General features: G+C 36.8%; 1 protein-coding gene across 2 annotated transcripts; it reads right to left on the bottom strand.

The window, feature by feature from the left end:
* Positions 1–41,746: 41,746 nt before the first annotated feature.
* PLRG1 (pleiotropic regulator 1) lies at positions 41,747–57,159 on the bottom strand. Of its 2 annotated transcripts, none has more exons than XM_061191587.1 (15): positions 57,052–57,159; positions 55,555–55,661; positions 54,385–54,527; positions 53,634–53,687; positions 52,675–52,768; positions 52,380–52,461; positions 50,906–51,007; positions 50,069–50,161; positions 47,830–47,979; positions 47,638–47,739; positions 47,038–47,140; positions 46,215–46,323; positions 45,063–45,202; positions 44,391–44,584; positions 41,747–43,813 (listed from the first exon to the last, which is right to left on the bottom strand). In XM_061191587.1, exons 1-15 carry the CDS (start codon positions 57,058–57,060, stop codon positions 43,754–43,756), a joined length of 1,542 nt encoding a protein of 513 aa, XP_061047570.1. In that variant the 5' UTR covers positions 57,061–57,159; the 3' UTR covers positions 41,747–43,753. The 2 variants fall into 2 exon arrangements, with proteins under 2 accessions (XP_061047570.1, XP_061047571.1); XM_061191588.1 differs by lacking the exon at positions 57,052–57,159 and adding an exon at positions 55,192–55,263 and having other exon boundaries at positions 55,555–55,641.
* Between the last annotated feature and the right edge of the window lie 3,556 nt (positions 57,160–60,715).

Below are 60,715 nucleotides of genomic sequence, written 5' to 3'. Positions count from 1 at the left end.
TATATGACAAACCCACAGCCAACATCGTCCTCAATGGTGAAAAACTGAAACCATTTCCACTAAGATCAGGAACAAGACAAGGTTGCCCACTCTCACCACTATTATTCAACATAGTTTTGGAAGTTTTAGCCACAGCAATCAGAGAAGAAAAAGAAATAAAAGGAATCCAAATCGGAAAAGAAGAAGTAAAGCTGTCACTGTTTGCACATGACATGATACTATACATAGAGAATCCTAAAGATGCTACCAGAAAACTACTTGGGGCCAGTTCTTTTTGCTTTCAAAGTGTTGATTTCTAATAGCTCTGCCCCTTAATACATTCTAGATGAAGCCTTACTTGGCTGTGGTAGGTGATTGTCTTATACTTGCTAGCACATACCAAGTCATTTATGACTCTCCACATTTATGGCTATCCTGACAGTTCATGATTTCACCCCTAATATGTAGAAGAGTCTGCCTTCATAATTAGAGAACACAATTGGGAGATGTAAGTGCTGGTGATTGACAGGCTAACTCTCTGGTGGCCCCATGTGCATCTTCTCATGAAAAGAATTCAAAACCCGTAGTTAACCAAATTTAAAAGAGCGACAGTTGACAAACTTCAAGAGTTGTATCCACAAATGAAAAGAATCTAATAAATTGTGTTTCTGATTACATACATACAATCATAAGTGACACTAGTGTCAACGCAAATATCTTCAGGAACCAGCAAATAATATCAATGTGTGAACCAGTCAAGTATAAGATAGTAGGGAGTAAGTGAAGCTAGTAATGTGTGCCCCTCTTAGTAATATAGATATCTTTAGCAGTATAGCTGCCTCGGGCAGGCACAGATATGCAAGTCAAATGTGGCCTCTAGACCATTATCGTTATTGTATTGGGAAAACTTACATTTCTCTTGTGTGTCTTTTTTACTACTCACACAGAACACTTCACTTCTGATTACCAAACGTGGGGATTTCCCCCACCATCAAGCAATTCTCTGTGACACCAGCTAGGTGTCCTAGAATTTAACTCAATTCTGACACACTCTACCTGGAGAGAGTGCCAGACCCCACCAGTCAAGGACTCAGTCCCACAAGGCTGCCCCCACCCCACTTCAAACACTGATCACAAGGCCAAGTTGTCACCTGTGCTTCAAATACTGATCAGAGGTTCCCAGGATCCCCTCCTTGGGTTCAATTTATTTGCTAGAGTGGCTCACAGAACTTAGGAAAACTGTGACTTATGTTTATCAGTTGATTAAAGGATATGATAAAGGATACAGATGAACTGCCAGGTGAAGACGTCTGGGAGGGTCCCAAAAGCAGGAGCTTCTGTCTCTATGGATTTGGGTTGCATCACCCTCCTGGTGTGTGGATCTGCTCATTCACCTGGAAGCTCTCAGAAGCCCATCCTTTGAAATTTTTATGGAAGCTTTATCACATAGGCAAAAATGGATCATTAACTGCATTTCCAGTCCCTCTCCCCTCCCTGGAGAAGTTGGGGGTGGGGATGGGGTTGAAAGTTCCAAGCATTTAATCACGGCTTGGTCTATCTGTGACAAGCCGCCATCCAGGAGCCCACCCAGAGTCACCGCATTAGAGCAAAAGACGCTCCTAGTGCTCTCATCACTTAGGAATTTACAAGGATTTTAGGAGCTCTGTGCCAGGGACTGGCGGCAGAGACCCAAATGCATATTTGCTGTTATCTCACATTAATAGTTTCATTTTTAGACTACCTTCATTGGTTTTTCTCGTATTAGGGTAATGTAACTCAGAAAATCAATTGAGTAGCCTTTCCTTTTTGAGTGCTCTAACACAGTTTTATATTGGGAGTTATCTTTTCTTTCAAAGTATGAAAGAATACATAGTTAACACCACATGGAGAAAGTGCTTTAATAATTCTTTTCGTTCTCCCATAGTTTGGGAGACGTTCAGGACACCCAGCAGGGAAGAAGCATGTGGAGGTTCTGAACAAGGCCGCCAGACTCAGATCATAGGGGTTCACACCCTTTCTCCTCTAGTTCCAGGCTGGACAATTCCAGTCACATTTCCCAGGCTCCCTGAGACTCAGCGTCTTCATCGGTAACGTGGGATGGGAACAGTGTCTACTTCACGGAATAGACCCAAGGATTACAGGAGACAGGGAAAGAAAGGTCTTAGAACAGGGCCTGGCAAATATCAAAAGCTTAACACATGATAGTTATCATGATCGTCATCATCATAGCATCTTATTTGGCCTGGGAACTGATGTTTTCATTCTGTGATTCCTCATGGCTTCTAGTTGAGTTACCCCTGGGCTCTCCACCCAATGAATCAATGGCATTCATTGTTTCCAGGAGGACATTGGGTAAGACCTAGAACAAGACCTCAATTAAAGTGCTAAATTAATTTTCGTAAATCTATAACAGAAATAGCAAACGAGGAAGCAAGGCATTCACTTGCAGGAGTCTGGCTTTGTTAAGAGAGACGAGGATTTGTGTTTCCAAAGGCCCAGAGAGTGGAGCACTTGGGCATCAAGTCCATACTGTAAATCACACCAAGAGGAAGAGCACAAAACGATGTACTCAGTCTCCCTCCACACCGGGAAGAGACGGCAACCCTTGCTGGATGGGAGGGCCAGGAATGGAGAAGATGAGAGAGAGCAAAGGCAGGTAGACACCAAGAAAATGGCCTCTCCAGGGCCCCCTCCCTGAACCCGCACCTTGTCATCATCATCTTAACCCCAGAAAGAGGCAGTGCTGAAACCCCGCATGTGTGTAGGGATCCACAAGCACAGGGGCGGGCCCCGATCTCCTATCTGGAGCTCCAGGAGAAGACAGCCTCCCAGGGGACCATGTGACAACCTGAGCCACAGGAGAGACAAGCAGCTGCATCCCAGAGTTCCAGCTCAGGAGAGAGGTGTGTGTGTGAAGGGGGAGGGCCCAGAAAAATTCATTTAATTCCTGGCCCGACTGTATTTCAAACCAGAAGTGACTGAGTTTTGTTGAGGTGACAAAACTCAACAAAATGGTTTTGAGTTTTTCCTACTACAAGGAAGGTTTTTTCCTACTACCAGGCAGAAATAGGGGCTTGAGGACGACACCAACTTGCATGAAAATAAAGTGGCCAAACTCAGTCTGTGACTGTTTATGATTCTTCTCCTTTATTGCTATTTATTCACTGATTTCTCAGAAGGTGGTTTTTTCTCCTTCCCTTTACTCTGCTCTGGATGGTTGGCTGCCAGCTCCAGTTACTAAGGAAACAGCAACACCAACTTAACAACGGTTTAGTCTCTCAATGGGGTCTATGCATCTAGTTTTTCTCTGCCCTGGTCTCTTCTCCACACTTTGCAGCCATGTGGAAGGAGGAGTGTTTTAAACCTCCACTACTGCTATGGATCAATTCTTGCTTGGATTCTAACCTAAAATTGATTCTCTGTGGCCAGAAACAGGGTGCTGACCACCTGCCGAGTGTGTCAGTAAACACCGTCCCCTGGCATCACTGTTCAATCACGTCCTGTCCAACGTCTTATGGGAACAGAAGCTCACAGAGCCCTTCCATTTGGCCATTTCCTAACAACCCACACTTTAATTTATATAGGCTAGATCAAGGTGTCAGAGATTTCTTGCTCTGGCTTCTTCTACTTCACCTCTCAAGCTGACATCTACTTTTTCAGATTAAAAGACTTCTGGAGATGTATATGTGCATGAAAAGAATATTTTTTGAAGAAAGAATTTTCAGTTGTATGGAAAAGGAAATATCAGCCTAGAATTGCTTTATGGTGGCATAGGATATATTTTTATAAATGTGGGCTTACCCTATGAAAGCTGTGGAATTAAGATCAAAAACGTCAGCGTGAGAAGTTTTTTTGACTAGTGACACATGGGTTTGGCCAAGTTATCCATTTCAGCAGGGGCAGAAGCCCCTCCATCCAAAATGGACAGTGTTGTCCAGAAGGAGAGTGTCCATTGTGGACGGAGGTCCAGCAGAGACATGGGGGAGTGGAGGTCCAGTTGGGGCATTTGTGCTGGTGGTGCCTGGGCCAGATGTTTCACTGACTAGTCCTGCCATCCCGTGCCCTGGAGTGTCCGTGCAGACGCATTCGAGCACAGGATCACTGCTCTTCCTCTCTGCTTCCTCTTCTCTTCCAAGGCAGTAAGCTGTTTCACTGGATGGGACACTGAGACAACAGATTATGGCAGTGCACAAGGAGGAAAGAGAAAAGGAGATGAGGAAATCCAGGAGAATCTCAACCTGTCTTGAAATCTTTGTTCAACCCAAGCATGAATGCCAGCATTACCTTCTGTGCCAGCCAAACACGGAGATCCAAAAATAAGAACCAAAATAATCAGGCGCTCAGGCTATCCTGTATTGAGTTATCTTGAGGGAGAATTTTGTTGCTTGTGACCTGCTGTTCCTACTGCTGCTGTGAACCTTTAGATTTAAATCTGTAGGAAACATCAATTGCTTGATTGCAAAAAGATACTTGTCCTCTCACGTTCTTCCCCTCTGTAACCCTGAGTCACATTCATAACATAACTAACTAGTTATTAAAATGATTATTCCAGGGGCTTCCCTGGTGGCGCAGTGGTTGAGAATCTGCCTGCCAATGCAGGGGACACGGGTTCGAGCCCTGGTCTGGGAAGATCCCACATGCCACGGAGCAACTAGGCCCGTGAGCCACAACTACTGAGCCTGCGCGTCGGGAGCCTGTGCTCTGCAACAAGAGAGGCCGCGATAGTGAGAGGCCCGCGCACCTCGATGAAGAGTGGCCCCTGCTTGCCACAACTAGAGAAAGCCCTCGCACAGAAACGAAGACCCAACACAGCCAAAAATAAATAAATAAATAAATTAATTAATTAATTAAAAAAATAAAAAGCTTCTTTCCTTCTGCCCCCCCCCCCAAAAAGATTCTTCTAATTGGAGAGGACTACAGGAGAAATAAGTATCTAATGTAGAAATACGGTGAGAAAAATTTCAAGACGGAGGTAGAACTCAGGGAGATAGTATTGAAGCTCTTCATCCAGCCAAGCCTTCCTGACTGAAGTTTCTCCATCCGAATCCCTCTGCAGAGCAGCGGGGGAGGGGTGGGGGGTGCAGCACTCAACTCTGCGGTAATGGAAATCTTCCAAGTCTGAGCTGTCCAATATGGTAGCCATTACTTCATGAGACTGTTGAGCACTTGAAATGTGACTTGTGTGAATGAGGAACTGTCTTTTAGTTTTGTTTTATTTAAGTTAATTAAAACTTAAAATTAAATAGCCATATGAGTCTAGTGATTATGAACTGCGTTGCCCCAGAGGATTTCCAGACCTTGGTTATAAAAATGCTGCTCCTTTAGAAAGGACAAAGTTTCAAGGGGGTGAGAAAGAAAGGGGCCCCCACACCAAGCATAGGCATAAGGTAGGCCACTGCATTTGACCTTGGTGGTGACCCTGTTTGGAGCCTCTGAGGATTCCAGAAGCTGACACTGAGAGGATGGAAATGGGCTAAGATACCCTTTATGATTCTCTTCTAGGCTCATGAGAATTCTACTCCATTCATTGTGTGTAATTGTAATTTCTCCCTTCCTCCAGACATTTTTCTCATTTGGAGAAATGTTGGTTGCTAGGAGACTGAATTGCCTTTTCAAGTAGAGTATTTTAGAGAGGAAAAATTCACATGATTTTCCTCTTTAGTAAAATGAAGATTTGTAAAATGTTTGAATGCGTAGTGAAAAAGTCAAGCTTTTACATTTCTTTGTGTATTTGTTTTAGCAATCATAGAAACTTTCATTTACTTTTCTCACTGCTTCACACTGCAAGAAAGAAAACAAAAACTGACTGCTTTTTCTGTAGAATTTATTAAGAAAGAGTAACATTCCCAGGCCTCCTCCCAAGGATGGTGAAGTGATATCCATCTTGCTCACCTCACAAGGGAGCTGCGAGTGAGAATCAAAAATAATAACATTTATAATGGAAATGGAAACTGAAAAGCACCGTCCATCAAAAATATATTAGTATTGCACTCAAGGGCTCATAGTTTTATCCAACTACTTCTTCTTACCATGATTTTCATAAATTTATAAAATCAATCCATCTGAACACATCATTTAATAAACAAAGAAAATGCAACTTTGAGGAATGAATAGGTTCTTCGAGGCTTCTAACTTCCAGACAAAGATTTCACTGTTCCACAGCGATTTCTTGGGGGGTGTGAACAAAACTCTTAAATGTTTGGGTTGACTTTTGTAATCACTATCAATAACATTTGAATCCTGAAAACAGAGTTGTGTGAATGTAGTAAGATTTCCTATATAACTCACCTAATTCAATGTCTGACATATAATAGGTGTTCCATTAAAAAATAGCTTCTAACTAATAATAGTGACGATGATAATAACTCAGCTAGTAAAGATCTTTTCTTTCAAATTGCTTGGCTCTTGCTTTAAAAATCCAGTTGCAGTATTTTTTTTTCACTAACAGAATTCTCTGAGTATTGTTCGAAGAAATTTGACAATGTTAATTGATAGTCAGAATCTGTGGAGTTTCCTTGCCTTTTTGTGTATCTAAGCAGCAGGAGAATTCCCCAAACAGGGAATAGGAACATTTATTTTACAAAGAAAGATTTTATAATGTAAAAATTATGTAGTTGAAAGAGCTATTTGACAGTTCTATTGGATGCCGTATTTTTCCAGCTTAACTATGGCTTTTGAGGAGCCCAAATTCCTTAGAAAGTGTCAACGCTGGTGAGCACCCTGGAGGGACTCTTCTTTGAAGGAATTAGTAAAAACAAGCACTTTGACACAGTCACACTGCTAAAGGTGACACTAGCTTAATGACAGCATCCCACAAACACAAGGAACCACTTGCGTGATTCCCCAAGGTCTCTGGACCTACCCTGAGGTTCTCAACATGGCTGTGCCTTAGAACTGCCCAGAGCTTTTATAAACACCCAGGCCTCTCCCCTGGCCAATCGGTACTGTCTCTGGGAGTTGAGGCAGGTCCAGGCAGCTTTAAAGCTCCCAGGGTGAATCTAATGTGCCTTCAGACCCATGCTAAGAACAGGGGTCTGAAGGCACTCCGATTTCAGGTTTCTCTGACTTAAAACAAGCACATCCAGACCCACAGCACCACTCTGGCCGCAGCTTAAAGAGCTCTGAGATCAGAAGTCCTCTGCACCGTCTAATGAGAGATTGCTACCATGAGATGCACACAGAATCTCCACCTGCCCCCATCTTCCTCCTCTTGTAACTGAGCAGGACCCTGTAAGGCCTTGCCAGAATAGACCCCCTACACATGTCCTCCGCCTGCCTTTTTTCTGTAGAAAAACTTTCGCCAAAGAATAAATTTAATCAGAGAAGTGAGAAAATGCAGAAAGAAAGGAAAACAGTCAAGCAAGACAAAATAATACTTTAGCCATTAAACAAAAACAAGGACCTTTAGTTCTTCCTCAAGGGCTATAGATAATATTCTGAGCCATGTCCTTTGAGCTATTTTGCAGATACTGAAACCCCCACCAGGTGGAAGAAGTTAACTGTATGTTGCCCACAAGCACGCAGACCCCAGACTACCAGAAGGTTGATAATGCTGACCCCCCATTACCTCACCACCAACCAATCAGAAGACTGTCCATGAGCTGGTCACACCCTGCTCCTTGAGCACTATATGACTCCTCACTACCCCCTCCAGGGCAGAACACGCAGTCTTGAGGGCATTAGCCCACTGTGGCCCCCTTTGCCTGCCAAAGCACTGGAAGCTATTCTTTTCTACTTCATCCAAAACTCTGTCTCCGAGTTTCTATGTGGCACCTGTGAAAAGAGGCCAAATTTTGCAATGCTCTCTCCCTCTCTCCCTCTCTTTCTCTCTGCCCACCTCTCCACACTTGCTCTTGATCTTTCTTCTATCTCTTACTCACGTCTCTCCCCCTTAACCCTCTCAGTTCTGCCCTGAGAAATCTTCCCCCCCAATATTCTCTTTGATCTTCCTTCTTTCTCTTCCTTTTCCCACTTTCTGTCAATCTATCTCAGGAATCTTTCTTTTCTTCCATTTCTACATATTAGTTCCATTTGTGGCCAATCTAAAAGCTTGTGGGGGAAAAGGCATTGGTCCAGACTTATATAGAAACACTGAAAAGAAATGGGTTCAAAAGGAATCAATGCCACCAACTTTTAAAACCCTTGAAAGTAGCCACAAGTCCCATTTGGAATCTCTTCATCCTCTAATTAGACTTGCTTTTCCTTAAGCACCAGCATTCCAAACAACACACTGATTTGTTTTTAACATAGCTTTAAGCTCTTCTCTTTTAATTAAGGGCATTGGAACACTACTCTGCTATTTTTTTCATTGCTTTCATGTTCAATTCTCCAGTTCAGTAGCTGGATGCCTGCAATCCCTGTGGTAGTAAAGAAGTGGGAGATGGAGAAATTTAAGATATGAAGGAAAAACTGGTTTGAGGTCATCAAGACTGAGAGCTAAAGCCATTAGTCATAACTATTAGTGTCCATTTGACATCCCTTGCCCTCTGGAATCTTTTGAGGATCTCCCACCTAGGCCATTTTAGGGAGATGTTCATAAATTTATTTCACTTTATTAGAAGTAAAATGCATGCTAAAAGGCATTGGTCTCTGTGTCTGTTCTCTCATTGAAACTGATCAACAGATTTCTGGAATTTTCACTCAGCAGTTGTTTGTGCCCATCTCTGCCTCTGCGTTCCTCAGTCCCTCAAGCTGGACATCTTCCCCAGTTTTTCTCCTGTTTGCCCCAAGAGAAGTTGACCTTCTGCCCTGGTTTTGCCATCTCTGAATCCTTCTCCCTTTAGTTATCTCACTGAACTCTAGAAGGAGTGGCTTAAAACTAACCTAAATAAGAATTTAATTCCTTGAGATTGTTGTAAATGTATACAGAAATGAATTCAGTGCACCAGGACTTTGTTTTAATAAAAGAAAGGAGGAGGATTAATTAAACAGTTGTTAAGCGACTGACCTAGGAACCTACATACAAGAATGGTGATGTTTTTTGGAAAAATGCATTCTAAGTTCCTAACAGCCAATTTGCAGCAAACATATGGCACAAAATTGGCACATAACTAGTCAATATATACTTGCCATCTGGGAGTTATAAACTGGGTACTGCCTAAGGTGATACGAATCCAAATGTGCTGTGTGAACAAATAAGATAAATTTGCCTTGAAAAGCCTACTGTGGAATTCTTAAATCACACTGGCTAAAAATATTTGGAGAATAGACACTGCAGGAGTTGGGGGTGAAAGAAGCCAAAGGAGTAGGACCATACAGGGAAGTTGATGGGTTTCAACATCTTACATCTCCAAGGTGTGAGCACTTTCTACCATGGTCACCCTGTGCCCAGACTTCCTTGTTGTCACCATCAACAATGTACCAAAACCCAACAACAACCCAAATCCCTCCAGAAAGCCAAAGGTTAAAAAAAATAGGACTTGGTGTTCAAGAAATAACAATCTTTAAAACTAAGTTAAAAATGGAGAAAAAATAAACAGAACGGGCCAAAAAGCCAAAGTTATGTTACAACAGCTCAAAGAATAACTCAAAGAATAAAACTTAAAATAATGCAGATTATACTTTAAATTAAAATTTCATAAAGAATACTTTGAGATGTTACAACTAATAACAGAAATACAAAGGATCATAAGAGACTCTATGTTATATATCAACAAATTGAACAACCTAGAAGAAATGGATAAATTCCTAGAAACATACAACTTCCCAATCATGATGATATAGAAAATCTGAACAGAGACCCATTACTAGCAAGGAGATTAAATCAGTAGTCAAAAACCTCCTAACAAACAAAAGTCCCAGATCAGGTGGCTTCACTGGTGAATTCTACCAAACATTCAAAGAAGAACTAATACCAATCCTTCCCATACGCTCTCAAAAAATAAAAGATGGGGAACTTTTCCAAATGCATTTTAAGAGGCCAGCATTACCCTGATACCAAAATCAGACAAGGATGCCACAAAAAAGTTTAAAATGACAGGTCAATATCCTTGATGAACATAGATGCAAAAATCCTCAACAAATTATTAGCAAATTGAATCTAATAATACATTAAAAGTCTCATACACCATGACTAAGTAGGATTTCAGGGATCCAAGGATAGTTCAACATCCATAGCTCAGTCAATGTGATATATCATATTAACATAATGAAGAATAAAAATTATATGATTATCTCATTTAGATGTGTAAAAAGCATTTGATAAAATTCAACATCCATTTATGATAAAAACTCTGAACAAAGCAGGTATAAGGAGAATGTACCTTAACAATATAAAGGTCATACATGACAAACCCATAGCTAACATCATACTCAATGGTGAAAATCTGAAAGCTTTTCCTCTAAGATCAAGGATAAGACAAGAATGTCCACTCTGGCCACTTTTATTCAATGTAGTGCTGAAAGTCATAGCCAGAACAATTAGGCAAGAAAAAGAAGATAAAAAAATTCAAATTGGAAAGGAAGAAGTAAAGCTGTCACTATTTGCAGATGACAAAACATATTTTAGAAAACCCTAAAGACTCCATCAAAAAACTTGTTACAACTAATAAATGAATTCAGTAAATTTGCAGGATACAAAATCAATACACAAAATCTGTTGCATTTCTATATACTAATAATGAACTATCAGAAAGACAAATTACGAAAACAATCCCATTTACAATTGCATCAGAAAAAAAAAAAAAAAAACCTAGAAGAAATTTAACCAAGAAGGTGAAAGACCTGTAAACTGAAAACTATAAGACACTGATGAAAAAAATTGAAGAAGACACAAATAAATGGAAAGCTATTCCATGCTAATGGATTGGAAGAACTAATACTGTTAAAGTGTTTACACTACTCAAAGCAATATACAGATTCAATACAATCCCTACCAAAATTCCAATGGTATTTTTCATAGATATAGAACAGTCTTAAAATTTGCATGGAACCACATAAAACACCAAATAGCCAAAGCAATCTTGAGAAGAAGACCAAGCTGGAGGTATCACACTCCCTGATTTCAAACTATATTACAAAGCTATAGTAATTAAAACAGTATCGTATCGGCATAAAAATGGACACATATCAGTGGACCAGAATAGAGAGCCCAGAAATAAACTCACACATATATAGTCAACTAATTTATGACAAAGGAGCCAAGAATATACAGAGGGGAAAGGACAGTCTCTTTAATAAATGTTGTCAGGAAAATTGGACAGCCACATGCAAAAGAATGAAACTGGACCACATTTTTACACCACACACAAAAATTATCTCAAAACAGATTAAAGACTTTCCTGTAAGACCTGAAACCATAAAACTCCTAGAAGAAAACATAGGTGGTAAGCTTCTTGATATAGGTCTTGATGATGATTTTTTTAATCTGACACCAAAAACAAAAGCAAAATAAGCACAAATAAATAAGTGGGACTACATCAAGCTAAAAACCTTTTGCACAGCAAAGGAAACCATGGAAAAAATTAAAAGGCAACCTACAAATGGGAGAAAGTAATTGCAAATCATATATCTGATAAGGGGTTAATATCAAAAATATATAAAGAACTCATACAACTCAATAGCAAAAAAAAAAATCCAATTAAAAAATGGACAGAAAGTCTGAATAAACATTTTTTTTCAGAGAAGACATATAGGTGGTCAACAGATACATGAAAATATGTTCAACATCATTACTCATCAGGGAAATGCAAATCAAAACAGCAATGAGGTATCTCCTCACACTTTTAAGAAAGGCTATTATCAAAAAGACAAGAAATAACAAGTGTTGGTGAGGATATGGAGAAAAGGGAACCCTTGTGCATTGTTGGTGGAAATGTAAATTGGTGCAAGCCTTATGGAAAATAGTATGCAGTTTCCTCAAAAAAAATTAAAGCTAAAACTACCATATGATTCAGCAATTCAACTTCTGGGTATTTACCTAAAGAAAATGAAAACACCAACTTGGAAAGATATCTGCACCCCTATGTTCATTACAGCATGATTTACAATAACCAAGATATGGAAGCAACCTAAGTGTCCATTGATGAATGAATGGATAAACTGTAGTATATGTATATAATGTGTATATATATATATATATACTGTGTATATATATAATTATGGTAGATATATATTATATATATATAATATATATATAATGGAATATTACTCAGCCATAAAAAAATGGAATCTTGCCATTTGCAAAAACACAGATTGACCTCAAGGGCATTATGCTAAATTAAATAAGTCAAACAGAGAAAGAGAAATACAGTATAATCTCTTTTATATATAGAATCTAAAAAAATCTATAAATAATAAATGTTGGAGAGGGTGTGGAAAAAAGGTAACCCTCTTACACTGTTGGTGGGAATGTAAATTGATGCAGCCATTATGGAAAACAGTATGGAAGTTCCTCAAAAAACTAAAAATAGAGTTACCATATGATCCAGCAATCCCGCTCCTGGGCATATACCTGGACAAAACTATAAATCGAAAAGATACATGCACCCTTATGTTCATAGCAGCACTGTTTACAATAGCCAAGATTTGGAAACTACCTAAACATCAATCAACAGATGAATGGATAAAGATGTGGTATATATATACAATGGAATATTACTCAACCATAAAAAAGAATGAAATAATGCCATTTGCAGCAACATGGATGGACCTAGAGATTATCATACTAAGCGAAGTAAGTCAGAAAGAGAAAGACAAATGCCATACGATATCACTTATATGTGGAATCTAAAATACAACACAAATGAACATATCAATGAAACAGAATCAGACTCACAGACATAGAGAACAGACTCGTGGTTATCAAGGGAGAGGGGAGGGGAAGGGAAGGATTGGGAGTTTGGGATTAGCAGATACAAACTAGTATATATAGGATGGATAAACAACAAGGTCCTACTGTTTAGCACAGGGAACTATATTCAATATCCTGTGATAAACCATAATGGAAAAGAATATATATATATGTATAACTGAGTCACTTTGCTGCACAGCAGAAATTAGCACAACATTATAAATCAACTATACTTCAATAAAATTTTAAAAATAAATTAAAAAAACAAAACTATTAGATACAAAGAGATACAGAGAACCGACTGGTGGTCGCAAGAGGCAGGGTGGGGATAGGAGAAATGGATGAACTTTTTTTTTAATTTTAAGTAAATGTATTTTTTTAAAGAAAATGACTAGTTCAAATAAAAGGCAGAGATTGTTAGATTCGATAAAAGAGCAAGACCCAACTATATGCTGCCTAAAAGGAAGCCACTTTAAACATAAGCATACAAATAAAAGTAAAAGGCTAGAAAATGACATACCATGCTAACAGTAATCAAAGAAACCTGGGATGGCTATGTAAAAACAAAACAAAATAAAACAGAAAAACAAAAATCAAAGAATACTTAGTGTGGTGAAATCAACCAACCTTTATTGAATACCTAAATATTTTAAAAGAAAAAGTATTTTCTATAAATTCTGTTAATGGTCATTTTGCCAGGAAAAAAAAAAAGGCTATCATAAATATTGACTTCTAAATGCTTAATTCACTAGAACACATTAAGCAAGCAACTAGTAAGGCTGCTAGATTGTGGAAATTCTCTCCCTATCACTAAATTATCATAGTACTACTTAAAATAATTCTCTGCTTATACATATTCATGTCCTTATACACAGTCCACACAGCTACCTAGGCAAACACTAAATGACTGTCCTATAAACAGTGCATGGATTATAAATCCCTATAGATGAATGCGCATAACAATTTGATATTACTTTTAAAGATAGCAAAAAAAGAAGAAGAAGTCTTGCTCACACACAGAAATTTTCTATGCAGGCATTATTCCCTGGTTATTCAGAGCTGCATTGTTAATGCTATTTAATTTTAATAGCCTGTGCAATTCTGAATCCTACTTGCAGAATGTGCATTCAGTTCTTCCTGTTTCATGCTTGACTTGTCCACACACTTGGTAGAAATTTCTATTTTGATTTGCATTCAGGATATTTTTAAGTCATCAATTTGGAAACAACTAATATCTGAAAGTACAACCAAATAAATCTTCTCCCATTCATATCACCCAGGAAAACCAAGATTAGCAAGTATGAATGTACTTTCTAAACCTCAGTTTTTGTCAATACTTCTTTAGGATCAAGAAGGTTTTGCCTTATATTTTTTCCTATACAGAAATAAAGCTGAAAAGCACACACATATATTCTATTTTTGAATTAAGTTTTTGGCTGTTATATAGTATAAAAATATTCCCTTTATCTATCTATCTATCCATCTATCTATCTATCTATCAATCTATCTTTGGTCTGACAGAATCTAGTGCCACTAAAGGAGATCACCTGAGTAGGATAACATCAGATATGTTTTTAATGGTCATTAAAGGAAGTCTCAAGAGTGAGGATACCTAAGAAGATCCACTTATTGGAACTATGTAGAAAAAAATGTTAAGAAAGTAAAATTGAAGTGTCTCTTTCATGGATTTAGTGGAAATTCTCTCTGAGAAATTGATAAATTTCACTATGGAGTGGTTGCTATGATGCCCCTCAAAATCTATTAAAGTTAAGCTCTTCACTTTAAAGTGTTGGGCAGGGTTTCCATTATTTCAAAATGACTTTGAAAATTATGATGTGTGTTCTAAGTGAACAAAACAGGTGAGTGGATGACCCTTTAAAAAAAAGATTATCAAAGTCCTAAAAAATAATTAGACTCTCTCATATGGTTTATTTAAAAAGTTGGCTTGTCAGAGGGGTTCAGATTCTCAGCCCTGAAAAAAAGAAAAAAAAAATCAAAGGCCAAATGGACAATGCAAAATTCCTTGGGGGTCGTTAAAGGCCTATTACTGAAGGAAACAAGGGAAGGGATTTACATTTACAGTGAACCTATTATTGCCAGGTGTCATCATAAAATTCCTTTTTCTCTGGAATTGAAAATAGAGCAGATGGGACTTCCCTGGTGGTGCAGTGGTTAAGAATCTGCCTGCCAATGCAGGGGACACGGGTTTGATCCATGGTCCAGGAAGATCCCACATGCCGCGGAGCAACTAAGCCCATGGGCCACAACCACTGATCCTGCGCTCTAGAGCCCATGAGCCACAACTACTGAGCCCACGTGCCACAGCTACTGAACCCCGTGTGCCTAGAGCCCATGCTCTGCAACAAGAGAAGCTACTGCAATGAGAAGCCCGCACACCACAACGAAGAGTAGCCCCTGCTTGCCACAACTAGAGAAAGCCCATGTGCAGCAACAAAGACCCAACGCAGCCAAAAACAAATAAATAAATAAATTTATTTAAAAAGAAAAAGGTCTCACACTTCCTAATTTCAAAACTTACTACAAAGCTACAGAAATCAAAACAATGATATCGGCATAAAGACATACACCAGTGAAATAGAATAGACAGATCAGAAATAAACCCTTGCATATATGGTCAAATGATTTTCAACAAAGTTGTCAAGATAATTAATGGGGAAATTTGTGTCTTTCACAAATGGTATTAGGAAAACTGGATCGCCAAAAGCAAAAGAAAGAAGTTGGACCCTTACCTTACACTATATACAAAAATTAACTAAACATGGATTAAAGACTTAAGCATAAGAGCTAAAACTATAAAACTCTTAGAAGTAAACAAAGGGAAAAATCTTCATGACATTGGATTTGGCAATGATTTCTTGGATATGACACCAAACACACAGGCAACAAAAGTAGAAATAAATAATTTAGACTACATCAAAATTAAAAACTTCTGTGTATCAAAGAACACAATCAACCGAATGAAAAGGCAATAACTGGAATGAGAGAAAATGTTTGCAAATCATATATCTGATAAAGGGTTAATATTAAGAATATACAAAGAACTCCTCAAAAACAAAAAATGCCAACAATACCATTTAAAAACGGACAAAGAACTTGAATAGACATTTCTCTGAAGAAGATACACAAATAGCCAACAAGCACATGAAAAAGTGCTCAACAGCACTAATAATTAGGGAAACACAAATTAAAACAATAATGAGATACCACCTCAAACCCACTAAGACAGCTACTATAAAAATAAAAATAAAAACAGAAAATAAGTATTGGCAAGGCTGTGGAGAACTTGCAACCCTGGTGCATTGTTGCTGGGAATATAAAATGGTGCAGTCCCCAGGGAAAATAGTATGGTAGTTCCTCAAAAAAGCAAAAATAAAATTACCACATTACCCAACAATTCAGCTTCTAGGTATATACCCAAAAGAAATGAAAGAAGGATCTCGACAAGATATTTGCACACCCATGTTCATAGCAGCAGTGTTCACAACAGCCAAAAGGTAGAAACAACCCAAATGTCCAAGTGTCCATTGACAGATCAGTGGCTAAACAAAATGTGGTATTACACACGCTGTTAAGGTCAAATACAAAATGACCAAATTTGAAAATTCCCTGAGCAGACAAAACCATTTAAAACACATAAGTGAAACAATTTAGCTTATTCTTTAAAATGAGCTTTACTTGGGCTGCTTCTTGTAAATGTCACTGACCATAATAACCAAAACTTAAGCTGTTCCCCAAAATTAACATGAGGTAACGACTTTTTTTTTTAACATCTGATCCACAGACTTAGTAAAGGAGACTGCCCTTCTTTTTTTTTTTCTTTTAATCAGTCATCAATTTTATATACATCAGTGTATACATGTCAATCCCAATCGCCCAATTCAGCACACCACCATCCGCACCACACCGCGGTTTTCCCCCCTTGCTGTCCATACGTTTGTTCTCTACATCTGTGTCTCAACTTCTGCCTGGCAAACCGGTTCATCAGTACCATTTTTCTAGATTCCACGTACTTGCGTTAATATACGATATTTGTTTTTCTCTTTCTGACTTACTTCACTCTGTATGACAGTCTCTAGGTCCATCTACGTCTCAACAAATGACTCAATTTCGTTCCTTTTTATGGCTGAGTAATATTCCATTGTATATATGCACCACATTTTCTCTATCCATTCATCTGTCGATGGGCATTTAGGTTGCTTCCATGACCTGGCTATTGTAAATAGTGCTGCAATGAACACTGGGGTGCATGTGTCTTTTTGAATTACGGTTTTCTCTGGGTATATGCCCAGCAGTGGGATTGCTGGGTCATATGGTAATTCTATTTTTAGTTTTTTAAGGAACTTCCATACTGTTCTCCATAGTGGCTGTATCAATTTACATTCCCACCAACAGTGCAAGAGAGTTCCCTTTTCTCCACACCCTCTCCAGCATTTGTTGTGTGTAGATTTTCTGATGATGCCCATTCTAACTGGTGTGAGGTGATACATCACTGTAGTTTTGATTTGCATTTCTCTAATAATTAGTGATGTTGAGCATCTTTTCATGTGCTTCTTGGCCATCTGTATGTCTTCTTTGGAGAAATGTCTATTTAGATCTTCTGCCCATTTTTGGATTGGGTAGTTTGTTTCTTTAATATTGAGCTGAATGAGCTGTTTATATATTTTGGAGATTAATCCTTTGTCCGTTGATTCGTTTGCAAATATTTTCTTCCATTCTGAGGGTTGTCTTTTTGTCTTGTTTATGGTTTCCTTCACTGTGCAAAAGCTTTGAAGTTTCATTAGGTCCCATTTGTTTATTTTTGTTTTTATTTCCATTACTCTAGGAGGTGGATCAAAAAAGATCTTGCTGTGATTTATGTCAGAGAGTGTTCTTCCTATGTTTTCCTCTAAGAGTTTTATAGTGTCCAGTCTTACATTTAGGTCTTGAATCCATTTTGAGTTTATTTTTGTGTATGGTGTTAGGGAGTATTCTAATTTCATTCTTTTACATGTAGATGTCCAGTTTTCCCAGCACCATTTATTGAAGAGACGGTCTTTTCTCCATTGTATATCTTTGCCTCCTTTGTCATAGATTAGTTGACCATAGGTGAGTGGGTTTATCTCTGGGCTTTCTATCTTGTTCTATTGATCTATGTTTCTGTTTTTGTGCCATACCATATTGTCCTGATTACTGTAGCTTTGTAGTATAGTCTGAAGTCAGGGAGTCTGATTCCTCCAGCTCCGTTTTTTTTCCCTCAAGACTGCTTTGGCTATTCGGGGTCTTTTGTGTCTCCATACAAATTTTAAGATGATTTGTTCTAGTTCCGTAAAATATGCCATTGGTAATTTGATAGGGATTGCATTGAATCTGTAGATTGCTTTGGGTAGTATAGTCATTTTCACAATATTGATTCTTCCAATCCAAGAACATGGTATATCTCTCCATCTGTCGGTATTATCTTTAATTTCTTTCATCAGTGTCTTATAGTTTTCTGCATACAGGTCTTTTGTCTCCCTAGGTAGGTTTATTCCTAGGTATTTTATTTTTTTTGTTGCAATGGTAAATGGGAGTGTTTCCATAATTTCTCTTTCAGATTTTTCATCATTAGTGTATGGGAATGCAAGAGATTTCTGTGCATTAATTTTGTATCTTGCAACTTTACCAAATTCATTGATTAGCTCTAGTAGTTTTCTGGTGGCATTTTTAGGATTCTCTATGTATAATATCATGTCATCTGCAGACAGTGACAGTTTTACTTCTTCTTTTCCAATTTGTATTCCTTTTTTTTCTTTTTCTTCTCTGATTGCTGTGTGTAAAACTTCCAAAACTATGTTGAATAATAGTGGTTAGAGTGGACATTCTTGTCTCGTTCCTGATCTTAGAGGAAATGCTTTCAGTTTTTCACCATTGAGAATGATGTTTGCTGTGGGTTTGTCGTATATGGCCTTGATAATGTTGAGGTAGGTTCCCTCTATGCCCACTTCCTGGAGAGTTTTTATCATAAATGGGTGTTGAATTTTGTCAAAAGCTTTTTCTGCATCTATTGAGATGATCATATGGTTTTTATTCTTCAATTTGTTAATATGGTGTATCACATTGATTGATTTGCATATGTTGAAAAATCCTTGCATCCCTGGGATAAATCCCACTTGATCGTGGTGTATGATCCTTTTAATGTGTTGTTGGATTCTGTTTGCTAGTATTTTGTTGAGGATTTTTGCATCTATATTCATCAGTGATATTGGTCTGTAATTTTCTTTTTTTTTGTAGTATCTTTTTCTGGTTTTGGTATCAGGGTGATGGTGGCCTCATAGAATGAGTTTGGGAGTGTTCCTCCCTCTGCAATTTTTTGGAAGAGTTTGAGAAGGATGGGTGTTAGCTCTTCTCTAAATGTTTGATAGAATTCACCTGTGAAGCCATCTGGTCCTGGAATTTTGTTTGTTGGAAGATTTTTAATCACAGTTTCAATTTCATTACTTGTGATTGGTCTGTTCATATTTTCTATTTCTTCCTGCTTCAGTCTTAGAAGGTTATACCTTTCTAAGAATTTGTCTATTTCTTCCAGGTTGTCCATTTTATTGGCATAGAGTTGCTTGTAGTAGTCTCTTAAGATGCTTTGTATTTCTGTGGTGTCTGTTGTAACTTCTCCTTTTTCATTTCTAATTTTATTGATTTGAGTCCTCTCCCTCTTTTTCTTGATGAGTGTGGCTAATGGCTTATCAATTTTGTTTATCTTCTCAAAGAACCAGCTTTTAGTTTTATTGATCTTTGTTATTGTTTTCTTTGTTTCTATTTCATTTATTTCCCCTCTGATTTTTATGATTTCTTTCTTTCTGCTACCTTTGGGTTTTGTTTGTTCTTCTTTTTGTAGTTCCTTTAGGTGTAAGGTTAGATTGTTTACTTGAGATTTTTCTTGTTTCTTGAGGTAGGCTTGTATAGCTATAAACTTCCCTCTTAGAACTGCTTTTGCTGCATCCCATAGGTTTTGGATCATCGTGTTTTCATTGTCATTTTTCTCTAGGTATTTTTTGATTTCCTCTTTGATTTCTTCAGTGATCTCTTGGTTATTTAGTAACGTATTGTTTAGCCTCCATGTGTTTGTGTTTTTCACGTTTGTTTCCCTGTAATTCATTTCTAATCTCATAGCATTGTGGTCAGAAAAGATGCTTGATATGATTTCCATTTTCTTAAATTTACTAAGGCTTGATTTGTGACCCAAGATGTGATCTATCCTGGAGAATGTTCCGTGCGCACTTGAGAAGAAAGTGTAATCTGCTGTTTCTGGATGGAATGTCCTATAAATATCAATTAAATCTATGTGGTCTATTGTGTCATTTAAAGCTTCTGTTTCCTTATTTGTTTTCATTTTGGATGATCTGTCCATTGGTGTAACTGAGGTGTTAAAGTCCCCCACTATTATTGTGTTACTGTCGATTTCCTCTTTTATAGCTGTTGACAGTTGCCTTATGTATTGATGTGCCCCTATGTTGGGTGCATATATATCTATAATTGTTATATCTTCTTCTTGGATTGATCCCTTGGTCATTATGTAGTGTCCTTCCTTGTCTCTTGTAACATTCTTTATTTTAAAGTCTATTTTATCTGATATGAGTATAGCTACTCCAGCTTTCTTTTGATTTCCATTTGCATGGAATATCTTTTTCCATTCCCTCACTTTCAGTCTGTATGTGTCCTTAGGTCTGAAGTGTGTCTCTTATAGACAGCATATATATGGGTCTTGTTTTTGTATCCATTCAGCAAGCCTGTGTCTTTTGGTTGGAGCATTTAATCCATTCACGTTTAAGGTAATTATTGATATGTATGTTCCTATGACCATTTTCTTAATTGTTTTGGGTTTGTTTTTGTAGGTCCTTTTCTTCTCTTGTGTTTCCTACTTAGAGAAGTTCCTTTAGTATTTGTTGTACAGCTGGTTTGGTGGTGCTGAATTCTCTTAGCTTTTGCTTGTCTGTAAAGCTTTTGATTTCTCCATCAAATCTAAATGAGATCCTTGCCGGGTAGAGTAATCTTGGTTGTAGGTTCTTCCCTTTCATCACTTTAAGTATATCATGGCACTCCCTTCTGGTTTGTATAGTTTCTGCTGAGAAATCAGCTGTTAACCTTATGGGAGTTCCCTTGTATGTTATTTGTCATTTTTCCCTTGCTGCTTTCAATAATTTTTCTTTGTCTTTTATTTTTGCCCATTTGATTACTATGTGTCTCGGCATGTTTCTCCTTGGGTTTTTCCTGTTTGGGACTCTCTGGGCTTCCTGGACTTGGGTGGCTCTTTCCTTTCCCATGTTAGGGAAGTTTTCGACTATAATCTCTTCAAATATTTTCTCTGGTCCTTTCTCTCTCTCTTCTTCTGGGACCCCTATAATGGGAATGTTGTTGCATTTAATGTTGTCCCAGAGGTCTCTTAGGCTGTTTTCATTTCTTTTCATTCTTTTTTCTTTAGTGTGTTCCGCAGCAGTGAATTCCACCATTCTGTCTTCCAGGTCACTTATCCATTCTTCTGCCTCAGTTATTCTGCTATTGATTCCTTCTAGTGTAGTTTTCATTTCAGTTATTGTATTGTTCATCTCTGTTTGTTTGTTCTTTAATTCTTCTAGGTCTTTGTTAAACATTTCTTGCATCTTCTCGATCTTTGCCTCCATTCTTATTCCGAGGTCCTGGATCATCTTCACTATCACTATTCTGAATTCTTTTTCTGGAATGTTGCTTACCTCCACTTCATTTAGTTGTTTTTCTGGGGTTTAATCTTGTTCCTGCATCTGGTTTATAGCCCTCTGCCTTTTCATCTTGTCTATCTTTCTGTGAATGTGGTTTTTCTTCCACAGGCTGCAGGATTGTAGTTTTTCTTTCTTCTGCTGTCTTCCCTCTCGTGGTTGAGGCTATCTAAGAGGCTTGATGGGAGGCTCTGGTGGTGGGTAGAGCTGGCTGTTGCTGTGGTGGTCAGAGCTCAGTAAAACTTTAATCCGAGGTAACAACTTTTAACGAGTACCCTATCACCAGGAAAACTCTAATTCTATAACCAATCATTGTAAAGAATAAACAACCTCTGCATTTTCACTGTATATAAGCTGTCTGTAACAATATATCTCTGAGCTTCATTCCACTCTTGGTTTGAGAACACCCAGTCTGTGAACTGTTTTATATACACAATAAACTCTTACTAAATACTATTTTATTGATCGGGTGGCTTAAGTTTGCTATTTTTGGGTTTTTGACAATACATGGCATGTTGTTCAGCCTTAAAGAGGGAGGAACCTCTAACACATGCTACAACATGGATGAAACTTGAGGGTATAATGCTAAGTGAAATAACCCAGTTACAAAAAGCCAAATACTGCATAATTCCACTTGTATCAGGTATCTGGAGTAGCCAAATTCATAGAGACAGAATTTAGAAGGGTGGCTGCTGGGGTCTTGGGGAGAAAAGAAATGAGGAGTCATTGGTTCATAGGTACAGAGTTTCAGTTTTGCAAGATAAAATGAGTTCTGGAAATTGGTTACACAAAAATGTGAGTGTACTTAATACTATTGATGTGTATACTTAAAGGTGATTAAGATGGTAAACTTTATGTTTATTGTGTATTTTATCACAATTAAAATAAATTAGAATAAATGAAAATTTTCAGGGAAATACAGGATGTTAGTGACAGGAGGCCCTGGCTTTTGAAAACAAAAATAAAGCACGGTCCTAAATATCCCCAGGGGAACAAAACCTTGAGCACGTCAGTAGGATCCTGATCCATGTGAGTTAAAGCAAGTCTAGTGTGAGGTAAAGGCTCTGGAGACTGAAAACAGTGTCAGGTGTCTCCAGCTGATACTGATTTCAATACAAGAACAGACATTATAAGATTTGATTCCCAAGTCTTTCCTCCATTTACTTACTTTACAATCATAAATCATATATATTAAATTTTTACCTATCATATAAAAATAAAGCAACCAGCATACTTAAAATTTGTTTCTTGAAAAAGAGCAACTTAAAGAGGAAAGGAATGAGAACCAGGACTTGAAAGCAAAAGAAGGGATTCACTTTGTTATAAAGCAGAAACTAACACACCATTGTAAAGCAATTATACTCCAATAAAGATGTTAAATAAAAAAAAAAAAGAAGGGAGTTTAAGGACGGGTTTATCTACCAGGTCCTGGGAAGACCAAGGATGTTGAGGATACAGAGAAGGTTACAGCAAAGGACATGAGGAGAGAAAAACCTTTGAAGAAAAGAAGTCTCATTAGAGTGTTAGAAAGATTTTTTTAATGTTTTTCACTTTGTTCTGAGAAGAGTATTTGTGAAATTTTTGCTGATGATTCTATAAGGTTGGCTGGGAATTTTTTAAAAAGTAAAGCTGGTGTCAGGCTTTGCTTTGGATATTTTCACCTATATATGTTTTTCTGCCTTTAATAAAGTAGTATGTATATTTTATTTCAAGAGATAGCAAAGGTCACATTTTTATGGGTTAGTGTGACCAAATCAGAAGAATGTTGTGGTTTATTCAATTTGTCTCCTTATTTAAGGTAAAGTAGTTAATCCCAGAGAAGTTAGATCTCTATTCACTGCCTGGGTTTTGATGGAAGGACGAGGGAGATGAGGATTCTGTGGGACGGGCAGGAGCTGGTGGAATGAGCATTCACTGCCCACTGGGCACCCTGCCCACAGACAGGCCTCTGTAGGCTTTACACCGTTTGTGCGAGGAGAATTCCCAGATGTCCAGTTCCACTCCCCAGGCTGCCCCAGGACTGGAAGAATGGAAACCCTGCAGTGCATGCAAGAACCAGGGGAATTCATAAACTGGTTATCCTGAGAAAGTTGATTTTGTCCACAAGTGACTTCCACCCTATGCTGGGTGTGGGACGGGGGCAGGGAACAATGGCAGGTGGCATTTATATTTTTATTTGTTTACCAGGAGACTTATAAATGGAACTCTTCCTTTCTTATATGCCATTGTTAATAAGTACAGACCTCGGAGATTTAAAATCAGCTACCTGTGAAATTAAACTAGAATGAATTTTTTATTACTATGTCAAATCCAAGCCTCACTTAAAAAGTATTTAACAGAAAGTACTTAAAGGAATATCTCACCATTTTTCATCCCCGATTCAAATCAAATTATAGAATAATACTGACCCATCCACTCTCTCCTTCATACATATTTATCAATAAGGCAATTTTATTATCAAAAATTGATTTGTCTTAGTACCAAGCAATTTATAAACAGACTAAATGTGAAAAGGCTTCTGCACTCTGATCATTCGTTGACAGGCAAGTGACTAGATTCCACAAGTAAATGACAATGTACCCATCCAAGTTTAAGTTTAGAATCCAATATAAAGCTACAATTATGGCCAAGTGCTTGAAAAATTTTTCCACTGATATGAGTTTCTAACCCATGTATCTCACTCTCCTGTTACTATGCTTGATAAAAAAAAATTCTTGCTCACTAAAATGGACTAATACTTAGAAAGTTCCATCCTTGGTTGCATAATTTAATAAATTAAAAATTGATAAAGTGAACTAGAAAAATCAATAATATTACAAAGCAATAAAATTTAAAATTAAATCTATGGCACATTTGAAAATCAAGTATAACTTTTTTGCCCACACTATAATTCCTATACACCCAAATAGTAATGTATGTTACATTGTAGCCAAACTTCTGTTTTTCATAAATGATTTTTCAAAATTCAACAATGATTGGAAATAAATATGTACATATATATGCACATTTTGCATATAGTTCCAGAGGTTTCCCAGCTGAAATGACTAAAAGAAATAAAAACAGAGGAAACTCTTATCTGTGCTGAAAGGAAGGAAGGAGGACAAGTCAAGAAATGTTTGCTGATGAATGAATGAATCATGAGAAGATCTACTGTCTTATTAAAATAGATTGTAGATAACTTGCAATAGTCAGACCCAGAAATAAGACAGTTACTTCATTCCATCTGGAGTACATGTCTGCAGCTCTTTCTACTAGTGTTTGAAGTTTTGTTGATCATAAGTGAATATCAAATTTGTCAAACACCAGTGGAGAGCAAAAAGGGGGTGGCATCCTGACTCCAGTAAGAGTGAACTCTGGTCCTTTCTCCCAGTCACAGACTCATTCTTAGAATCTTGTTTCTTTTTCCTCACCAATACTCCCAATCATGTCACTGCTTGAGACTTTTACTCCATCCTGCGTTCTTATAGCTGTTGTGGTCTCCCCACTGTCTCATGGACACTCTCCACATTTTGTTCTTGTAACATTCCCAATGTAAGAGGTTGGTTGTAAAACATCTCCACTTCACACCCTGTAAGAGTGAAATGAAAAATTCTACTAGTAGTTCCTTATGGAAAACAATAGTTTCATTCACTTCCAATGCCACCAAAGGTATTGGAAGCAGTGTGATTGCAAATAGCTTTTAAGAGGATGGTAGACAGCAAGGCTGTGTATTCAAATCGCTGGTTTTCATACATAAAATGATGTACTAAATGTTGATAATGTCATACTTACTTTTTGACAAGATCTATTGATACTATATTCATGGGTTCTCCTTTTGAGAATTTTCTCCTGAAGTAGGCATGCTCAATACAGAACAATACTTCTTAGGGGATTTGATGGATATTTTTCTTTTGTTAGTATTTTTTAAAGTAAACAGAAACTACACTGATTGTGATTTCCTTGAATGTGTTTTCATATTACCACAGTGTTAGAAGACATCCTGGTGGCAGGTACTTGTAGTGAGATAATACCATAAACTTTTTTTTTTTTTTTTTGGCTGTGTTGGGTCTTCGTTTCTGTGCGTGGACTTTCTCTAGTTGTGGCGGCGAGCGGGGGCCACTCTTCATTGCGGTGCGCGGGCCTCTCACTATCGCGGCCTCTCTTGTTACGGAGCACAGGCTCCAGACGCGCAGGCTCAGTAGTTGTGGCTCACGGGCCCAGTTGCTCCGCGGCATGTGGGATCTTCCCAGACCAGGGCTCGAACCCGTGTCCCCTGCATTGGCAGGCAGATTCTCAACCACTGCGCCACCAGGGAAGCCCCATAAACTTTTAATTTCTGTGTTTTTCTTCCCTTACATCCTGACCTTTTCACTCATCACTCAGAAGCAATCATATTGCCCAGAGGAGAATTAAGATTGTTAGAGCAGAATTTCAAAGAGAAAGAAACTATTTGTAATATTATTTTTGACTCCCAAACTAAGATTTTAGATTTAAAGGAGAAACAGAGAGGGAAACAGAGAGGAATAGAGCAGAGTGTTTACAACCTTTTCAAGAGGAGAGAGTCAACCAAATGCCAGCTCTAGCCCCTGGCAGCAGCAGGAAGCCAAGCCAACACTGGGGACCATCCCTTGTCATTCCTGTGAGCTCATCATCTTGCCCCTGGGAGAGAAGCTACAACTTCCTCTCACTGTGGTCTGCACCTTGACCATGGGTCATTCAACAAAAGACCCATCCTCCTCCCTGCCCTGAGACTTTGATGAGCTCCCATCTGAATTGCCCCAGATGAGGACCCACTTCTCCTATATCTGTTAAGATTCAATAAGGCTATATATAATAGAAAAGCTGAAGAAACAGTAGCTTAAGGAAGATAGAAGTTTATTTCTCTATCGCATAATAGAAGTCTAGAGGTAAGCAGTCCAGGGCTGATACAGCTGCCTGTGGTCATAAAAACCTCAGGCTTCTTCTGCTGCACTATCCTAGCTCCAGCTACCATCTTTAAGGTCACCTCTTATTCCTAGATGGTGGCTGGAGTTGCAACTATCACATTGGATTTCTGATGGAGAAAGGGTGAAAAATCCACCCCTCCCAACTGAGTCAACAACTTTTAATCATCCTTTCTGGAAGTCCCACACATTTCTTATTAAATCTCACTGGCTAAGACTTTCCCCTGTGACTGCACATAGTTGCAAGAAAGTCTGAGATGTGATGAATTATCCCTTCCCCCCACAAAAAATAAGAGTTATCTTACAAAGAAAGAGAAGAGAATGGATACTGGATATTAACTCACAGTCTCTATCATATGCCTTTCCCCTCAAAAACAAACAAAAAAACAGGGTCTTTGAAAGGGAATTTGTTAGAATCGAATGTAGAGGTACATACCTGTGTAAGAGGCTGGATAGTGGGGAAATTCATCCTTGTTTCATCATAAATAACCAAGTAAATAAGTTTCCATTAAATAATTAAACAGCAATTAGTAAAGTCAAAGATTTCAAGTGTATTACATATTTATGTATTTTACATATGTGTGTGTATATATATATATACACATATGTGTATATGTGTAGATTAGCACATTCTGTGGCATCTATCAGTGTCAAGGAATAACACCTACCTTTCTCATTTCCAAATGTAAATGAAATGTACTTCTTTTGGAAAGCTTTAAATTATTTTCCCGAGTGATTTTTTTCTTTTTGTAGGAGTCTTATTTTTGATGTAAGAAAAAAACCTTAATTAGCATAAATCTTGGATGGAATTGCAGCACTAAATAGACAACTCAAATTGCTATAGTCTTATTTAATGGAAGAATAAATTCCTGTGAGTGGCATAAAAAATGTGCTAATCTATACAGTATAAATGTATATATATACATATATACACATATGTAAAATATATATATATATACACACACTTTTATAAAATATATACACACTCTGTGGAAGAAGAAAAGCATGTGGTGTGGAAAGACACTGAAACACATTTGTAGGGAAGCCTGTAAGTGGCCCAGACACCTCTTCCAAGACTGTGGATGGTGTTGTACAGGGACATCTTGATTTGTGTCTAAGCAAAAAGAGCTGCTTTGCCAATGGCCTTGGGAGAGATCAATGTCCTGGCGTCCAGAACTAATTTATCAGCTCCAACTAGAAGTTGGAGTGAAGAACCTGCAACATTTTTTAGGCAATTATAAAAGCCGTAAGCAGCAGTGACTAAGAATCATGGATATCACTGTATCCAGGGAATTAATAATTAATACTTATAGAGTGTTTACTAGTTGCCTGGCCCTGTTATGACCACTTGACTATTTAATAGGCACAGCAACTCTGTGGGAAGGTACTATTATCACCTCTCTTTTATCAGTTAGGAATCTGAGAAACAGAAAAGTTTAGTAACTTGCCCATGGTATGTTGCACAGTTAACCTTGGCAGGGCCAAGCATCAAACCAGGTGGGTGCTCTGTGGGCTGTGCTCTGAACCACTGCCTTCTCATCTTCCTAACACAATCATCAGGATGATGCTGATGGTGGAAAAACTGAAATGCCTGAAACTTTTAAAGAAATTCATAAGCATTATTTTAAAATGATGTCAGAGAGAACAACCAAATATTGCTTTTCTGAGTGGTAGGCCATTTCTATTCCAGTTTCAGAAATTTCCAGTTGCTTCAATGAGATATATGCACCCACATGTTTACAGCAGTACTGTTCACAATAGCCAAGATATGGACACAACCCAAATGCCCATCAACAAATGAATGGATAAAAAAGATGTGGTATATATACACAATGGAATATTACTCAGCAGTGAGAAAGGAAGAAATTCTGCCACTTACAACAACATGGATTGACCTTGAGGATGTTATGCTAATCGAGATAAGTCAGACAGAGAGAGACAAGTACTGTATGAGCTTACTTATATGTGGAATCTAAAAAAATCAAACCTGTTAAAAAAAACCGAAACCAGAGAGTAAAATGGTGGTTACCAGGGAAGGGGGGTGGGGGGATAAAACTGATGGTATTTAAGCGTACAAACCAGCAATGAGTACTAAAATAGGCATAGAAATTTAATGTACTGTTTATTGAACATAGACAATAATATTGTACTATAAGTATGTAATGTGATGAATATCATTACGATAGTAATTATATTACAATATATAAATGTATCAAAGTAACACAGTGTACACACCTGAAATTTACACAATGTTACATGTCAAATTTACCTAATAAATAAATAAAAAATGGGAGGGTCACAATTTAAAATCAGGTAGAAAGCACACCCATTCCCACATCATAAGACAGAGGAATTCAGTAAACTTCATTTTTTACCAAATTGAACTACAAGGTATGACTCTTAAGTATCAATATTTCTATTTTGACACATTAATATAATTACTAACCAAGTGTCAATATACTTTTTCAAAACAGATTTGTATTATAAATATCATAGAATTTACAAAGGAACCCTGCATGCCCTACTTCATCAAACTCTGTGGAATGCTCCAAGGTGTTTTTCAAGGATGTGAATGCAAGTGTGTGCAAGGAATTTTTTTCTGTAGCTTCTAAAATGAAAGAGATCAGTTCACATATGGCAACAAATTGCACACAGCAGAAGTCTAAACGTATTAAAGAAAAATTTGCTCAGCATTTAACATTTCTACACATGGGCCTGAAAAAAAATAAAAGTAAGAGCAAAGTTGAGAGAAGAAATCTTGGCCTTCCATTAGATGGTAAGCATGTATCCAACTTAGGAAGAGTTATTATGGATCCAGTGGTTTTTGTGAGAAAATAGAGACTTAAAAATTCTTGGTCACTATTATAGCCCCAGTGCCATCAACCTTGACTGTAATAGAATAAGTTGTCAAAGAATGCTTGTTGATAAATGTACTAGAAAGCCTGTTTCACTGTGAAAAATTCTTAGATGGACAATAACAAGAATACTATTGATTCAACAAAGCAATGATATCCTTAGTGGAATCTGTGTAGACATGCATTGGTGCCTTCCAAGACATTCCTTTGCTAAAACAGCTTCCAAGCCATTGGAAAGGAAAGTTCAGTAGAGAATTCTGGAGCTAAGATTTGTCTTTTGTTGTCCACACTCCTCATCCATTCACTTTCATCTCTAATTTATCTCCCTCCACCTTTAAATCCAGACCTTCAGGAGGAAACAGTTTTCATATTGCATCATGTTATGGATTTCTTAAAATGCATTTTCTGCCAAAATTTATGAAAATTTTAAAAGGCTTCAAGCAGGTTTGCTCCTGGTAAGTAAATGGTAATAGCCAAATTTGAATCTTAACATTTTCCGAAATAGTTTCAGGAGACCCCAGCTAATTCCATAATGTTGGATATTGGTGTCTGGTAGTAACTCCTAAAGCATGTGACAAAAAGAAAGCTCCAGAAGCCTTTTCTATTCATCCACTCCTAGACAGCCCATAACCCCAGGGTGCTTAGGTGAGGCCCAATTGGGTGGGGCATGATAAGAACACAGAAATATCATTCAAACCACAACCTGCTCCAAACACAAAATGAAGGCAATTGTATTTTAAGAAACATAGATGATGAGTCCACCATGACCCTGACACCAAAACCAGACAAAGATTTCACAAAGAAAGAAAACTAAAGGCCAATATCACTGATGAACATAGATGCAAAAATCCTCAACAAAATACTAACAAACAGAATACAACAGCACATTAAAAGGATCATACACCATGATCAAGTGGGGTTTATCCCAGGAATGCAGGATTCTTCAATATAAGCAAATCAATCAATGTGATACACCATACTAACAAATTGAAGAATAAAAACCATATGATCATCTCAACAGATGCAGAAAATCTTTTGACAAAATTCAACACCCATTTATGACAAAAACCCTCCAGAAAGTAGGCATAGAGGGAACTTACCTCAACATAATAAAGGCCATATATGACAAACCCACAGCCAACATTGTCCTCAATGGTGAAAAACTGAAACCATTTCCACTAAGATCAGTAACAAGAAAAGGTTGCCCAATTTCACCACTATTAGTCAACATTGTTTTGGAAGTTTTAGCCACAGCAATCAGAGATGAAAAAGAAATAAAAGGAATCCAAATCGGAAAAGAAGTAAAGCTGTCACTGTTCGCAGATAACATGATAGAGAATCCTAAAGATGCTACCAGAAAACTACTAGAGCTAATCAATGAATTTGGTAAAGTAGCAGGATACAAAATTAATTCACAGAAATCTCTTGCATTCCTATACACTAATGATGAAAAATATGAAAGTGAAATTAAGGAAACACTCCCATTTACCAGTGGAACAAAAAGAATAAAATACCTAGGAATAAACCTACCTAAGGAGACAAAAGACCTGTATGCAGAAAACTATAAGACACTGATGAAAGAAATTAAAGATGATACCAACAGATGGAGAGATATACCATGTTCTTGGATTGGAAGAATCAACAGTGTGAAAATGACTATACTACCCAAAGCAATCTACAGATTCAATGCAATCCCTATCAAACTACCACTGGCATTTTTCACAGAACTAGAACAAAAAATTTCACAATTTGTATGGAAACACAAAAGACCCCAAATAGCCAAAGCAATCTTGAGAAAGAAAAACGGAGCTGGAGGAATCAGGCTCCTGCACTTCAGACTATACTACAAAGCTACAGTAATCAAGACAGAAGGGTACTGGCACAAAAACAGAAGTATAGATCAATGGAACAGGATAGAAAGCCCAGAGGTAAATGCACGCACATATGGTCACCTTATTTTTGGTAAAGGAGGCAAGAATGTACAGTGGAGAAAAGACAGCCTCTTCAATAAGTGGTGCTGGGAAAACTGGACAGCTACGTATAAAAGAATGCAATTAGAACACTCCCTAACACCATACAAAAAATAAACTCAAAATGGATTAAAGACCTAAATGTAAGGCCAGACACTATAAAACCCTTAGAGGAAAACATAGGCAGAACACTCTATGACATAAATCACAGCAAGATCCTTTTTGACCCACCTCCTATAGAAATGGAAATAAAAACAAAAATAAACAAATGGGACCTAATGAAACTTAAAGGCTTTTGCACAGCAAAGGAAACCATAAACAAGACCAAAAGACAACCCTCAGAATGGGAGGAAATATTTGCAAACTAAGCAACTGACAAAGGATTAATCTCCAAAACTTACAAGCAGCTCATGCAGCTCAATATCAAAAAAACAAACAACCCAATCCAAAAATGGGCAGAAGACCTAAAGAGACATTTCTCCAAAGAAGATATACCGATTGCCAACAAACACATGAAAGGATGCTCAACATCACTAATCTTTAGAGAAATGCAAATCAAAACTACAATGAGGTATCCCCTCACACCAGTCAGAATGGCCACCATCAAAAAATCTACAAACAATAAATGCTGGAGAGGGTGTGGAGAAAAGGGAACACTCTTGCACTGTTGGTGGGAATATAAATTGATACAGCCACTATGGAGAACAGTATGGAGGTTCCTTAAAAAACTAAAAATAGAACTACCATACGACCCAGCAATCCCACTACTGGGCATATACCCTGAGAAAACCATAATTCAAAAAGAGTCATGTATGACAACAATGTTCATTGCAGCTCTATTTACAATAGCCAGGACATGGAAGCAACCTAAGTGTCCATCGACAGATGAATGGATAAAGAAGATGTGGCACATATATACAATGGAATATTGCTCAGCCATAAAAAGAAATGAAATTGAGTTATTTGTAGTGAGGTGGATGGAACTAGAGTCTGTCATACAGAGTGAAGTAAGTCAGAAAGAGAAAATCAAATACCGTATGCTAACACATATATATGGAATCTAAAAAAAAAAAAAAAGGTCATGAAGAACCTAGGGGCAGGACGGGAATAAAGACGCAGACCTACTACAGAATGGACTTGAGGACACGGGGAGGGGGAAGGGTAAGCTGGGACAAAGTGAGAGAGTGGCATGGACATATATACACTACCAAATGTAAAACTGATAGCTAGTGGGAAGCAGCCACATAGCACAGGGAGATCAGCTCGGTGTTTTGTGACCACCTAGAGGGGTGGGATAGGGAGGGTGGGAGGGAGGGAGATGCAAGAAGGAAGAGTTATGGGGATACATGTATATGTATAGCTGATTCACTTTGTTATACAGCAGAAACTAACACACCATTGTAAAGCAATTATACTCCAATAAAGATGTTAAAAACAAACAAACATAGATGACCAAGGAGTCCTGTCATAGCCTTTTTTATTCATGTTGCTTCTCATATTAGCCAACCAGTTATGCTGAAAATGGTAAAACACAGAAGGAAAGGGAAAGGTTGGGCAACTCATGGTTCCTTTTCCTTTCAGGCCTTCCTTAGTCATCAATAAGCCAAAGACAGAATGTTGGTAAGATGTACATGTATTAAGAAATGGAAGAAAAACAATTGAGTTAGTTTTGTTTAGAGTTTCCACTGTTTGGTAAGAACAAAATATCTATGCACGTATGAGTTATGAAATACAAACCGTAATTTTGGAGATTTGTCATATGAGTTAAATGCTCTTATATTTGCATTTAAAATGGGCATAGTACAATATAAAGGTGAAGGCTAAAATTTATCTTAATTTAAATTTTTATTTTTTACTTAGAATGACATTAAGTAGCAAATTTTAAAAACAAATTATAAGAAAGAAAAAAGCTTTATATTTTAGTATCTATTATTAATGGCACATTCTTCCTGTTTTTTAAACAGCAGGATCTGCATTTTCACTTTGCGCTGGGCCCCACAAATTACATAGCTGACTGTGGTCTTAAGGATTATGAGTTAATATATATAAAATCACTTGGACTAATTCCAGGCTATATGCAAGTGTTTTTTGAGTGTTTGCTTTTACTGTCATTATTATTTAAAAGTCACAGACATTCAGATAATTTCTTTTTACAAAGGTAAAATTCATCCCCATGCTGCTTATAAAGGTATTACCTGTAATACAATGCTGAAAGAGGGTTTATTTTAATAAATGTGACTATTTCCTAGTTATTTGTATTTCTTGAATGGTTATTTTGATATACCATAATATCCCTTGCATGTAACTTCACGTGTTTGCCCATTTTCTGGAAGTCATATATTTCTTTTACCATTTTGTTTCCTAGTTTCTAACTTATGTTAGGTAAACATCCCTGCTTTGTACCATTTGTAATACAGAAATGTTGGAATGGCTCAAAGGTACAACAACTGGAAATTTAAGGATTCTAAAATAACTTATGATCTTTCCTCTAAACATGTTAGCTATCCTTGAGCAAATATTTATTAAGGTTTCTGAAAATAGAGAAGTTTTTTCACCCAAATGTCTATTAACTGATGGATGGAAAAGTGTATATCCATACAATGGAATAGTATTCAACAGTAAAAATAAATGAAGTGCTGACACCTGCTACATCATGTTAAAATGTTTTAAAATTGATTGTGGTGATGATTGCACAACTCTGTGAATATGCTAAAACCCACTGTATTGTATATTTTAGGTAGAGGTATTGTATGGTATATGAATTACATCCCAATGATGCTGTTTAGAAAAGGGTAATTCAGCAAAAGAAGGCCCATATTAACTTTTTCCAATCCTACATTTCATCAAGCATGATCAGTATTTTAAAATTATCAGTCAAAAATATTGTCAAACAAGCAGAATAGTATTAAAATTTTTTGATATTTTAAAGAAAAGATAACTCCAAAATAAACCCTTCTGTTTCCTGAAATGTTTCAAGTGTCCTCAAATTGTTGGACATTTAGGTTTTTCCAACAGATTCTCCTATTGTTAGATATTAAGGATGTTCCACATAATCTCCTTTTGTGGAGGGGGATTAAGGATGTTCCACATAATCTCCTTTTGCAGAGGGGGAGAAATTTACATTGTTGCACCTTAACTCATTTACAAACTTTAAAGAGAAGGAATAAGTGGATTCAAAGAAATTAAGATACAAAAGCAACATAAATTGTTGAAGACTTTGCTGTCATTTGGCTGTCTATATGAAAATGGGGGGATCTATATATATGACCCAGTAATTTTATTGCTAGCTATTATCTTATAGAAATACTCATTATGTACACAAAGATCAATGATATGAATTCCAGGAACGCTTGTAGTAACCAATTAAAAAAGAAAAAAATATATTTCTTCAAGTAGTGTAATATTTAAATGAATAATGACACGCTCACACTATAGAATACAAGATCATTAAAAACAATGAAGTAATGTACAAATACGGGGTGGGGGAAGATCCTTAAGTACATTGGTTAAGAAAACAAAGCATACCTCAATAGGTATAATGTGATGCCATTTATAGAAATCATGTCAGTTTCAGTTCGGGTCACTGTAACAAAAATACTATAGACCTGGTGACTTAAACAACATTTATTTCTCACAGTTCTGGAGGGTAGGAAATCCAAGATCAAGACACAGTGTACGGTGACGGCCTGCTTAGTTGTTGGTTCATAGATGGCCATCTTCTTGCTGTGTCCTCACCAGAAAGTTCTCAGAGGTCTCTTTACAAGGACACTAATCCTTTTCATAAGGGCTCCACCCTCAGAACCCAATCACCTCCCAAAGGTCCCATCTCCAAACACTATCACATCCTGATAGAATTAGATGGGGTTAGAATTTTAACATATGAATTTTGGGGCACTCATTCAGTCCATAACATTCTGCCTAAATACAGGTGTACCAATAAAGCCCATATATATATATATATATATATATATATATATATATATATATATATGGTGTGTATATATATATATACACACACACATACATACACACAAGAATAGAAAAAATAGGCACATCAAATTATGATGAAATATACTGCACATTGCCAAATTGTTCATGAAATAACTTTAACAATTTACGTTTACTTCAATAGCTTATGAGTGTGGCATTAATATATTTTGACAATCAAAACATTTTTGGATTATATATATTTTGATTTAGGAGAGAAAAGTTTATTATTTTTTTCAAAATACTAGAAGAAAAGTTGACAAAATTGGGTTTGGCTGGGGTAAGCAGAAGAAAGCAGTGGTTTACAGTAAGTGTCATAAAGATCCCCCAGGGTAGGCATCTGTGAGTATTCATCTGTTTATAAATAAGGGCCATGGGTTCTACAAGGTTGAGACCCACTTCTCTATTCTTGCTTCCTGAGAAATCTCATCCATTAATCTGGCCTCAAATACACTTGGTTCACATCTAACTTCTTCTTTGGTTTCAGTGTCTTTGAATGATTTCCCATTGCTTATGCATTATATGGCAGAATAAAAACCAAGTTCTTAACTGAGTATTCAAGGCCCTCCTCCAACAAAGTTCTCTTCCCACAGAACCAGACTCAATCCCCATCCCGCATCCACACATCATCTTTACTCAGCTGCACCCAACCTAGGCTATTCTCAGATTACACTGCACACTTTCTCACTTCTGGTTTTGATTTCATTGTCCATCTGGGAATGTCTTTCCCTTTCTTCCTCTTTCATTATGCAAATGAAGTCCCATTCGAATGCCACTCATTCTGTAAAGGGCCCCTGGTCAGAATGAAGTCCTTCTTTCACATTCCTATGGCATTTCCAAGTGGACCTCCAGTGTGGTACTTGTTTTATGACACCTCACATTCACTTATCATTGCTATTTTTTGCCCACTCCCAAAAGAAGCAGTGAAAATGTTTGAGCGCCAAAGTAGGCAACCAAAAGCATGGATAGAAAGAAATTAACCAAGATGCACCTTCATATTTATAGGTATCTTAAGCTAAAATTCTACATCATTCATATAAGAGGTTGCTGGTTATTTACTTACAGTCTGTTATCCCCAGACCCCTCATTCTATCCTTTGCTCTGTAACTGTGACTAGGGGCCAAAAAAACCAACATTTCCTAAGCTTTTTTGCCAACTGGCTTCCAGTTAGATCCTGGTAATAGAACACACCATTAGGAACTCACAGGGCAGGAAGATGGGAGGAGCCAGTGTTTATTCTCTCTACACCTCTCTCCTTCCTTTGTAGAGAAGCATTCCTGGGGGGGAGGGGTTGTCCATTCCAAGTAAGGTTGCCTGACTTAGCAAATAAAAATAAAAGACAGCCAACTAAATTTGAAACTAAGGTAAGCAATGAATGCTTTTTTATTATAGATATATCCCATATGATATTTGGAACACTCTTAATACTGAAAAGTTATTGTTTATTTGAAATTCATGCTTATCTGGGTGTCTTGTATTTTACCTGTCAACTCTAATGACAAGGCCTCAGCATTTTGTGTAATTATCTTCCTTTACCCTAGTTTCTGGTTCGATACTGTCCATTTCTGAGTCTTTGAGGATTGATTCTGCTGCATGAAGTAGGTTTCCCTTTTTAGCTTCCCTCATTGACAGCTTAAGATTCAGCTTTCTCCAGTGTGTTGGTTACCACTTGTCTACATGCCTTCTGATTTCCAAAATTTTATTCCTGTTTTTTCTCTTTGCTTATTCCTATCCTTGTGGTTTTATGCCTAAAACAAACAAAAACAATTATACTGTCATTTTAATGAGGTTTTGGGAAGAAGCAAAAGTAGATGTATATATTCAATCAACCACCTTTACATTTATTTAATAGATTCCTGCATTTTTCTTTCTATCTATTTTGGCCATTTTTCTTGTATCAGCATGTTTAAATCTACTTCATTTTTTTTAATGGCAGCATAGTAGTCCCTGTGCCACCATCTCCATGCACCAGAAGTTACTACTAAACTAATTTTTATTAAATGAACTTTGAGCTCTCTCCAAGAGCTGGGAGATAAAGACACATGTGGAAACACTTTCCATGAATGTATCTGGATGTGGAACAGTTATGTATGAGTGAGGAAATAACTAATGGGTGTGATTATCTGGTTGATATTTTCTATTTTGACTGGAAGTAGTAGTTACTTCCAGTGAAATGGAAAGTAAAAGATTTACCTTAGCTTCTACTTTATACTCCTGCTAAGGGTTTAATTGATGTCATTCTAGATTTATATCAATACTACTTTTTATTAAGATCATGCTATATATTCTGTTCCTCACATTTTCCCCAATATTCTGTGGCTATCTTTCTACATCAACATTAATGTCTACTACATTCTTTTCAAAAAAAGCATGTTATTTATTTGGTACTGAAAAATGTGTTAACCAATCCTCTATTCATGGGAAGATGCTCTGTATACCAAAGAATGTACATTAAAAGAGTGTATCATCAAAAAGAATAAACTAAAATATTAGGAATGCATTTAACCAAGGAGATGAAAGATCTGTACACTGAAAACTATAAAACATGGATGAAATAAATTGAAGAAGACAAAAACAAATGGAAAGATATACCATGTTCAAGGATCAGAATAATTAATATTGTTAAAATATCCATACTACCCAAAGTGATATACAGATTCAATGCAATCCCTATCAAAAGTCCAATGGCACTTTTCACAGAAATAGAAAAAACAATTCTAAAACTCATATGGAACCACAAAAGACCCCAAATAGCCAAAGCACTCTTGAAAAAGTAGAACAGAGTTAGAGGGCTCACACTTCCTGATTCCAAATCATGTTACAGATCTGCATTAGTCAAAATTATATGGTATTGGCATAAAAACAGACACAGAGACCAATGGAAGAGAATAGAGCCCAGAAATAAACCAAAATATATACAGTCAACTATTTTCAACAAGGGTGCCAAAAATACACCACAGGGAAAGGACAGTGTCTTGAATAAATGATGCTGGGAAAACTAGGTATCCACATGAAAAGAATGAAATTGGTTCTTTATCTTATACCATACACAAAAAAGGTAACTATGTGAGGAGATGATACGTGAAGTACCTGACTGAGGTACTTATTTCACTATGTATACGTATATATACATAAAATCATCATATTGTATGCCTTAAAAAAAAAAAGAGTGTATCATCTACCCAAGACCCTATTCCATTTCAGAAGGTATCAGTGTTTAGTTTCTTAAATGGCCTTCAACATATATGTCATAGAATTTATATTAATAAATTTTACATTTAGATAAGTGTAAATAAATCTTAGACTAGTGTCCAGCTTTTTAAATTTTAATAAAGTACTGGGATTTTTCGATATCAGAGCCCTACTAAATTTCCATATATAACTATATGTGTTTCTGGGCTATCTATTCGGTTCTCTTGACTTGAATTTTTTTTCCTTCACTAATAAACAACTCTGACATAACTATATGTTTTTTATACCTGGTGCCCCCACCTCTCGTGATTCTGATCTTTTGAAAGTTTCTTAAATATTTGGTATCTTTTATTTACAACATAAACTTGACCATCAATTTGTCAAGTTCTTCCAACAAAACTCATTGAAAGTTTGATTGGGATATTAAATTTATGTGTTAATTTTCATGGAAACAGCATAGTTAAAAGTTTGTGTCTTTTCTTCCACGGTCAAGGTGTGCCTTTCCATTTAAAAACCTTCAATCGAGTTTTATAGTTTTTTGTTCCTTTACATAGAGTTTCCACATTTCCTATTAAAGCTACTCTTATTTTATAGGTTTTGTTCATAGTGTAAAAGTGGTTATTTTGTAGACAATATAAAACAGCTAGCTCACTGCTGTTGTCAAGAAAAACTACTAATTTTCATGTCCCATAATCATCTTGTATGGAATCATCTTATAGGGCACTTTCAAGTTTTAACAGATTTTCTATTTGCTTCCTTTATATGCCTTACCTACAAATCATTATAATTTGACTTCTTTTTTCTTATTCTGTTAAAACTCCCAGAAACATATTGAATTTAAAAATGAGTGCAGATATCCCTTTATTATTCCTGTGCCTGCCTCTGTGTTCCACCACAAAGAATAATTTAGTATTAAATACTTCCTAATAATTACTCTTTAAGAAATTTTTGACATATCTCCCCATTCTTTCTCTCAGGCCTGGTATTTTTCTTGAATTCTGTCAAATGACTTTTCTGCATATACTGGTTGATAATCTTGTTTATCTGAATTATTTACAATAAAATGTTGTCTAACATTTTTTCCAGATACATAATTGAGTCATCTGCTAGTAACTTTATTTCCTACTTCCCAATTATTATACTTCTAATTTCTTACTTGAATCTAAATGTAAAGTTTTTAAAAAAAAAGTTAAAAGTAGAGATGGTGGACATCCTTGTTTCTGATGCTAATAGGAATGCTTCTAGTGTTTCCCAATTAACAATTGAGGTAGAGTAGTTAGACTTCATCAAGTTTTAAAAGTATCCATCTGTTCCTATGTTTAGTTTTTTATTTAATGAAGAATGGATTTTAAATACTGAAATGCCTTTATCTTCTATAAAGACACTCATGATTTTTCTCCTTATATAAAACAATATGGTGAATTACATTAATTTGTTTCCCTATAGGAAATTTTTCTAATGAAACCTTCCTTGCACTATTAGAATAACTTCCACTTAGATATGTGAAGCTTGATTTTTTTATTAGACTTTACTAATGATTTTTGCATCAATATTCATAAGCAAAATCCTAATTTCCTTTGTGCTTTATGGAATTTGGGTATCTTTGTTATACTTACATTTTAAAACATGAAAGCTTTCCTTCTTTATCTAGGTCCTAGAAAAAATTAAAGTGCATTGTAATTAGAATTTCATTCTGAATCTCCATGAGATTTGTGATGTATGCAGGTGGTTTTGGTAGGAGTTGACAATTCTATTTCTTCTATGGTAATCTGTGTAGGGTTTTTTGCATGTACTGCAGTCATAGGAATTTATAAAAATAAATATAAGAAAACTTAAAATTAACCATTTTATTTGACTCTTTAAATATAATGGCATGGATTTGGACATAATTGTCTCCCCTCTCCCCTTTATCATTTTTATTAGGATATCTATCATTCTTCTGTTTCTTAATTGGTTTATGTAAATAGTTTTATCTACTTCATTTTTGCACCAAAAAATTAACATTTAGGTTTATATACTAACTCTCCATCTTTTTTCACTATTTCTTATCAACTTTTACACTATTTTTTGAAGTTTCTTCTTTTATAAGACTTATGTTTAACACATTTATTTTCATTACTTTTGGATTAGTCAGTTAAGAGAAAGGGAAGTGAGGAGTCAGAGATGAGGTTAGAAGGTTATAAAAGGGAACAGAGAAATGGTGCATACTTAGAAGGGAACATTACGTTTAGTGATTTTTTTCTAAAGAGAGTCATATTTAAAAACATATATTACTTATTTAAATACAACATATTTATTGATGAGAATCATTTGGCAACAAGGGAAGGAATTTATGGTGCAGAAAAGAAAGGGGTTAATTGTGGAAGCAAAGTTCTTGAGTAGGCGAGAGTATAAGGCAACGATTGTACACATACTCAGCAAAGTTGTTCTTAGGTGGGTAGTTCACCCTTTGTTAACAGGAGGCAGAAGGAGTAACTGTGGAAATGTGTGTGGTCACTGTTGATGGCTTACCTGAGGTGTGTGCTCATAAACCAAAAATGAGTCCAGTTAGCACAGCTGTCTTTCTCTAACATTATTTTACAGCTTGAGTGTACCCAAGGCATAGGCAGAGTAGGAAATTTAGGTTGGGGTTCTGCCAAGTAAATTTTAAAAAGGCACATGCATGAAATTCTGCTTAAAATTTCATGGGGTTCATGGCCATACACGGTGGATGAACTTTTTGCAAGAGGATTCAAGAACACCATAATACAGGACAGCATGAAGCAGGGAAATGGATTTTTTCACGCTCTTCAGAATTTGATACTTGTGTCTAACAAACGTTAATAGTTGAAGTTCTGCTAGGCAGGATAACAGGGGCCAACATTCTCACCACCTTGTGCTAGTAATTTCTCCTTGGCCTTTGGACTAGGCTTTGGGATAGTACTCACCTCTATGATTTTTCTTCTTTTAGAAGGCATATTAGAATCTCCCAGGGATGCAAGTCTAGTGGGGTTTTTTTCTTTATTTAAGTTTACAAAATACATGCTTATAGAAAATTAAAACATTATAGAAATATATAAAGCCAATCATGAAAGTTCTCCCATAATCCCACTCTCACAAAGCCACTGATAACAATGTGGTGTTACTTCTCCAGTATTTTTTAGAGCATTAACAAGTTACTCTACCAAAAAAAAAAAGAAAGCTTGCACAGCTTCCTTTTTTATGTAAGGGTAAAATCTGGACATCTTATTATTCCAGAGATATTTCTTACTCTTAATGGAGAGAAACTGCATGAAGATACCATAATCTATTATACCAGTCCTTTATTGTTAGGACATATGGGCTAGTTTTAATTAAAGACAAAGGTGAAATAAATTTGCTGTGTACAGTTGTCAGATTATTCCCATTAGGCAGTTTCCTAGTGATTTCATTTCTAATGAGGAGTTAGCCAAAGATTCCAAGCGTCTTCAGTATATTCTGGAAAACTACCCTCCTAAAGATTGTAACAACTACACTCCCACCTTCAGCATGCAAGATGAGATATGTATATTTGGAAATGCTTATTCAAAATTATGGTATTATTTCTTAATTTGAAACAAATTTTAAACTGATTGTTCCTGTAATTTTGTTTTCTAACTATAGAAAGTGAAGTGTGACAAATTTTCTTGCCTGATAGGGAATCAGGATCCTAAGGACAGGGTTTGTAAAACTCGGTATATGCCAGAAAGAGGCACAGGCATCAGAAACTTAAATAACACTTTTCTATGAAGTCTTCACAAGAGACTGCAGCCCTTGCTATAGCTTCAAATACGTCCATTGGTATCTCCAGTTATTTCTCCAGGGTTTGATACCTATATTGGTAACCTACTGCTTGTGGAATACAATTGAAACTCAAAACACAAGCTTTCCCTGCCACCACCAGCTGTTCTCATTCAACTACAGCAGACAACTCTGTACTCCTGGGACACACACCTCTCACATGTCTGGTCTGTCACTTCACACCTCATCTTAGAGTACCCTTTTTCTTCTCTGACCTCTTTCAAGGCTCAGCTCAAACACCGCTGACTCTTAAGAAGTCTTCCATAATCCTCCTCAGGGAAAATAAATGGGCTTTTCCTCTATGTTATCCTGGCTTTTCGCTGGTACCTCTATGACAGCATTTCTGTAATAAGCTACTAAAGTGGAAGTCTTAAAGCAGCAGTCCCCAACCTTTTTGGCACCAGGGACCAGTTTCAAGGAAGACAATTTTTCCACGGACTGGGGATGGGGTCGGAGGGATAGTTTTGGGATGATTCAAGTGCATTACATTTATTGTGTACTTTATTTCTATTATTACTACATTGTAATATATAATAATTATACAAGTCACCATAATGCAGAATCAGTGGGAACCCTGAGCCTGTTTTCACTTGCCACTCACTGATAGGGTCTTGATATGAGTCTGCAAGCAGTTGATTTATTATGGTCTCTGTGCAGTCAAACCTCTCTGCTAATGATAATCTGTATTTGCAGCCGCTCCCCAGCTCTAGCATCACCGCCTCAGTTCCACCTCAGATCATCAGGCATTAGATTCTCATAGCGTGCGACCTAGATCCCTTGTATGTGCAGTTCACGGTAGAGTTCGCGCTCCTATGAGAATCTAATGCCGCTGCTGATCTGACAGGAGGTGGAGCTCAGGCGGTAACGCTAGTGACAGGGAGTGGCTGTAAATACACATGAAGCTTCACTCACTTGCCCGCCGCTCACCTCCTGCTGTGCGGCCTGGTCCCTAACAGGCCATGGTCCGGTACCGGTTCGTGGCCCAGGGGTTGGGGACCCCTGTCTTAAAAGACAGACACATCTCACCTGTCTACTTCCTCAACAGTATCTAGTGCAGAACTTTACAGAACATGCACTCAAAAACTGTTTGTGGAATAAACATACAAAAGTTAACGCTTCAAATCCTTTAATCCCAAATTATCAGTCACAGATACCAGTTTTTAAAGGATTAAAAAGAAAGACTGCTCCGCTCAAAACATGTCCTACTACAGTAAGCAGTTCTGTAAGTTAAAAACAAAAAAAAGTGTGTTTTAATAAAAGTGATAAATCATTCTATCTTTAGGATAGTTATGTTCAACAAACCCACATATGCTTGATATCTGCATCTTACCTCCTAGGATCTCAAACTGTTTATTTTAGAAATAAAAACATGGGGAGAGGGTCCTCTTCATTGTAAAATATGAAAAAGCAATGATTCAAGCATGTGAGTTTTTGCTTTATATTCCTAGCCAGAGCACAAATGACTGGATAGTCTCATCAACACCAAGCTAAAAAAGAAACAAAAAACTGGAACCGCCATGAAGACAATGCCACATTAAAATCTCTTTCTCTTGATAATTTCTGGCTTCCAGCTGACTGGATGAGTTTCTTCTGTCTAAAAATAGAAAAGTGAGTAAGTTAAAACAAAGTATTTCTGGTCTGCTTCATATTTAATAGGTTCCTTTCTAACAAAAATAAGGCACTTATTCAAAATTATATTACTTGGCATTATATATTTAGCAGTTCTTTAACAATTTTAAGATAAGTGACAAACTTTTGGCATTATCTGAATCTAATAAAGGATGAATGCATTCGCTACAAATTCAGTTTATGGTTTTTCATTTTAAATAAAATTGCTATTTAGATATTCTGATAACACCAAAGCTTATGATTCTAGAATTAATTTGCATAGTAATCAACTTATTTGCTGTGATTCTTAGTGTAAGATTTTCCCAATAACTCTAATAAGGAACGTTGAGATAAAATCAAAACTATGGATTTGCTGTCATCAATGAAACCAATAAAGAAATCTATGAGCAGACACTATTCAAGATGACAAATACTTTAATATTATGAAGATTACTTTCCCTTCTGATAATTTCAGTAACTTTAAAATGAACAAACGCTTGCAAAATTGGCACGGCTGATTTATTTTATTATACTTTACAATGTATATGAAACAGAGAACTTACCGCTGTATCATCCTCTCTGTACACTTTAATGGTTTTATCAGCTTCAGCTGTTAATAACCGACTTTCAGACTGATCAAAAGCACAAGCAAATATTCCTGACTCACTGTCCAAAGACCCAGGCTGCACTGCTGCATGAACTCTCTGGAAATTGTAGCCAGTTCTCCAGTCCCAAAGATGCATAGTGCCATTGTCAGCTTAAAGGGAAAGATATAGTTAAACCTGGTCTCCTCTCAACAATTCAGCTTGACAAATGTTTATTAAGCACCACAGTAGTAACTGCAGTCACTACTACAAAGATATATAAGATGCAGGTACTCAAGCTCCTCTTAATATCAGTTTGTCTACTTTCATTTGTACTTAATTCAGCATTTATTATAGATCTCAAAAAGCACCACAAAACGACATTCAACTCCAGAACACACAACCAAACTTTAGGAGATTTCTGGCATAAACCCCTAACTTAGATTTATCAATGTGGGAACTTAAAGAGAGCTAAACTATGAAATATGCTACGTGCATTATGAATATGCATGAACACACGTGAACATTCAAACACACGTTAAAACCGGCAAGTTCTGCTATAATACTTAGGTGTGATGACTTAGAAATTTTACTCACTAAAAGAAAAAAAAGACAGACTAAAACATATTTATCATAAAAATCTCATTTTACCTCCAGATACAAGCACTCCATCAGAATTTACTGTCAGTGTATTAATAATAGCATTGTGACCAGAAAGATTTTGAATGAAACTTCCATCGGGGAATTTCCACTGTTTTATGTTATCTGGAGAACCAGAGGCAAATGTGTAACTGAAATAAGATAAAGAATTAATGATAAAGTAAACCAAGTTAAATACAATGGTGGATTTTTAAAAATCTGATTATGGTTGTATTTTGCATGTGTGGTCAGGATCTATGCAGTTTTAGCAAAATATTATCGTCATACCAAGAGATAAGAGTATCAAGATATTTGTTCCAAGTTAAATCAGATTTTTAAATTATTTTAAATGTACGTTAAGTCCTAGGTTGAAGTTTTACTTTCCTCTCATTTCCCCGATGCTCTACACTGAGCTAAAGCAATAAACATACAAAACCCTAAATTCACATAAAGGGCAAGGGGTGATGTAACTATTTTCAAGAAAGCAAGAGAGAAAGCCAGAGAGAGAGAGGAGAGAGAGAACAAGAAGAAAGGGAGAAAACGAAAGAAACAGAGGCAAGAGGAAGAGAGAAAGGGAGGGGGAGGAATAAAGGGAATGAGGAAGACAGGGAAAGGGAGGAAGGACAAGAGTGAAAATAAAGCTAAGGGAGAGTGGGAAAGAGAGGGGGAGAGGCAAGATACGACTGTGACCAGGAAAGTGCCAGGTGATATAGTTTCATAGACAATAGGTTGTGATATTATGCTCCATCTCTCGGGATACTCTGACTATAACGTTCATGATTACTACTATTTTTTCCTATTATATTAACTTCCTCCTTAAGAATTAACTATTCTATGTATAGCTCAGTGTCTAATAATGTTTATGTCCAAAACATTAAATATAGCTACTATTAGCTTCAATTATGACATGCAACTTTTAACCACGATTTATTCGTATTATCTCATTTGACATCATTTTCACCATGTAGAAAGCTTTCCTTGTCTTATAGAGGCCATGAAGCAAAATACTACACAAGGAAAATAAGAGAAATGCATGTTCATATGTGGCACAGGTGCAAAAATGACAGTGGCTAAATGACTACCAAAGTAGTATTCATGTTGATATTTCTGTATTATACTAAGAACTGAAGAAAGAAGAGAAGCTACTTAGGAAAATACACTTACTGTCTTGGATGTAAAACCACAGCCCTGACTGATTTTTTGTGATTTGTTAATGTGACTCTTGTTTTTCCAGCCACCAAATCCCATAATCGTATTGTAGTGTCATGGCTTCCTGTAAGGAAAACACACACACATCCCCAAGATACACACAGATCAGAAAAAAAGAATGTGAAAGTCAAATATAATAAAATTGGAAGCATTCCTCCACAGACATATATATATGAAATAAAAGTCAAATTAACCCTTGGCTAATTGTTTTCTATAGTTCCAAAATATTTGGTTGATTTTAAGTTTAATTCTTAAAAAAATGTAATAAACGCTTGTTGCACTGTCATCTGAATAACTAGAACAAATGTGAATAACAAATAAAACAAATACATGATGTCATCCCCTAGTGGAGAGGAAGGAAAAAACTCTAATAATCATTTAGTTAATAAAATACACGGGAAGGAATTATTTTCTAGTCTTGAAGATTCAATGTTATTAACCATATTTTAAGCAAAACAAGACTCAACCCAGCTCTGAAAGTCTGACAGTATTTTGTCTTCTAACTTTAATTTCCTAATTTTGATACTATAAAACAATGCTTAGTTGTATCTAATAGCACTATTTTCTAGTCAGACATTACCTGATACAAAGATTCTATGATATGTAAAAAGTATGAGATAAAAACAATGGGATGAAATGTTACCACAAAAAATTTCAAGTGCACACAGAAACACTGTATATACAACACAAAGCAAGAGTCATAGTAAATATGAAAAGTATATAATCATAATGCACTCTGATATGACTATACTGTAAACTTGAAAAGTATCGATCGTACCAGTAATAATTTGTGGTTCTGCAGCTTGGCACCTCACTGTAGCCACCGCATTAGTATGTCCAGATAACGTGTGTACACTGGCTTTAGTTCTCACATCCCAAATCTATCAAAACACAACAGACATACTATCAAAGAGAACAGGTATTCATATATCAGGCAGGTAACTAGATCAATACAAGCCTGGGAATCTACTCGACAACTTTGTGTGCCTGCCTTGAATATAATGAAGAAAGTGAGTAAATGAAATAATCACCTGTAAGCTGGCTGGGGAATGTAGATAGGAGGCAGCCAATGGGGAAAAAAGCTAAAAGATCAGGGGACCTACTGACTAGGATGGGTATAATGGGGCTACTGAATGAAACAGCTAATGGACCACAGCTGTGGTGCTACACTGGCATGTGAGAGGTCACATGTCAGGGGCGGGGCCTCCCAATTATAGACATAGTGGGGCCACAGAACTCAGAAGATGAAGACTAGGTAGGGTATTGATCGGTCAAGGCAACTATCTTTAAATTCTCTATCAAAAAATACATGACTTTAGGACCAAATAAGCATACTGTAAGATGCAATATATGTACAGATCAGCTCTATTCCATTTACCCGTGCAGTTGAGTCTCGGCTACACGTCACCAGCACGTCGATTGTTGGGTGCAGATCTAAACCATACACTGCACTCAGATGTCCATGATAGTGCCTTATAACCTAAAAAATAAAGAAAGAAAGTTAAAATTTCTACAATTAGGAAGATAAACAGGGGCTCATAATGTCTCCAATCCTTAACTCCACGCTTACCTTATTATACTCAAGATCCCAGCATTTGACTTGTTTGTCTTCTCCACAGGAGAACAAGTACGGGCTTCTCGTGCTCACTATCACACCACGCACTGTACTGATGTGCCCAGTTAATGACAGTTTTAACTTGCCACTAGCCAAGTCCCAGATCTGCAATCAAAAAATATTTAATTTTTCTTCTTGTTTATTATTCCAAAGCAAATTTTTAGAATCTTGATGTTAAAATTGTCTTCAAAAAGTGAAAGATAAAAACACATAAAAATATAAAAGTTTGCAAAATGACCCCATCACCAAAAATAAAATCAGGGAAAAGAGAATTAAAGGGCATGATCAAACTGGGAAAATATTTGCGTAGATGACAAAAAGTTAATATTCTTAATATATAGAGGACACCACTGATAGTAAAAGTATGAATACTGAGGTATTAAATTAGTCAAGGATGGCATCAACTTAAAAAAAAAAAAAAACCTAAAAGTAGCAAATAAAGGTATCAAAAACTTCAACATCACTATAAATTTTATATACAGTTTTTGAAAGATTAGATATTCACTTCTGCTTATCACAATAGTAGATATTTTTTAAAAAGCACAAGCAATGGGTTGAAAAGGATCCTCTCGCATGCTGCAAGTATCAATTCATCCATTTTGGAAAAAAATTTTTAACTTTGGGTGTCAACTTCAAGAATGTCTGACCTTTAATACTTTTTTCTGGGAAACTATCATAACAAAACACTTTAAAATACAGAAAAAGCTTTAGGCACATATTAATTACAGCATTACTTACGTTAGTGAAAAATCAGGAAACTAAAAAACTTTAATGCCTAACAAAAGGAAAATAGATTATAGAATATCTAAATGATATAATACTATGGAACCATTTAAAAAAATGTTCAGGAGAGGAATGGATTGGGAGTTTGGGATCAGCAGATGCAAACCATAATATATAGAATGAATATGTAACAAGGTCCTACTGTATAGCACAGGGAACTATATTCAATAACCTGTGATAAACCATAATGGAAAAGAATATGAAAAAGAATGTATATATATGCATAACTAAATCACTTTGCTGTACAGCAGCAATTAACATATTGTAAATCAACTATACTTAAAATAAATTTTAAAAAAAGATGTTCAGTTTTTGACAAGAATATGCCTTTGACACAATATTAACTGAAAAAAAGCTGGGAACAAAAGTACATATCAAACATGATTTTTAAAAGATACACATTTATATACACAGGAAAAAAACTCAGAAGAAAATGCAGATACACATACACAAAAATAAATGTTAAAAAGAAAATTCAAATATCTGACAGTGGTAGTATTATGTATGGGTCTATATTCTTTTTCTTTTATTTATTTATTTATTTTTGGCTGCGTTGGGTCTTCATTGCTGCGCGCAGGCTTTCTCTAGTTGCAGAGAGTGGGGGCTACTCTTTGTTGAAGCGCGGGGGCTTAGTTGCTCCGCGGCATGTGGGATCTTCCCGGACCAGGGCTCGAACCCAGGTCCCCTGTAATGGCAGGCGGACTCTTAACCACTGCGCCACCACGGAAGCCCTGGGTCTGTATTCTTTTATACTCCTTTACATTTTCCACATTTTTTATACATAAGCATGCTTTAATTTTGTAACCAGAAGGAGAAAAAAATATGAAGGAATTAATTGTAAATAGTCAGCATGTACTGTTTGGAAAAAACCTGTTGCTTAAATACTACTTTTCAAACAGACATTTATTTGGGACTTTTTTTTTTTTTTAATTTATTTATTTTATTTATTTTTGGCTGCGTTGAGTCTTCATTGCTGCACGCCGGCTTTCTCTAGTTGCGGTGAGCAGGGGCTACTCTTCGTTGCGGTGCGCAGGCTTCTCATTGCGGTGGCTTCTCTTATTGCAGAGCATGGGCTCTAGGCGCAAGGCCTTCAGTAGTTGTGGATTGCAGGCGCTATAGCGCAGGCTCAGTAGTTGTGGCACACGGACTTAGTTGCTCCGCAGCACATGGGATCTTCCTGGACCAGGGCTCGAACCCATGTCCCCTGCATTGGCAGGAGGATTCTTAACCAATGCACCACCATGGAAGCCCTATTCGGGACTTTTAACTGGTATAGATAATAAATTTCACTCCACACTCAGGTCTAAGAAATCAGAGAACTGGAACAGCAATTCCCACCAGAGGAAATAAAACATTAAAATTACATGGCAAACACAAAATCATGTTTACTTTTTTCTTCCTTCCTTATTACCTTTATAGTTCTGTCAGCAGATCCAGTAACAAACCACTGGTTTCCAGGTTCCACAGCAATACATCGAACCCAGCCAAGATGCCCACTGATCACCTGCATTTAAAAAGGCAGAATGAGCAGGCTCACTACACAGAAGCTAAAGTTTATTCAATTTCAACTCATCACACTTATGTTAAATATGGTACAATTGAAAAGCACAACTACAGTGATAGAAAAAAGATGAATGGTTGGCAGGGGTGAGAAAGGGTATGATTATAAGAAAACAGCACAGGGGTGTTTTTGAATCAGTGGAACTTCTATTATCCAGATTGTGGTAGTGGTTACCCAAATTTATATATCTATTAAGATTTATTAGATCTATACACCAAAAGAAAGTCTATTCTAAGGTATGATAATTTGTCTAGCTGTACGTTTCCTACTATTTACATTTTATTTTAGATTTGGTACATTTTGAATCATTTCAATTTACTATAATTAAAAAGATAATTGGTAGGGCCATAGAAATGTCCTGATGTATGGATTTTCTCCTTGGACTTCACATAGAACACCTCGAATACTTTCCTAAATCTATTCTGTCTGCTCTCCATTTAGTAGCCTTCTATCAATATTTTATACTGTATTTTATACAAAATACAAGTATAGCTTCCATTTAATGAAGTCTCCTTCCCAAGGTATCTTTTAGGATACTGTCTAAGCCCCTCACTCCACCCCACCTCAGATCACTCTACCAGCTCTCATATTCACTCTGTTTCCTCCTTATTCCATTCCTCGGCTCTTGTTTAACTGGAAAGCAGCGATCATGTTTCACGTAGTGGAATAATATACAGATTCACTCACTCTGTAGAGTTTCCACGGTGGGTGCCACTGAGGTTTCGGCATTGTAGGGGCTTTTTTAGCCATCAGTGCGGAGTTCTTGGCATTGCCACCGTCCATAACAACCTAGATATAGAATAGATTAGATTATTATTAAAGATATCTTACCTAAGGTTTCATGTTATCAATTCAAAAATGTAAAGTCAAAGGGATTTAGGAAAGTTTTTTTCCTTAAGTAAAGAAAAAAAGATATCTGAAAAATATCTGCATACTTAGAAAATGAGTCTAAGACTTCCGATCAGAACTGTATTTTCCATATGTTAATTTTAACTTTAAAAAACAATTAAAAAATCTCAGAGAGGCAGAACCTTAACATTGAGAGCACATATCACTGTGCACGGGTTCAAAACCCAACTCTGTCCATTATTACCTAATGACCTTGGGTGTAAATTATGTAACCTCTGTGCCTCATTAGTAAAATGGAAATAACAGCAACTACCTCATACAGTTATTATGAAGACTGTAACAGAGTAGTAAATGCTAAATGTAAGCTCCCATTATTATTTAAGTAAATATATGTGCATTAATGCCGTTGCTTTTGTCATATTTTAACATTATTGATTTCATACTACAAAGGAGAGACTGAGAGTTCCTTCTATTTATCTCCCACAAAAGTATTTCAATACTATCTTAAAGGGTATACTAGCTGATATAACCATCTACTGCTAGCATCCACCCATCCATCCATCCAAAAAACACTGAAGCCTGTAAAGTTACTGCCCTCAAGAAGCTTATGTTATATCCTAAGGAGGCAGAAAGCCTGGGCAGATGTTGTGAATGGAGGCTAAAGACCCTGGTAGGAAGACTACAAATTCATTCACTTCACAAAGCAACTGCATAATAAACTGAGGAAGTAAAGACTGCACTTACTTCAAGTAACAGCATAATAAAGCAAACTGCATATTTTCAGTTATTCTTTCTATAACTACTTTCACCAATAACAACAGTAGCTGCCGTTTACTTACAAACAAATATTTCTAAATGCTCATTTATAAGATATTAGTTGTATAGCCTGTGAATATTACAATACTAATAGCACTCAACTCTAACCGTACAAAGCAACTGAGAGTTTAATAAAAAACACTTTCGTATCTAACACGTACTAATACAAGCTTCAGAATAACCGTGCTTGCATTTTTAACAGTGGGTAATAAAGAGCAACATCACATTATCTTCAACAAAATAAATGTTATGTCCAACGTGCAAGCAGACACAAAATTAACAGAACTTTAAATTATTTTGTCAATTCACTAGCAACTTAAATTTTAGGGCTATGAAATATTAGCAACTAGCTCAGGCTGCTATTTACTTGAACAAGTCCAAGGAAAATGTTCATTTATTTAATATTTAAGGTAAGAATCTTGGAATAAAGGGAAATAGGCAACATGTTAAAGTTAGAAACCCACAGTGTGATGTGATTTGACACAGACAAACTTACCGCCCCTGCAGGCTGTGACCGGTCAGAAGCCCCAGGGTGTCGGTATTCACCTCCAGCAGGTGCACTACGGTTTGCATCGACCCTGAGGCAAAAGAAACACCATATTCTAAGTAATTAATGTCTCCAGTCACGTGTTCTGCAGGACTGACTATATTTTAAGTTTTTGTAAGCACTGGTAAAGGAAAATGTCATATAATACGTAACTACAAAGAAACAAATTTAAAAATGAGAAAAAATGTGAACAGTAAACTATGCTTTCAAAATCTTTGTTATTTAGAAGCATAATATCTCCTACCTGGCTTGAGAAGTAGGTAATGCCACAGCTAAGGACTGTGCAGCTGATTCACTTGGCATTCTTTGGATCTTAGTGTCCGCTGTCAAAGCAACCCCTGTTGAAATAAAAAAAATCAACTCCTTTTAGTATCTATCTTTGCTTCCATTTACATGCATTTACAGTAAAATAGTGGAGGAATACATAACAAAAAGGTAATGGTGATTATCTCCAGGTGGTGATATTATAAAAATTTTTATTACATTTTGTAGGTCTTTTGTTTCTAATTCTTTTACAATAAATATTGCCCAACAACACATATCTCAAATTCATCTCATATATTTAATCAAAACAGCTTAATATTAACATAGCCCAAGACAGTAAAGTTAAATTTCTATTATCTTGGGATATTACCTTCAAATATAAAAATTAAGCAGTTCCCCAAACACTAACAGAATGTGTCGAAGGGTAAATGTAAATTCCTACAACAAGAAGCACCAATTCATCCACACTTTGAATATGGTGAATTCCGTCCTCTAAAATTACTAGAACCTGGATATTCTAAGCTTTTTGTCTTCCACCCTGTTATACTGGCCACTCCATTTGTGTGCTAATTCCTCTTCACATACAACACACCCAGGATATGTTTCTATCATACCTGCTTCTATACTAACACTTCTAACACTTTTATAAGCTTAGTGATATTTATGTGTCCGACTAAACTTCCAAGTAATAAGCTTGTCTTAGCCTGGAGCAGTCTTATTGTCTTTGAATTCTTAGCACAGTGCCTGAAAAAAAATAGGTGCTTAAGAACGTTTGCTGAATGAATGCATGTGAAACTTAGTTATCATCTAAAAAGCTATGCCTGGATGCCTGGTTATTGAGCTTACCTTATATTTTACAGGCAATGGGAATCATATTATTGGCTCAGTCATGGAAATATAAGTGACAATAAGACATTTTCAAATATAACAGCTACTTACCAGGTCCTGGTGGATACGGATGTGTACCTGTCACCAAATATTCAACTTCTTGTCCTATTAAAAAAAGAGAGAGAGAGAAAGAGAAAATTCACCTGTGGCAAAATTATCGTATATACAAGTATCACGTCTTTTAATGAATTAAATAATATTAAATTATCAACTGGATACCTCAATTTTCCCAACTAAGCCCAAGCCTCAGAAATAAGGTAAGTTGATCATTTTTGCTTTGCCTTCTGAAGACCATGTACACAGGTAGTTCCTTGATCATTTGCTGATGTGATGTCAAGAAAGCTTGTACATTTGCTACATAGCAATGGTGTGTAGAGAGGTCATCTTATCAAGTAATAATCCACTCAGGTTTATCTTCCAAACAAACGGTTTTCCTGTGGAATCTTGGATTATCTTTATTCACTACAATTTGAGTACTTAATATCATCTTTCTGAATTATAGCCAAAACAGATAGATGAAAGAAAAATTCCCCACAGGTTAGGAATTTTTCCTTTAGTCTCCACTATGACTATCTCCATACCCTAAGAATTCCTGCCATCACTATACCACTGTTTTAATTTCCTATAAGGGAAAAATCCACCAACCAATAATCTCCTTCACTACTCCAATGAGGAAATCAAGCTGTTAAATAGGGTATGGTTCTAATAAGTCCTTCTAGAAGAAGCACTACTAAGACATTTCATTTTTCTATTTTTAAAATTCACATATAAATCCTGACATTTCTGACAATGCCATACTCACCTTGATTGGCAGGATATTGTTTGTGTCCATATGAATCTGATGCATTCTGAGGGCCTTTCTCTTTAAGATTTTCTTTTGAAGTAGGCATATGCAACACAGGACCATACTCATTACGCAGTTTGATTGCCATTTTTCGTTTGTGACTATTTAAAAATTATAAACATAAAAATGTAACTTTGAGTACTTTAAATATATTCACCAATGTAAATATATTCACAGATAGCCAAGAAACAAGTTTTTAAGTAGCTTAAGTTTACCTAATCATGTAGAAAAAGTTACTATTAAGATTTTAAAGTTAAACAATATTTTTAAAAATTTCCAAGTGCATTTCCACACTTTTGTTCACAATCTACCACATAGCATCCATTAAGTCAAGTAATAGTTTAGTTTGTTAACCAATTATATAAAAACTTTCATGTTGATTTATCAAAGGTCTGATTTTAAAATATATAGAAACTAATATATCCTTTAAAAAACCTCAGTCAGTATACTTTCCTTCAAATGTCTAAATATAAAAATACAGTAAAAGCTTCTATAGTAACCTTTCCTGGATATACCTAGAAAGATTAGTTCAAACTAATCCAAGTACTTAATTCAGCATTTTAGAAACAAATGCACTTATTATGCTACTTTTAAGGATAGTCCACTTGGTAAATTAAATATAAATGCTTGTTTGAGGAATTAGGTAGATTTTAAAAGAAGGGTAAAGGACAAAGAAGGAACACTGCACATAATGCAATCCCAGACTGGAGCTGGAGATGTAGAACCAAAAATATGCCACCACTCAAAAATCTTCATCATACTAACGAGAAAAGATGGGAGTAGAGGTACTGGCCAGGTACAATTTCAGCTCAGCAAGGCTCTGAGAGCAGCAGGAAGCTGAAAGCACATACAAAGTGATTGATTATAAAATATAACGCCTAAAAGGGACTCTCCTAATTACTGGGTATTTGTAAAATGCAATTAATTAATGGGACTTTTACTGTAAAAGATAAGGCCAAAAAAAATAAAGTTAAGTCAGCTTAATATGCCCAAACACCACTCATTACTGAATAGATATCCTATGAGTTAGTATTACTCACTAATCTTTAAACCTTCCCCTCTCCCTGCTCTCTTCCCCCAATATTATAAGTTGAAATATTCTAGCAATTGAAAAGGAACTATCCCTACCTCTCTTCATCCAAAGGCACAGGTTTTCCATTATCAGCCACAAACATGTCATGGGTTCTCTTCAATGACCTGAACACAAGTGTGTGCACAGAATGTTTCTGTACCTCCTAGAATAAAAGAGTATAATTACATATCTAGCTACAAATTATATATACCATCACCTAAATTAAAGTCAAATTAGTTATACACTTTACATGTTTAAATATGTAAAAAGCTTTGTATCACTCATCACAGCTATCTGTAGCAAGCTATAAGAGTCAAGTTCAGAGAAGAGGAAGAAGCTCGTCTTGGGCCAGAGCCCCAGGTATACCAGCTGAGTGATGCCTGAGATTAGCCATTTACTCAATAAATATTTACTGAACTCCTACTAATTGAGTGGCAGGTATTGTGCCAGAAACTAACAACAGAATGATGAAAGGCAGCCACGGTCCCTGTGCTCAAGAGGAAACAGACAAATAAAAATAAACAAAGTAACTCCACATTTTAATAAGTGCTATGAAGGAAACAAGCAGGGGGCTGAGACAGAGGACAGAGGAAGACCTTAGGGTGGTAATGAAAGATCTCTCTGAGGTGGCAGCTAAGCAGAGAGGGAGTTAGCCTTGCACAAAATAGAGGTAAGAACAATCCAGGCAGAGAGAAAAGGCCATGTAAATACAAAGGCGTTCGGTAACCGAAATAATGCCAGAACCTGCAGTACAGCTGTGTATGTTCAGTGAGAGGGTGGATTGATGATGCAAGATGAGGTTGTAAGGATAGACAAGGTCCAGATAAGTTTTTTTTATACCATTACAACGGTCTGCATTTTTGCTCTAGATACACAGGGCCACTAAAGGGTCTTAAGCAAGAAAAGCTCGAACATCCTACGTTTTAAACTGATCAATTTACTGGGGGTGGGGGAGGGGTGACAGAAACAGAAGCAAAGAGACCACCTAAGAGCTAATGCATCAGCGTTGGTGGAAGATGATGTGGTCTGAATTCAGGTGATGGCAGTGGGCCTGGACAAGTCAAGAATTCTGAGATAAAACGAACAAGGCTTGCTAATAGTTGTTCAAGCTAACGGAAAATGCAAAAATTCAAGAATGGCAGGTTTTCCCAGGGAAGAGCTTTAGTAAGACAAAAAGTGAAGACCAGAGAAGACCGCCAGTTTTTTAAGACACAGAATCACCGACTCGACCCAGCAGGCATCGAGTACCACTGGTCGAACATCGACAGAAGCCCCGCCTCAAGGGACAGTGCCCAGCTCAAGTGCCCAAGGGCCAAATGAAAACTGGAGGAATTATCTCAGGCTTCCCGCCCAGACAGAACCTCCAACTTGTGCTCTCATCCGGCTTCTCTGCCTCCCTAAAAACCTTAAGAGACTACCCGGCCTCGGCCAAACAGCCTCCCCTCGCAGCCACTACTCTCCCCTGACTCCCAGCACCCTCGATCCCCCACGCCCGCCGCCAAAGAAAAATAATCCAGAACAGATGGCCGCTGGGCACCCAAGTGTCACTTTACCTCGACCATGACGCCGCGGTCTACCCAGTCACTCCACCAAGGAAGAAACACTAACCAACAGGACGGAAACGGCCGCCACAACTACTCAGCCCCTTCCGGAATCGGGCGTCCTGGCGCCGGATGTGATGTAAGACTCCGCGCACGCGCGCTGGTGGCCTGCAGGCAGTCTGGGGCCAAAGGGCGGGCCTTTCTCCTCGGGGGCCGCCTGTGGGGCGGAGCTTCGGGACTGTGGGGCGGAAGCTACCGGAATCGCGGGAGTTAAGGTTTTACTCGCTTCTGCAGAAATCTTGAGATAATATCGTTTTCTGCCTTACTCTCAGCCTTAAATATTTTGGTTTAGGGCTGTGGTTGTTTTCACTCTGTTCTTTGGAATCTTAATGCTTTTTTTTCCAGACAACCTGAGCAGTCAGTTCTAGGGAAGGTCCGGAGAGCGCGCGAAGGCTCTTACCCTTCCTTGCCTTCTTCGGGGGTCGCCTCCGTGATTTTTGTCGCCTGATTCCGCTCCTTGGCTCAATTTGGCTGGAAGCATTTAGAAGTCTTTGTAGTCTTGGTGCCTAAAAACAATTCCACTTACACTGTCCATTAAACGCTTGTTGAGTGAATATTGCGGAATGGCTTCAATTTGAGAAATTTTGCAAAAGATTTTGGCTTTAACAGCATATGGCAAAATCTCAAATTTATTTTCCGCCAGCAGAGTTTTTTTTTTTTTTTTTTTTCTTCAATATCCCAACAATGGCATAACTCTTGGCCATTTCCTCGTTGTCTGATGATGAATGTGGCTTCAACAATGCCAGGGTACAGTTTGTCAAAGCTGGTGGAAGAAAAACACAACTGAAGACTTTAGCCATTTTTGTGTGTATACAGACTGGTGCCAAAGGATTGGCATTTTGTTTTATACCCAGGTAAAATCTGCAGTTTGTGATCAGTCGTGCCTATTTTTCCACATAAGAAGGAAAATTGATGGAACTGGACATTTGCAAACTTGAATAGACAAGCATTTTACTGGCTCTGCTTGTTCTTTAACCATAGTCAGTTTCCACAGATCTTGTCACAGAGCATGTTGTGTATACTTTGAGAGGGAGAAAAATCTATCAAAAGTATAACAATGTGAATTGATCATCTCATTTAGGAATTAATTTTTAATTCATTACAAAAATTAAGGCCATCCTTCTATTTGAAAATACAGTCATCTCTGAATTTGAGTGTAAGTTTGGCCTTAAGAACTGATTTTCTATAGCAGTGGCCACTGATGGTAGGCCTTGCAAGGAAATGCCATAATTATAAAATATGTACTTGGGAAAATAAATCAGAGTATACCTTACCTATAGATAGAAATAACTATACAAAAGAACATGACCAGCAAAGGGCAATAAAATTATAGAAAGGTAAGCAACATTCTAATATATCTATGGCAATATAGATAAAGATGTGGTACATATATACAGTGGAATATTACTCAGCCATTAAAAAAAACAAAACAATGCCATTTGCAGGAACATGGATTGTCATACTGAGTGAAGTAAGTCAGACAGAGAAAGACAAATATCGTATGATATCGCTTATATATGGAATCTGAAAAAAAAGAAGGATACAAATGAACTTATCTACAAAACAGAAATAGAGTTACAGATGTAGAAAATAAACTTATGGTTACCAGGGAAGGGGGAGGGATAAATTGGAAGATTGGGATTGACATATACACACTACTATATATAAAATAGATAACTAATAAGGACCTACTGTATAGTACAGGGAACTCTACTCAATACTCTGTAATGGCCTATATGGGAAAAGAATCTTAAAAAGAGTGGTTATATGTATATTTATAACAGATTCACTTTGTTGTACACCTGAAACTAACACAACATTGTGAATCAACTATACTCCAATAAAAATTAAAAAAAAAAAAAAAGTCCCTGTCCTGGCTGACACCTAGAGCTGCCTTATTTGAGCAGTAGGGGTCACTGCTGCTCTTCAGAAGCGTAGGAGGATTGTTGCCAAAAGCACACATGGTGAATACTTTATTAATATATATTATTAAGTCTGTTTGGGTGAAACCAATAGTACAAATCTTAAGGAAAGTCTCCCTTCATTAGTTAAGCTAATTTTTTTTTTTTTACTCACCAATATAGGACATCTCTTTATTCTCTTTCAAAAATCAATAGCTTTTATGTATGCAGTTAAAACATATAATGGGGGAAAATCTCATTTATAACAACAATAAATGAAAAGTATGCAAGTCATATGAAAAAAGCTTAAGGGACATAAAGAAGAAGATTTGAATCAATGAAAATGCATACCTTATTCTTGGATCAGAAGACTCAAAATTATAAATGTCTGTTATGTCATTAATCTAATCTTGGGCATATTTTACAGAAAATACTGTTAATTTAATTCAAGACATTTTTATTAAATAGTGAAAGGTTTTTTAAATGAATGTTATAAAATACTCCAAATAAAAAGTTTTCATTTTCTACAGAGTTTTACTATTGGTACTATATACTTAATCACTTTTAAGTGCTTTATTGCATTGTGTGAAAATACAGCTTCTGTTTCCAATGTGTGATTTATGCTTTTTTTAAAAACTCAGTTTGATTCCCAAACATTTGATCTTAACTTTCCCTTTGAATTAGTTCAGCAAACCCCAGAAGCTATCTCAGCCATTAATTAACTTACCTTTTAGAGGTATTTTTTTTAAATTTATTTATTTTATTTATTTATTTTTGGCTGCGTTGGGTCTTTTTGTTGTTGTTTTTGTTTGCTTTTTGTTTTGTTTTGTTTTGTTTTTAACATCTTTATTGGGATATAATTGCTTTATAATGGTGTGTTAGTTTCTGCTTTATAACAAAGTGAATCAGCTGTACATATACATATATCCCCATATCTCGTCCCTCCTGCATCTCCCTCCCACCCTCCCTATCCCACCCCTCTAGGTGGTCACAAAGCACCGAGCTGATCTCCCTGTGCTGGCTGCTTCCCACTAGCTATCTTACATTTGTTAATATATATAAGTCCATGCCACTCTCTCACTTCATCCCAGCTTACCCTTCCCCCTCCCTGTGTCCTCAAGTCCATTCTCTACGTCTGCGTCTTTATTCCTGTCCTGCCCCTAGGTTCTTCAGAACTTTTTTTTTTTAGATTCCATATATATGTGTTAGCATAAGGTATTTATTTTTCTCTTTCTGACTTACTTCACTATGACAGATTCTAGGTCCATCCATCTCACTACAAATAACTCGATTTCGTTTCCTTTTATGGCTGAGTAATATTCCATTGTATATATGTGCCACATCTTCTTTATCCATTCAAATGTTGATGGACACTTAGGTTGCTTCCATATCCTGGCTATTGTAAATAGAGCTGCAATGAACATTGTGGTACATGACTCTTGTTGCTGTGTGTGGGCTTTCTCTAGTTGCGACGAGTGGGGGCTACTCTTCATTGTGGTGCTCAGGCTTCTCATTGCGGTGGCTTTTCTTGTTGCAGAGCACGGGCTCTAGGCGCCCGGGCTTCAGGAATTGTGGCTCGCGGGCTCTAGAGCTCAGGCTCAGTAGTTGTGGTGCACAGGCTTAGTTGCTCCGTGGCATGTGGGATCTTCCCGGACCAGGGCTCGAACCCGTGTCCCCTGCATTGGCAGGAGGATTCTTAACCACTGCACCACCAG

This window comes from Eubalaena glacialis, chromosome 5 (genome assembly GCF_028564815.1).
Source record: "Eubalaena glacialis isolate mEubGla1 chromosome 5, mEubGla1.1.hap2.+ XY, whole genome shotgun sequence".
Taxonomy (NCBI): Eukaryota; Metazoa; Chordata; class Mammalia; order Artiodactyla; family Balaenidae; genus Eubalaena; species Eubalaena glacialis.
The sequence above is the reverse complement of the archived record's forward strand: the minus strand, read 5'-3'. Positions and strand labels throughout refer to the sequence as shown.

Bases quoted from the DNA above. Each gene is read 5' to 3' on its own strand.
- PLRG1 (XM_061191587.1), bottom strand. The intron at 52,769-53,633 runs GTAAGTAGCTGT...TTATTTCAACAG, and splicing joins TCCGTATCCACCAGGACCTG to GGGTTGCTTTGACAGCGGAC. The intron at 51,008-52,379 runs GTAAGTTTGTCT...TTCTATATCTAG, and splicing joins GGTCACAGCCTGCAGGGGCG to GTTGTTATGGACGGTGGCAA.